Consider the following 72,089-nt stretch of genomic DNA (forward strand, 5'->3'; position numbering starts at 1 on the left):
GTCACACACATTGAGAGTATGCAAATTAGCAGTACAAGTTAAATAAAATATGCAAATAAGGGGAATATTTACAGTTGTCCTATATCTAAAAAACCACTAATGCTAGAGAGTTGATTTTTTTCACAGCCGTATTCAGAATGTACATATTTCTATTTGCTCCAATGAAACATTTTACAAAAAAATGACCGGAAGTACGACATTTGACCCTCAACCCCACTTCTCAATATTGCATATAATTATAATGAAACTAAAATGTCTGAGACTTTGTTCTGCCCTCAAATGACTCCGATACAGGTTTCTAATAGACAACATAGGACTGTAAATCTCAAAATCACACCTGTATCACTCACCTCAAAAGTATGCAAATTATTAGTACAAGTTACATGAAGTATGCAAATTAAGGGATGCAATTACAGGTTCATATATATCGAAAACACTAAGGTTAGAGAGGTGATTTTTTTAAAAAATGTGTTCAGAATGTACATATTAATATTTGCTCTAAATTGAAACATTTTACGACAAAATGACCGGAAATACAACAGTGGACTTTCGACCCCATTTATCAATGTTTGTATACATAATGCGACTTAAATGTCTTTAGAGACTTTATTTTGGACTCAAATTACTGGGATACAGGTTTCCTATAGTCGGCATAGGACCGCTTTGTAATTCCCAAAATCCTTTGTAACACCTCGAAAGTATGCAAATTAGTAATACAAATTACATGAAATATGCAATAATGGGGTGAAATTACTGTCTTCCCATATCACAAAAACCATTATTGATAGAGAATTTTTCAAAGCAAATAAGGCAAAAAGAAATTGCCATAGAAAAAAAAAGCGGTGTAAAGCAATAAAATATCAATAAATAGCTATACTGTAGCAACGTATTAAAGCAAATAACAATGTAAAGCAAAGAAATTGTCAAAAAAAGAATCAGTTCCAATGATTAAACAAAATAAAGAAATAGTCATAGCAAAGTATTAAAGCAAAATGACTTAAAGCAGTATAAGCAGATCATCACTAAATCGAAAAGAAATTGGCATTATAGCCAAAAAAGCAGTGTAAATTAGCATTAAAGTAAAGTATTAAAATAAACAGTATAATGCAAAACAAATTTCCATAGCAAGAAAAGAAGTTTAAAGCATTATCAAAATAAAGAATAGTCTTAAAGCAAATAAGGCTAAACAGTAAATACAGTATAATATGTTTTCCTCCATGGTCACACTTAGTTGCAATAGTGCAAAAAGCATAATTATGAAGCAGTGCGTCAGGCTACTGAATCAAATAAAGCAGTCTGTTAAGTCTTGTATAGATAGCAAAGAAATAGCCAAACATAATTATGTATGTCACAATACAGGGAAAACCAAAAGCAAATCATAAAAAACCATCCTGCGCCTCTCTCGTATTATCACGCTATGTACCACGCCCACAACAATAATATAAAGTCAATGAACAGCACTAAAGTTTGGTTCCCACTTGGAAGCAACGCAAGTGAGTCAAATCAAATGCGACAGTTCAGGATGTCTTCCTTCGCGTCGATAACCTGGGCTTACATTCTTTATTAGAACTAGACATTATTTACCTGTACGTTGATAGGCCTACACCTCCACCAATTAAATAATCCGCAACGTGTTGTACCCGAGGTCCGTCGAGAGATTGGGTACGAGACTCGACGTGTCATCCACACCGATACGTCTCTGCTGCAAACATGTGCACTAATAAAAGAGTATACATTTGCTAAGATATGGTAACCGCAAACACATGGAAATTAGTAGGCCAATTTACTCCATGATAGGTCGTCTGTAGGTTGCCTGACGCTTATGTGCAAGCTGGCAACCTAATAATTTTGTCAATTGATATAACAATAAATAAAACTATTGAACTTACATGATCATACAAAATATGTAGTAAACACATTTCAATGTTATTATTTACATTGCAATGAGTAGAACGATGTTTATGATGGAGCTTCTTCTGAATAAATGCTTCTTAAGTTTTGGCGCAACAATAACAGTTCACATTCATGAGGTCATATATCAACAGCTGCGGCATGTCTCCAGTATAAGTTACTGGAATTGTATTGTATATCACTTCCTCATTCTTTTTTCTTTGATAAGCCCAATATGTATAATATTTGTATCTCGAACCACCGAAAACACCTAAACGTCATGTTTAAATCATGGTATATTTTATATTGTTTTATGAACCTATACAGATGAAGAACTACGAATCTTAAAAAAGCAAACCAAACTTTTATGATGCTTTATTCGTTTGCAGAACACGTAGACTTAGGTTTCTGAACGTTCATAACGCAAGACGGCGGCTTTCGGTTTCCTTGCCTTGTACGTTTTTGTTTTCTAGTTTGAAATACGTTTCAAAATGTTGGAACGTATAGAATGGTCATAAAGCGTCTAATTAACGTTTGTAAAAGACATAGTCATTGACCTTTAAAAATAAAAAAAAAAACAAGGTTTTATGGAAACGTTTAGGAAACTTTGTTCCAAAAAAAACCTTTAAAGTTTTATAAACGTATGTAAACCGTTGTAAAAACAAGAAAAACATTAATTAAAAAAAAGGTTTTAAAACGTTTATTTAAAGATAAAGATTTAGACTTATTAAAAAACGTCAGTAAAAGCATTTTATACGTCTTAAAACATTGTCTTTTAAAAGGTTTTATCAACGTTTATAAACATTTATTATTAGACAAAATCACAGCCTTTAAAAATCAAATCAAAATGTTTTATGAAAACGTTTAGAAAACAGTATATAAGAACCATGGTCTTTAAAACGTGTTCTTGGATTTTTAAAAACAAAACCAAAACGCCATAGAAACGTTTTATAAAACTGGATCCAGGATGTCTTCTGTAGAATTATCGTGGTGGTAGATAGACCCATGCACAATTGAAATAGTAATTACACATATCAAATTATTGAACTTACCGTCCTGGTCTGGGGTCAGACACAATAACATTAATAAAACAAAGAAGAAATATGCCTAAGGCACCTTCATCATTGTGTGTTGTTACATTTGAAACACTTTAACAATTACAAAGTGTTTGGTTTCTGGTTTAGTTATGTTATTAGAAATGTTAGAAATTCCAATCATGTCAAAGGTGTTACCGAGTGTGGCCGTTGGGAAGTATATTTGTGCGATTTACGAGCCTCAGATTGACTCCGAATAACAATGACATTCGATTATGTGAATTTCGGATTTCTGTCCGAAAGAAAAAAGAATTTAAGCTAGCAAGGTAGCTTCATCAGGGGTGAACCTTATCCTTATTTTATGTTACATTATTTTTTCAATGTCTTGTATTCTACAATCGTTCGATTTAGATTGATGTGCACCTATTATTCAAGTCGGGCCAAATCATTACATAATACTTACCAACGCGATGATTTTATGTATTTTATACTCCATGGATTAATACAGTAGGCCCTATGTCCAATGATTTAACATTGACAGTCACTTAAATGCCACAGATGTTTATTGTAGATTTGATTTACCAAAACATATAAAAAAAAACACAAAAAATAGCTATTTTTAATTTCAAAAAGATACTAAATTTATAGATTGAAGAAGTTATTATTGTGAATGTATTGTGTGCACTTACAGAAATCAATCCATTCAACAATTTAGTATCGTGTGTTTGTTGGCCTTTCATATTTGATAGACCTCTATTAATGCGAAAATGAACTTGATACTGTGTGTAAGCCTACATAATTTATTCATAATACAGTTTGTACTAAAATTTAGCCTTAAATGAGGGTGTCTAGAAAACTCAGATCTTCAAAACGGTTTCTATATCTATAAAACTCAGATATCAACATCTAGGTTTTCTAGTTCCAGAATGGAACTAGAAAACTTCCATTATTAATCAGAGGGTAGGTTAAATACTCAATATTATACGTTTTTTTACTAATTGTAACTTGTAGTAGCCGCCTCTACGACTTAAATCATAAAGAAATACAGTACACATTTTCCTTAAGTAGCTTTAGCATTTAGCCTAGCCTAGCTGCACTAGATACAGTAGCAAATAGCATGTTAAATTAAAAGGCAGCCAGGCTCCCGTTAATACCTTCATAATTTGATCGAAAGAATAGTAAAAACTGTTTATGGACATTAACATTGTGTTGTTGCTGTTTGATTACGTTGAGCAGAAATATCGTTTATGAGGTCAACCAAGCACCATATGTGTACCGCCAAACCAAAACCAGGCGTTTGTCGGCAGCAAGGGATTTCTGTAAAATGCTTCTGAATGTGTAAAACCTATATCTTGACCATTTTTAGTTTTTTAAATAATCTTACAGAAAATTTACCGTAGATTCCAAAAATCTATGTATTTTAAAGAAATTATAAGTATAAATCAATGAAAATAACATTTTAATGAGACCCCCTTTTTCGTCTTTGGTGAAAAAATCAAGTTCTATTCTGTAATTTGTGTCTATTTCTAACCAACTTTTACCTCTTTGATTATGAGAAGACCCCTTAATGTGTGGTATTTTTAGAAAGCTCGTGAAAAAATCTTTCCAAAGATAAAGGTTGTAGGTCATGTAAAATAATAGTATAGCCAATCAAACACATTCTTTAATAACCTTTTGGTATAAGCAAACCAGTCTTGTTGCTACGGAATCCTGAAACAGGCAATTTGATTGGCTAACAGAGTGGCTCAAGTCATTGAAGCGTTAAATTTGCCTTTAACAGCTATTCAAAGTACACTGAGGAAGCGGTAAGGTTTTAACAAAACATTCTTACTGTAAAAAACATTCAATATTAATTTATACTTGCTATTTATGCATCCTAGATAATAATAAAACAACATAGAATAGTTTAATGATTTATATAATATGAAAAGTAGAAATATTGGCTTCGCTAGCGAATCATAAACAACAAGAGGTTAGAAAGTACGAAATGACTTTCTAGCGCGACACACTCAGTTTGGTGAACACAGAAACACTTTTGATCAAAATATTAGGCCTAGCCTAGGCATAAGATAAGAGATGAACTGTATGCCAGCTTAGTACTTCAAGTTAGCCTAGTAAAACCACCTAGCATACCTTGGTCAATGTGTTTAAAAAAGTTTAATTTAATTTTTCATTCTGTTTTCAGATCTTGATTGGTAATACTGTAATGTAATACCAATAATAGTTTTGACAGTGGTGGTGATGCTGTTGCTACTTTCTCTTCTCAAACAACTCCAATAATGGTGATACGGTGCTTAATATAACTTTACAAAAATGACTTTGATTCTGATGATACATGAAACATGTATTCTATTATGCAACGTAACCCTAAATAAAACCGTGAAATAACTGTATCGAAAAATATGTATGTATTTAAAAGACCCGGCACAAAAGATGAAAATACTGTTGTTGTAACACGCAGCCTGAAATGACCAAAATGTTATAATTTAAAGTGTACCAATTGTAAATAAATTTAAACACATCAAACACAATCAACTGTCTGTGTATCTTTAATTTTGGTTCGTTTCTATGTGTTGTATTTTTATTGTCACTTTATTAATAGTACTTATTATAGTTATTATTACAAGCCTCACACATAACATAAGTTTAGTAAAAAAAAGTTTACTAACGTATGTTGTTATTTGAAGTCTCATTTGACAATGTTAATGTTACTGGATTTCTTTGAAATTTTCAATAATTATAGAAAAATGTATTAGTTACATTTGTGCTAAATTTCAAAGTCATAGGTATACTAGAAGTTAGCGTTGTCAAGGTGAACATGAGTCGCTGTCTGCCAGCACATATAAACTTCCTGTTTGAACTATTGTTTATCTTTGAATGCATTTTTCACTGCTAAATAAAAATTAATTCTTACTTGTATTTCTTTACTTATTGTATCATAACTCTAAAAATACTTGACCAAATTGAATAATTTTTTCAGTATTTTAAAGCAAATTATGTGCTCTGTACAAATATCTTTAAAACTCAAAATGTCACATTTACGACAAATGCCTGGTTTTGATTTGGCTGTACACATATAGGCCGGTGTAAGATTGAATTGTGTCCAGCATTCAAAAGTGTCCGGGCGGACACTTTTCAGCATTGGATAGTGTCCAGTTGCATGTTTCAACGGGTTCGTGGGCGTTTTTCAACAATTTAATGCTGTCCGGCCCGTTTAATAATGTCTGACCCATGGATTGAAATGCGTCCACTATTAAATACTGTATCATACGTTTTATGATAGGTGGTTGTTTTTATCACGCCTGCACTTGTCTTGTCTTCTTTTAATAACCAATAATACTTAATGATGCCAAACTAATTTTTTTTTCTAATTAAAGATCGCTTTGCCTAAACACCTCCAATTAGGGACCATTATATTATTTGGTATGTGAAAAGACAAGAAGAATAAATAATTGTTAAGTATGTGACAAAAACAAGTAAATGAAGTGGTCCTCTAATTAAAAATCACTTTACCTAAAACACCTCCAATTAGCGACCATTATATTATTTAGTATTAATAAAGCAAGAAGAATATATATTTATTAATTATGTGACAAAAAACAAGTAATTGTACTGGTCCTCCTTCAATAAAGATCCACTTTACTTAAAACACCTCCAATTAGCGACCATTTTATTAATTGGTATGAGTAAAGACAATAATAATTAATAGTTTTAATTATGTGACAAAATTAAGTAACTGTACTGACTGGTCCGCTTCCAATTAAAGATCACTTTACTTTAAGACACCTCTAATTAGCGACCATTTTATTAATTGGTAGGAGTAAATACAAGAAGAATACATAGTTTTAATTATGATAGTGACAAAATTAAGTAACTGTACTAGTCCTCTTCCAGTTATAGATCACTTTACTTAAAGAAACCTCCAATTAGCGACCATTATATTATTTAGTATGAATAAAGACAAAAAGAATACATAGTTTTAATTTTGTGACAAAAACAAGTAATATTGTACTGGTCCTCTTCCATTAAAAACCACTTTACTTATAGACACCTCCAATTAGCGACCATTTTATTAATTGGTATGAGTAAAGACAATAATAATTAATAGTTTTAATTATGTGACAAAATTAAGTAACTGTACTGGTCCGCTTCCAATTAAAGATCACTTTACTTTAAGACACCTCTAATTAGTGACCATTTTTATTAATTGGTATGAGTAAAGGCAAGAATAATTAATAGTATAATTATGTGACAAAATTAAGTAAATGTACTGGTCCTCTTCCAATTAAAGATCACTTCAGTTTAAGAAACTTCCAATTAGCGACCGTTATATTATTTTGTATGAATAAAGACAAGAAGAAGAAATAGTTTATAATCATGTGATAAAAAACAAGTAATTGTACTGGTCCTCTTCCATTTAAAGATCACTTCAATTTAAACACTTCCATTTAGCGACCGTTTTATTATTTTGTATGAGTACAGACAAGAGGAATAAATAGTTTATAATCATGTGATAAAAAACAAGTAATTGTACTGGTCCTCTTCCAATTAAAGATCACTTTACTTTAAGACACTTCCAATTAGCGACCGTTTTATTATTTTGTATGAGCACAGCCCGGAGCACAGACAAGATAGTAGGCATGTTAAGGTGCATATTTTAGGCAAATCCTTCAAATTGTGATAATATTTTGAAACTTTGCACAGTTATTCATTAGGGTGTCAAAAACATGAAATGGAAGGGTTGCACAAAATTTGGTCAGGGGAAAGCCGCCATTTTGGATTTCAAAATGGCGGACCCCAAATTTTCACTTTTCAGGTATATCTCTGCTAAAAAGGCACCTAGAGTTCTGATTTTAGGTGCAAATTATATGGTAGTGGGGTCACCAAACATATTGGTATAACTAACATTTTGATTGCATGGCGGCCATGTTTGATTTCAAAATGGCGGACCCCAAATTTTCACTTTTCAGGTATATCTCTGCTAAAAAGGCACCTAGAGTTCTGATTTTAGGTGCAAATTATATGGTAGTGGGGTCACCAAACATATTGGTATAACTAACATTTTGATTGCATGGCGGCCATGTTTGATTTCAAAATGGCGAACCCCAAATTTTCACTTTTCAGGTATATCTCTGCTAAAAAGGCACCTAGAGTTCTGATTTTAGGTGCAAATTATAATGGTAGTGGGGTCACCAAACATATTGGTATAACTAACATTTTGATTGCATGGCGGCCATGTTGGATTTCAAAATGGCGGACTTCAAATTTTCACTTTTCAGGTATATCTCTGCTAAAGAGGCACCTAGAGTTCTGATTTTAGGTGCAAATGATATGGTAATGGGTAACTTCTTTGATTGCATTGCCGCCGGCGGCCATTTTGAACGTAGCTCAAACTGTACTGGCTTTACACTATTTGTTTATGTTTATAGTTACATGCATTTAACATGGACACTTATTGTAGGTCACATTTTCCCTGGCAACCACACAGCTCTGTATATCGTAAATCACTCTTTCTGCATTTACAGCGTCCAAGATCACAGTCGGTGTGTCCACAGCGAATTAAAACCTTTGTGACATCTGAGATGTGGAGCACTGTGGCGCAGTGGTTAGAGCATTGGACTTGCAATCAAGAGGTTGCTGGTTCAAGCCCGGTCGGTCACTGCAGTGTTGAGTCCTTAAGCAAGATTCTTTATCCACATTGTTCCTCCCCACCCGGATGATAGAAATGGGTACCGGTATGTAAAAAGTACTGGGAAGGTAAATCAGACTCGTTTGTGCAGGAGGAGTGGCATACCCCCACAAACATACACACTTAGTGGAGTCTGGCTCAAACGCTAAAGAAATGGAGATGGGCACCACGGCCATTATCATTAGCTTAGGTCTCGACACTTTACCTTACAGACAATGACATCCTATCGAAAACTGAAGTCATTCATGGCATCTTTTTCCAAGTCGGGTTAAATGTAGCTTTACCTTTTCCTTGAACAGATGAAGTTGTATCACAACCGCTAAAGGAATGAAAGAACAAGTAAGCGGCTGATGCTTGTGGTCCAAGAGAAGAAACAATCTCGTGTATTGGGATGTGCTTCCCCACTCCAAACTCGATCCAAAGCTCGTGGATCCTAGGTATTCTGTGGAAAGCTGACAATGCAATAACAATAACATCACTGTCTACAGTCTTGACAAGAATGCGCGGAAAAATTTCAGCGGCATGTTTAACATGAACAAACATACATTCATCTGCCTCTATGTTACATGGCATCAGCAGTTGTATATTTACAGACTGGTTTGTTGCAGCTCTGTCTCCTAGAGACCCTACAAACATTCCGTGATTTGTGTCAACTTCGATCAGTGACACGACTAGATTTGTTTTTCGATAGATAAATGACAGTTTAAAGTCTGGTACGCGTTCAAACCGCGTTTCTGGTGTAAGGAGGGTCGTTAAAGCCAGCGGGAGCATGCCCAACAATTGGACCACATTTTTTAGATTTGATGACAACAAATCAGAGTTGTTTTCATTTATTGTAACTGAAGTAGTAGAGAACATTGGCACAAATCACGGAATGTTTGTAGGGTCTTTGGGAGACAGAGCTGTAACAAACCAGTAAATATACAATCGCTGATGCCATGTAACATAGAAGAGGCAGATGAACGTATGTTTGTTCACGTTAAACTTGCCGCTGAAATTTTCCACGCATTGTCAAGACTGTACACAGTGATGTTGTTGTCAGCTTTCCACAGAATACCTGGCATCCACAAGCTTCTGATCGAGTTTGGAGTGGGGAAGCACTTGAAGTACATCCCAATACACGAGATTGCTTCTTCTCTTGGATCACAAGCATCAGCCGCTTACTTGTTCTTTCATACCATTAGCTGTTGTGATAGAACTTCATCTGTTTAAGGAAAAGGTAAAGCTACAGTACATTTAACGAGACTTTGAAAAAGATGCCATGTATTACTCCAGTTTTTGAGAGGATGTCATTGTCTGTAGGGCATGTTAGTGAAACAGACAGATTATCTAGAACAGTTTGTTGTAAGTATGTCTACTGCAGAACATTTAATGATGCAATACGATATCTTTTTACAACAAGAGAAAGACTATTGAAAATATCCCCCAACATCTGCGGCATTAAGAGAACATGTGAAACGGAAGCCAGGAAGTGGTACGACTGTCTAGATGCATTCAGGGTTGGACAGGACCCAGCGAACTGGGGATAGAGGAAGGGCGGCAACAAATTTAGTCCAGCTTGGAGTTCATTGCTTGGAGAACTTTCAGATGTCACAAAGGTTTTAATTCGCTTTGGACACACCGACTGTGATCTTGGATGCTGTAAATGCAGAAAGAGTGATTTACGATGTACAGAGCTGTGTGGTTGCCAGGGAAAATGTGACCTACAATAAGTGTCCGTGTTAAATGCATGTAATTACGAACATAAACAAATAGTGTAAAGCCAGTACGGGTTGAGCTACATTCAAAATGGCCGCCATGCAATCAATGACGTTATACTAATATGTTTGTTGACCTCAATATTATATTATACTTTGTAGGCCTACCTAAAATTATAACTGTAGGTACCGCACTGAAACATTTTGAGTTCGCCATTTTGAAATTCAAAATGACGACCGCCATGCAATAAAAATGTCAGTTAAAAACCAATATGTTTGGTTACCCATTACCATATAATTGGCACCTAAAATCAGAACTCTGTACCTGAAAAGTGAAAATTTGAAGTCCGCCATTTTGAAATCCAAAATGGTCGCCGTGCAATCAAAATGTTAGTTATACCAATATGTTTGGTGACCCCATTAACATATAATTTGCACCTAAAATCAGAACTCTATGTGCCTTTTTAGCAGAGATATACCTGAAAAAAGAAAATTTGAAATCCGCCATTTTGAAATCCAACATGGCCGCCATGGAATCAAAATGTTAGTTATACCAGTATGTTTGGTGACCCCCCACTACCATATAATTTGCACCTAAAATCAGAACTCTAGGTGCCTCTTTAGCAGAGAAATACTTAAAAAGTGAAAATTTGAAGTCCGCCATTTTGAAATCCAAAATGGCCGCCATGCAATTAAAATGTTAGTTATACCAATATGTTGGGTGACCCCATTACCATATAATTTGCACCTAAATTCAGAACTCTAGGTGCCTATTTAGCAGAGATATACCTGAAAAGTGAACAATTTGGGTCCGCCATTTTGAAATCCAGAATGGCGGCTTTCCCCTGACCAAATTTTGTGCAACCCTTCCATTTCATATTTTTGACACCCTAATGAATAACTGTGCAAAGTTTCAGAATGTTATCACAATTTGAAGGATTGGGTCACTTAACAGGCCTACTAAGAGGAATAAATAGTTTATAATCATGTGATAAAAAACAAGTAATTGTACTGGTCCTCTTCCAATTAAAGATCACTTTAAGACACTTCCAATTAGCGACGGTTTTATTATTTTGTATGAGTAAAGACAAGAAGTTTAAATAGTTTATAAACATGTGACAAAAAACAAGTAATTGTACTGGTCCTCTTCCAATTAAAGATCACTTTACTGTAAGACAGACAGATGACAGTTATCACGACTAAAAGGTGAAATATCTCCCGAGAGCCGCTGTTTTGAGGTTGACCTGACAATTGTGGCCATTACCAATTGGGACATTACCCTTGCTGGACATCTGGTAAAAATAAATACTGATTATGCTGCCACTCGCAAATCTGTTAAGGGACCGCTTCTCACAATGGACAACCTCCTGAAGTGGTAACCACCTCTCATAACGGACTGCTTTTCATAAACTACCACCGCTCGTAGACGACCACTTCTTTTACCGACTACACCTCCCGTACGTGACCACCTCAATAGAGGTGGTAATGTGCGAAAGGTGGTCGTTACGGAAGGTAGTCGATTAAGAGAAGTGGTCCCTTAGGAGAGGTGGACGTTTTTTTTTTAGAGATTATTCGAAAAAAACAAAAAAACGAATACCCTTGAGTGAACGTATAATTATGATGCGCAATTAAGGTGTTTATTTTGCCATATAAAATATAAAAAAATAAATATTTTTTGGTAATATGCATCAACAATATTTTTCAAATGTATTTTAGATAGATAAATAAATAATGTAAAATCTCTAGAAACAAAAAAAATATTGTTACTAACCAATTCAATGTTTTATTAAATAAAACCAAAAATCAGGCATCTGTGAAAAAAAATGTAATGAAAAAGAACTCACTTTAACAATGACGAACTTACTTGTTTAAAGCACTTTTGTTATCAGTTAATATTATTAAATTAGTAACAGCATTATGAATATTACAAAATAATATTTTGAGAACTGAAAAATATTTTGAGGGAACAAATATATTTAGGGAGAACAAAATAAGATTTCAAGAACTGAACAATATAAAAAACGAATTACTACTTCGAGACAAGGAATGATCGAGAGAACGAAATAATTTCGAGGGAAATTATTTCGTTCTCTCGCGAATTAGTAATTCGAATTCCAATGAAATAATATTTCGAGAGAACGAAAATAGGTAGGCCCTATGCCTATATGATTTAGTGATATTCATTCCCTAGAAATAATAATACAGTACCGGTAGGCTATATTTTTTCAAGTTGTCGATTTACTTCAAATTGACAACAGGTTGTATTTACTCAATCAAAAACAAACAATTTAATTTGATTAGACTATATGTCTCCAGATATAATAATAGTAATATTTATTTCAATCGACTTGATATTTTGCGATTCAAGTTGGTATTCTAAGGAATTATAATTACCCTAACGGGAGTTGGTGACCGTCCAGTGCCCTAGTTTTTACGGGGTTAATATGATGTCGATGGTCCTACTTTTTTATCGATGAAAGCTGCCCGGGTGGTTGCAGCCATTTTCAACAGCTGATATTACACTATTCAATGCTGAAAATTGTCCAGTGGACACTTTCAAACACCGGACACATTTAAATCTTACACCGGCTACACGAATCTGATGATGAACATGACCACACACTTTGTAGAAGGTGCTGTAGCAGAGCGTACGGTGTGCAATTTATTCTATAAATATATTATTTCTGAAAAGTAAACATTGTGTCTACACCATGGCTTTGTAACATTATACATATCATCCCTAACGGAGCCCCGTATATCAATAAAATTTAGGCCTGCTGGTAAGGTACGGTACTGCATAAGTTACAAATAGAGTTCTGAAAGTGACTTTATTGGTCGTTCATAATGTAATAATGAAAGTATACTGCTATCTTTATCGTTATTGGTAACCAACAATAATTCGATATGATTGTTACGTTTGTTTGGTCCGATAATTAATAAATAAAACCCAGAGCTTTATATTTAGGTTAGTATAAGGCCTATCCTACTATTACCGTGGACCGGGATTGTAATGTATAATTTCTTGAATTCAATTATGCAGAAATAATGACATTAAAAATGAGAAAAAGAACACAGATTATATTAATAACAATAACTTCATAATTTATTATATTCTTTCGATAATTTAAACTTGATAGTAGAAGGCCTTTGACAGTGTGGACCACACTATTGCTGTGAACAAGCTAGTTAAATTAGGATGTAGACCAGAAATAATACCTTGGATCATAAGTTTTGTTTCAGAACGTACACAAAAAGTGAAGTATAACTCCGTCTTGTTTAATAGTGTTCAAAGTGTTAAAAGTATGTAAATACGTTGATGATTTATGTATCGGTGAAGTGGTTAAAAGAAACAATTCTTCTAATATCCAACAAACAGTTAAGGATTTTTTTATATGGTCAAATGAAAATAAACTCAATCTTAATGTTGATAAATGTAAAATGATGTACTTTTCGTTTCAAAAAGCACTTCCAGTCATTGATCCCATTGTAATTGACGACCGACAACTGGAATGTGTCACAGAAGTGAATATCATAGGTGTTTGGGTCCAAAACAACCTTAAATGGGATACAAATGTTAGTGAAATCATCTTTAAAAGTAGTAGAAAACTTTATATGTTATGTCGTCTAAACAAATTCAGTGTCCCTGTAGAAGATCTAGTAGCGGTTTATACTGGCTACATTAGATCTACCCTTGAATATGCGGCTCAAGTGTGGCATTCAGGTATAACTATAAAAAAATACAGAAGAGAGCATTCCGAATCATTCTAGGTCATAAATATATAGATTATCCCCACGCATTACGTAACCTTAACCTCCTAATCGGAACGTAGAACAAAGCTGTGCCTTAAACTTGCCAAAACTTGCGCAAAAGACGATCGTTTTTCATGGCGGTTCAATAAAAATAACACAGCTCACAATATGGTTCTTCGAAACCCAAAAAATGTTGAGCCATTAGCCAAAGTCAACCGTTATCATAATAGTGCAATCCCGTATTTTACCAGAATTTTTAATAAAAATAATAATAATATATAAAGATTTTTAAAACAACTACAGCGTGCAACATCTGTTGGCTCCCTTGTGTTTTTTAGTGAATTTTTATACTTTTTTAATGTTTTTAATGAATTGTTAATCAGTTTAGTTTTTTTCATATATATATATATATATATATATATATATTTATAAGTGCATATCCGTACCGTAATTTTTATACTTAGTAATTTAAAGATAATTCTTCAACCATATATTTTTATATCTAATTGGTAAATTTGTTATTGTCTTTATATGTGTATATTGATCTGTGCAATTTTTATTGTTATGTAAATCCCAAGCAATTCAGTTTCTTTTCTGTGATTTGTGGATATATTAAAATAAATTAAATAAATAAAAATAAATTACAATTAACAAACAAAGGATCAGAGCTTTTACAGATTTCCCTTTTGGGCACAAAGTATGCTTCTTAGTGGGAACGTATTCGTCTCCTGACTTTTGCATCTTCTGATATTGGTAGTCATTTTGCTTCTTGTACACTGCGAAAAAAAAGCAATCATTTAAATTTCTCTCGCTCAATCCAAATTTCTTGGAGGCGCTAAACTATTCCAAAATATGCGAGTCTTTCCAAAATACGGAAATGGTGGAGGGCTTTTATTTATTTTTTTTTTAGATTTATCAAATACGGAAATATAGTAACTGCAATAACATAAACAACTAGAAAGCCACTCCGAGAGTGCATACCTCCACCTACTGTAAAATTCTCCTTCTTAAAGGTTATGTAACCAGCCTTTCAACTAACAATAGTTTCAGTTGTCAGGAACGCCAAAAACAAACGAGTGAATTTGAACAGAAATAGGTTTTTAAAAACTACTCGTTTAAAAAAAACCCTGTACATTAATTCAAATTATGTTTTAAAATTACAAATTACAAATTATAACTTTTGCTTCTTGCACAAAAGAAATTTTTTGGACAAGTAGTTCTCGAGAAAATGCAATTTCAGTTACTTGTTACTTTAAGACTGCTCGCTGGCTTTTGGAACTTCTGTCCTATCTTTTAACACTAGGTCTGAAAATAATACTAAAAAGTGTTCCGAATTGCCTCCAAAATTTAATGGAGTGGTCCTTGACCACATATCTATCTGTATTTTCTTATTGGTAAAGATATTGCAATACCTTTTTGAGTAATTCTGCTAAGAAACAGACACACGCGATCGATTACACAAACCTCATTGGCGGAGATAAATAATACATGAGCGTTTTTGTATTTCTGTGTTAACCTTATAGCATACTTTCTTGTTAATTGTTTCCAGAATTGATTCATTTAAATGGTGGTCTTTCCTTTAAAAGGGTAGTTATGGGTGACAGGAGGAAGGTGATGAGGTGGGGGAGGAGAAATTTGCGTTGTGGTATGAATTTAGCTACCATGCTGTTATTTACCACATCATAGTATCTTCATCTTCATCGGTATGAGTTCCCACAATCATCATGTTGATTATTACGGAACTAAGTTGGTGTGGTGGCAGTATTCACAGCTGATTTTGGCTTTAATTGTTTGGATTTATTTCTTATATTATTTTATTTATCTATTTTTGTAAGGCCGGCGGAAATGATCAGAATATTGAATCTAAAGTTGTTATTTTTATTTATTTATTCATTTCCCAACCAACAGTGAGCTCATGGTTCACCACTTACAGGAGGGAACAGTTGAAAATGTATTAGTGTAAAACAATGCTTATACTAATAATTCATTCTTTGGTAAGATATCAATGAGATGTGTTATTATACCTGGTTAGATTAACTATCTTTTAACACGCCACGTACCTTTACTCTTGATTACTCTTCCTATGCGTACAACAATCAAGATAACCATTACACCTACGGCGCTGTTGGTCCACTTACTGCCGTCCTTAAAACAGAAACAATTGAATTAAATTAAGCGTACGTAGAAAAGCATGTTTCATTGCCCAGAAAGGTTGGTGATTCTTACACCCGATGTTCTTACGAGTTAAAGAGGGTAGTACATATTTGTATGAAAGTGATACATAATGGAATCAATCATTCATTCGTAGTAAGCTGTCATTAGAAAGACTCCTATCATTGTACGATTTATCGGTAGCAAGAATGCTAGTTGATCTAAACCCAGTACCGTATGATTTTTACAATCATTCATGAAGTTTAATTTGTGTATAATGTGTATGTGCAGTTTTCGTCCAGCCATTTGTAGGTTTTGTAAATATTACTAAGTTGACTTTTTACTTTACCTAATTCAATGGTCAAACAACAATAAGCGTATAACTACTCCAAATATCCATATAATGTTACAGAAGAGTTTTCTAAACAGTGACTGATTTTATAGAATGGTTACCTTTTTGGCGACATGCTTCTCTTCAGATATCATCGTTCTAGACAGCATACTTGAAGAAGCAGCTAAAATAAAAACAAAATAAATAGCATGTTAACATAACTCAAAACAATAAACAAAGTGGATGTAGCCATGTTCTATAAAAACAGTAATCTACTTACTTAATTATTTTGAAGATACGAACATCAAAACATGCTTGGTGGAAAATTAAAAAGCGCAATGATTTTGTACAGTGTATTCTTATTTTTTTGTGAATGACTTTACTTTGACCAGCATGGTCACTAAGCAAGAATGCGGACGTGTACAACATATAAAAAAGAATCTTACAGAGGCAAACGCCGATATCAATTTTTTAAACAAAAATGTAAAAAATCGTATACATACGAGGAAGCTTATTGTGTTTGTGTGCTTCAAAATCAGCATCGCTACATCCATCACATCTCAGACATTTCGTCTGTCCTTCTTTAGGCTGGTGAAACCCTTGTGGGCATTTCTGACACACTGCAGGCAAGTTATCATTTCCACGGTATGACCCGGGAGGACAGTTCACTAAGAAATGAAAAGTAACATGTGATTGTTCTACCTTTTCAAAACTACATAAATAAAAACAGAACATACGAACATTTTAATTTAAACAAAATCAACAACAAAATCAACTCACCACATATATATCCATCAGTGTGTGCGTACTGAGTGTTCGGACATATAGGACCATTTAAAGCAGCATTAAACTCTACCATTTCAACAATTTCACCTCTATGTTTGAATGTTTCACCAGGAGTGAGCATATTTTTAAGCTGGACTACTTTTTCATGGATGCTTTCAATCTTGTCTTTAACCCGATATGCTGATTCTTCTCGGCTTACAGTTACCACATCAATAGATGTTGCATTTGTACTTTTTATTTCAAATGTTGTCTGCCTTAGAAATGATTTACCATTTTGCGTGAATTCCTGATAGTTGAGACGTTCTAATTCTGCATCAGTGTTACTCATGACATTTGCAATAGTATCTTCCAATGATGTCTTTTTTGACTTGAAAGAGCCTACACTGAAAAATGATATAGCGATTTTGCTCGAGAATTCTGGCATCGATATTCCTAGAACGTGAAGTTTTGCCGCACTTGATAGCTGTTGCCCGTGATTGTTTGAAGCTTTACATGTATACCATCCATCTTGGTTAAATGTTGGGCTTAATATCTCAATAATCGAGCCATTCTGACCTGGGATTAGTTCCATATCTGACGATAAAGACTGAAAGTACCATTGATAGTCTGCCAGTGGCCGAGCGGACGCCTGACAAGTGAAATATGCGCCTTCAATATTACCATGTTCGATTACAGTGTCTTGCGGATGCTCGGTGATCAGTGGTGCAAATTCAATTGTGACGTCACATTGTAATGATGAAACCTTTGTAACTTTATTGCAAGCCTGACAACTGTAAGTTCCAGAATTAGATGAATTTACTTGGTTTAAATGCAATGAGTTTGAATTCATTCCACTCAGTATTTGGCCATTAAACTTCCAACTAAATTTTGGTAATGGATTTCCAGTGGCTTGGCACGTCAGAGTAATGTCCTCTCCTTCAACAGTAGATATGTTTGGTTTTGGGTGCTCGGTAATGACGGGAGCTTCTAAACATATATCATTGTAATTTTTGAGAAAAATAACCCGAGTTAGTACAATCTTTCCACTTGTTTCTAGTTTATCGGAGCTTGACAAATTAGCATTCAGAAAAGTTGATACATATTCATCGAGGGCAGAAACATTCTGGTAAATCTCTTTACCTTCTGACAAATATTTTAAAGCAATCAATTCCGCTGTTAAGCAATCATAAAACCCTTCGCAGTCAGTGATACCACTTGCATTACGAGTATATTGATCCATAACAGTTTTCCAATTAGTCATCAAGTCAACCTCAAGTAATGATTTGGTGTTGTTTGTTTTCCTCTTTAAAGAATTAATAACTTTTGACAACGCTTTTTCCTCAACTCCATTACCTGTATTGGACTCTTCTAAATCACTCATAGTTAAGTTAAAATATAACAATGCACTTCTATTTACATCACTCGGTGATGTTACCACTGATAGATTGTACAAGTAGTCATGTTGAAACATTTCTTCTGTTTCCAGTGATTTTGCATTAGCAACTTTACTAATATTTACAGTCTCTAATAGTGTTTGGAAAGAATGTTTAACAAAATCCAGTATGTTGTTATAATCTGCACACCTCTCCTCATTTCGAATGACATTTTGATCTCGCGAAAGGCTGCTTGTAATATTGAGATCTTGAGAATCGTTCACCAGAATATAACCGATCTTTTGAATTGGTGGCTGTTGAATAAAGGTAGTGATGTCACGTCTTCTACGAAATCCATCACGGTTTTGGTTTACTCCTCTCCTTCTTCCAACTGATCTTGTTACGTCACCAAACAATTCTCCCGTAATGAAAAGTGCAGCATTTTCAATAGTGTAATTTAAATTGTTGGCATCAATAAATACTTGAATCTGTACAGGAGTAGATGACAACGTCATATAACATACAACTGGAATCATGGAAGTGTCTTCTTCAACTAGATCAATGTTAAAGTGAAGTTTCTTTAACTCTAAACTGTCTTCAAGTGATCCGTTTATTTGATGTTGTTTTATATTCAGACCTGCTTCAACTTCTCTTCGTATTTTGTCCAATGCATCTTGGGTATTGTTGAAATGTTTCTTCAGTATCATAACCCTATCTGATACTTCTTTTTGCTGGTTCAATGCATTGTCGAGATCGATTAGTGCTTCGTTCAATACTGCCTCTGCAACTGATGCACTTAAAACAGCATCATCACACTCTTTAATAGGCACAGCAAGGTCGGGTGTTTCTTTTTTTATTTGATCAAATGCTCGACTTCTTTGTTTTCGGCATTGTTCATTTGTTTGCACACAATTGGCGTCCGGTATATGAGTACTGCAAAAGACTTCTTCTGTTTTAGACCTCTTTATTTGACCTATGATTTCATAATTGACACATGTGCTACATGATTGCAACGTAGCTGTTACTAAAACTGGTTTTTGGCATTCTTCACAACATTCACCTTTTGAATAAGAATTTCGACTGCCTTTCTTTATGGACGTTATAACAGCTATTACACCACTAATATATTTTTTCATAATAAAATCATACGCAGCAGTAATAAGTTTTATAGGATCTAAACTCATGGTCTTAACCGGGGTTGCTAAATAACAAATATCGCAACAGGCGGTTGTCTCGTTAACAACTGTTGATTCTTCTTTGTTAATACAACATTCATATGGAACATATCCATACACATCTTCTACGTAGGGAACAAGTTTACTTCCGGGTAGACATACACCACTACATTCATGTATTTCGCAAACATTGTCCACGGCTTCTTCTAAATCCCTTGTATCATGGCGTAAATCTTCAAGCGTTTTGCGAGCTCTTTCAACTGCATTGTTTGCTTCAACAATATCTTTTAAAGCAGAATCATGTTTATCCCTAGCTTCAGCAACATTAGCTGTTTGAATGGCTTCTTCTTTCAATGTATTCTGCAATGTTGATATTGCTATGTCGAGGGACTTTGAAACTTGGCTAAGTCTTCGTTCGCTATCGTCAACTAATTTATGGGATAAAGAGATTATGTTGTTTTTCAATATTTTCCCTAATGACAATGGACCTTCAACTGCTACTTCTCCATTTGCAGATAACACCATCGACTCAAACGATCCCAATCTTGATGTAACGTTACCACTCACATCAAATAAACCCCAAAGCTTACCAGAAAAACTAAAATAAATATCATCCATTGTCAGGTGCATAGTGGTATCTTGTTCAATTCCAAGTAGTTTTATATACACTGGTATATTTCCTATCCAATGATTAACATTGCATGCAAATGCTAATCTTAATTTTGATCCAGCTGGAACACGGATGAATTGATTGAGGGTTTGAGTAATAAAGTACTCTCCTGTCATGCAGACATTAGGAACGGGTTGATTAATCTGGTGTTGGTCTTTTAGGTTTGGACAATTGTTAAATGAATTTAAGACGTTTACCTCCAAAGACGGAAAACAGAAATTATTTGATAAACATATTCTAGAGTTAATGCGGAAACCAGACCCTGACGTAGTTTCATAAACGAAAAGATTCTGTACTTCTACAAGAACTTTGTTACTGAGATGCTCTATTCTAGCTGTAACATTAAGAACATCATTTTGCAGATTATTCTTACTGGGATTGGTAGACAATTTATCATTAACATTCCAAAGAGAATTCAAAATACGTTTACACTGTACACGTAAATCTGCCAGAGAAATAGCAATCTGTTTCAAATCTTTTTGGGTTAACGCTTGAAAATACTGATTAATATTGTAAGTTAAATCATTGACTGTAGATAACAGAAAAGAATATAAGTCGTCATTTTCAACAGCCAATAGTTGTTTACTCAATTCTTTCACTTGAGGTGGCATGTTTTTAAGATCACTTATAATCTTTGTCATCATGTTTAGATCTGATGGAATATCAAGATTCGGTGACAAATCATAATTCACAAACACTTCTACAGTAGATTCCTCAGTATTGAGTAGCCAGGAAAAAGGCGTGTCATCAAAAGATGCAAATGACGTAGATGATTCCATTCTTATTCCTCGATCAGGAGAAAAGAATCCATCTACAACAAAACCTAAACAGACACAACATTATCATTAAATTGTATTGATTAACATTTTAAAAAAGATTGTAGAGATGTCACTGTACGCTACAATAGTGCAACCTAGCAAGTAATTTTTTGTCGTTCTTGTCTTTCTTGTTTACTTAATAATATCAGGGAAGAGTTAAAGAGTTAAATTACATGGAAAACTCACGGACCTTACATCAAACGTTACAACGCGCGGCACCACCGATTCGATTACATAATCAACGGATGTTCGCTCAAGACGAAGTAATTGCTTTGCGCATGCCCAGAAGCGATTGTTTTCCGGTCGGTGACCGCTAGACTTGCTCCAAGTCTGTATTTATTGTCTTTTTTTATTTCATTCAACACGTCGTCGTTTTGATTTTTGTCTGAAAATACAGACTTGTGAAACACGTATAGAAATCGATTTGCAGACCGCAAACCTCCGATAAGAATGACGTAGGTTATCATACCGTATTTAGCTATGTGGGGCGGGTTTATGTAAATATGTGGCTGTAGAATCAACCAATCAACGGACCTCATTTTGGGGCTCTAATTAATTGCATTGTGCAATACAGGATGAAAGTTATCGCGAGCGAGTTTCGTGGTGGTAACACTCGTTATTGAGCTAGTATTAAGTAGCCTAGGCTTACATCACCGATAGACCCATAGCCACAAAAACATGGATGAGTTCCAAAAGAAAACACCGAAAAAACAACATACGCGAGAAGTACTGTCTCCGCACAAACTTCAGTGCGTATGTATAGTTTGTGGGGAAGCAACTCTGAAATCAAGGAGGCTTTCATTATTCCATGGGGAGACAGCCTTGGACGTTTTCAAGCGATTAGACATCATCCTTAGCCCTCAACAATGTACGTCACTCACCCAAATCAAAGGTAGCGGAATATCGTGTTGTCGATTATGCGACATGAAAATAAAAACGATACATAGAAATATTGAGAAACTAAAAGGGCAAGTTAAAAACACATTTGCTCGCTTTGTAAAGCAGGTAACCGTTTTAAAAAGAGCTGCCCCAGCAGTGCCTTCTTCTAATACAAAAAGAAGCTTGGAAATGGAGCTGAGCTTAGGATGTCGCGGAGAAAGCCCCTCACCACTCGGTAGCATCCCTCTCAACGAGAACAGGGGATTAAGTTTAAATGCTGGAAGTACTAGTAATACTATCAAGGTGCGTTTAAATACTTAGACCTATTCTTTATTGTTCATAACTAATATATTTTTATTTAGGTATTACATATTTAGTAGTAGGCCTAGCTAGTTCGGCTAGCAATTATGCCTAGGCCTAGCCAATAATTAATAAATTCACAATCAAAATAAATATTAAATAAATGACAATAATATAATTTATATTATTATTTATAATACAAAAAAAATCGATTAAAAAATGATGCATTCCGATTGAATTTTGGGTCATAAAAACTTTTCTTTTTTAATATTAACAAATACAATAATAAAAATGAATTAACTCAAAGATTTATTACAGTATAAATCTAGAGGCCAACATTTAATCAATAATATAACTTAATAGAGTGTTACTGTGTGTGGTTTTTGTAGATTATTTTACCGTTTCCTGGTGGTACCCAGACAAGAACAGCAAAACACAAATTCAACACTGTCCTCAAGCAGATTGTTGTTGGTGATTCTTCCAGTATTGGTAGAGCTGTTTTAAGTTGTGATGATCATCTTAAGGAATGTGTTTTTACAGAATGTTGTAATATCATCAAACAGGAGGTAGGCATGTAGTATAATAATAACTTTATTTGGGATGATGTTTTGCAAAAACAGAACAAACTAACCAGTAGTGCATCAAAATAATTAAAAAAAATACAAATAACTAAAATACAATGTAAAACAATACAAATATTAATTTTTATATGATATGTTATTTACAAAGTAACCTTGTTTCTGGTACTGGTAATACTTAAAAACTGTCAGAAAATGCAAGTTTTTTTTTCATTCAATATTTTTTGAAGAGGGAACTATGTAAATGAATTATAAAATTTGTGTTGAATTATATAGATTAGCAAATTGCAATTGTTTGCAGGTATATACAATTTGCTCAAAAGTGGATGAGTCAGTGCTCAGAAAAACAACAAAGGAAGAGCTTGCCAAATTTAGTTGGGATGTCTTCCACGAAGAGCTGAAGGAAAAAGCACCTTATTTTCTACAGTTCATTATGACTGCTGTCAGCAACATCAAACAATTACAACGTAATGTTAAAAAAAACACCACAACCGTGATGCCAGCAATTTTAGATTGCATTTCCAAACTTCTAAACATCTACAATGAGCAAATGAATGCAATGAAAAAGCTTAAGGGAATAATTCTTAAGAAAGCTGGGCTCAAAAAGGTAATAAACCTCAATTTCAATAATATACTTTTATTTGACTTGTTACGTTGGATATTGCTGTTGGAAAAACATGTAAATGATAAGTATGAAAATTCTGTATTTTATTAGGTTGGATTTCAACGGCTTGCAGCACTGTATGACACCATGTCATACAGGTCTGCAAATGATACACTTGAAGCCTTTGGTGAATCATTTGCAGAACCACTTCTAGAATGGAAAGAGACAGAAGAGAAAGTACATCAAGAAGAGAAAGACTTAATAATAGACAGATTGCATGATGGTCACCACAACTCTAGGCTGAAAGATTTCAGACAAGGAATGCCACCTGGTTATTCATTTACAGGTAAATTCAGCATGCATTAGTTAAGTTTATGGTGACTAACCTAACCTTTTTTAATTAATAAAACTGAGATTTAATATTTCTCAATTTTAGTTATGTAATGATGACATAATTGAATATAGTGGAGCTGTAGCTTGTAAACATGTTTGTCTTCCAATCCCAGTGTCCAGGAATCAATTCTGGCCATAATTGATTATCATGTATCATGTACATGATATCATTGGGTTGTGGACAGACACACAGTGATATATTTTATTTTTTAACAAGGCGACAATGTTGATGTCAGATTCAAAGTGAGGCATATGACTTCAAAAAGACAGCATAAAGACCACCATCTCTACCAGTTGATTGCATATCAAAATCGCATAAGTGGAAAGCACCTTCCCGATGAAAATCCAATTTTAGATTCAAAATCTGTACCATGCACTTTATTCCTGCCATCGACTACAGACAATGAGATATTGACAAGTGAATTTGTGTGGCTCATTTGTCAAATCTGGACAAAGTACATTCCTTCACTTAGTTGGTTCAAAGAATTTATGCCTAATTGCATTTCTCATCCATTTATGAGAGACGTGAAATCAAAGACCAAAAAGGTAAATTTTAAATATGCATGAAAATGACAAAATATGACTGAGTGTCAGGCAAATTATAAGTTTTGTCCTGGCAGCCAATTAAAACATGCAGAACACAATATTGCAATGTCATAGCAAGGTGTTTTGCTCACTCCCATCAAAAAAAGTTAAATTGTTTACTTTTTGAGAAACAAATTCAAGAACCATTTACACATTTCATTTAAATCAACATATTCAAAATACTTATTTGTTTACATTCACAGGTACACCTTGGAGTCTTGGAAAAGAATGAATCTAAAGAGGAGGACATGCTTGATATTTGTAAGTACTTGCATCAATATGTACCAGGTCATTCTGATGATGCCACAAGTATGCAGAAACCAGTAAAGGTATTATTATTATATTTAATATTAGATTTTAAAAGGAGATGTTTGTTTTCTTCAATAGTAATTAATGTCGTTTAACAAATTCATTTATTATGTAAAATTAATGAATCAAATGGTTTTTAATAAGTGCAACTTGAATTACCAATATTTGGATGAATAAATCAAGTTTTCATAATTTATCAAACAGATTCTGAGTGGTGGTGACTATCTCACTTTTGAGAGACACAAAGGAGCACAGTCGACTATGCAAGATGCTCGAACACCATCAAAACGATTGGAAGGTTTGATTCCGAAAATGGAGGACTTTCATCAACAAGCAGAATGGTTAGAAGCTGTAAGTCTGTAGTTCAGTATTGTACTTAATATACAGTAATCAACCATACAGACCTAAATCAATAAGCAATAAAGTGGAACCTATTTCCTCACCTAGGATGTAGAGTTAGATGTGTGTAGGGCTGAAAAATGCATAAACACACCTTAAAATTACCTCGGTTTTATTACATATCCTAAAGGCCAAAGTCTGTGTAAATTGGCCTTACCAGTAATTGTGAAGACTTTCACATCAGACATATCATGATATTGATACAATTGTTCATGTATTCTTTCAGGTATGTTGGAAGCAGCTATATGACACCAGATCAGCACGTGACATTGGTACTCTTTATGCTGCAAGAAATGTATTAAATGCCAGAAATGTGACAAAACATCCTCATAACTGCTACTATGCTGCATCTGACTTGTTGGATAAGTACACTGATAGCTATCTTGTATCTGGTGCTCTATCCTTTTTTGGTATGGCTAATGTTAACTCTGCACCATCAGTAAATGCATTTATTGGATCCCCATTAGATGTTGTTGGTAAGGAAGAGTATGTCAAGTCGACTATCACTAACTTTATAGGGACTCACATTTTTTCAGAGACGCCTACTATTTGTGAAATCTCAACAGAAAAAACAGATTTTCAATGCAAGTTCTGTACAAAAGTGTACAAACGATCTACAGCACTAATCAAGCATGAAGAAAGAGTGCACAGGTTCCGACGAACAAAAGAATGCCCTCCAATACCTACACATGAGGAAGACCACATTTACAACTATACCAGAAAAGTACTGATACTCTCCATGCTTCGTTGCAACCACAACAATGCAATAAAGATGGGAGATGGTGGTAGAGTAGTCAGATTATATAAGTACTTCCTGTTATTTTACAAAGCAACCTCTCGCACACCAAAGTATGGTTATGGAACTTTTGAGACACTAGCCCAGATATTATGTTTGTTGACTCCAAGGCAAGCATTCAACCTTACATGGAACAGATTTGTAAATTACAGAGGTCAACGAGACACTAATTTTCCAATGGACTTAGACGTTGAACATGCAAACAAACAGTTTAAGGAAGAATTGCATTCTTATAGAGGTGAGGTCACTGAGAAAACTATCAACCGTATAAGCAGAAGTTTGTTTTTCACCGAGGAAATTGTTAACAATTTTGACAAACAATCAAATGTCAAAAAACCAAGTGGGAAACATAGTGATGTCGACTTCACTGAAGATGTACTTACTCTAGTAGCTCAGTTCAGCAACCTTGACTTATTTAAGTATATTCCGGGTAGGGCGTACACCACATACCCATACGTTGAAAGCAATATGCTGAATAAGCTGGACATGGAGAAAATGAAAACATGGATGGATAAATCACTAAAGACAATTTCCAGAAAACACTATTACCCTCAACGCAGCAATTGAATGAAGGTGGGAGTGAATGACTGTAGGCCTATGTAAATTCTGTTACACTTTATCTTTAGGATTGCAACAAAAGTAAAACTACAGTCATTACTGTATAAAACATCTTCACAACACATTTATTGTGCTATTAATTTGGAGTAAATATTATAATTAAATCATCTGGAGTGTTTGTTCAGCCAGATTAACTTGATAATTTATACAAAATGAGTGTTATAAATGAAAGTTATGAAGGGATGTGCAATTTCTTTTTCCTAAATTTATGTGAATATCGACATGCTTACTAATCATAATTTTAAAGTTTACCACAAAAGAGTTGATGTCTTGTCTTGTTTGCAAAATATGACCAATGGAAAAAAAAGGAATTTTACATTTAATACAACAGGCAGATTACTGTACTTTAAACAAAATAAAACTACTGTACTGTATAAAACGTTTCTTGACATATCTCATCATCTGTTAATTATCAGTACTCTATTGTTGAATTGTCCTAAGGTTGTCTGTATACCACTACAGTAGACTACCTGTTGAACTTGAATAATGTAGTATTTATTGATTAAAGTATAACAACATATATCAATGTATTGTATGCATTAAAAAATTAGCGTTATAAATAGAGTGGAGTCATACAGTATTGTATATTATTATATACAGTAGATAGTTATGAAGTATAATTTGTTGCTTAACATTGCTATACAGCCTCATTAGCAAAAAGAAAGGTTAACATTAAATCTATTATAAACCATTACCAATTACTTAATCATCATCACTGCTATTTAGTAAAGGATGTTTTGCATGATTGTCAGAATCACTTTCACTGGACTGAGTTGAAGACTCAGATGAAGAAATGTTGTCACTATGTAACTGGTCATTAACTAATATCTGTGAATCACTAATTACAGATTTTACAATATCCCAGGAACATTCTGCATGTTCAGATGAATAAAATAAGAAATGTTGCATAAACACTGAACGATTTGGTATGTAGGGCAAATCCTTTATGATATGTTCAATAAGTTGATTACTGTACTGTGTTGAAATATTTACATTTGTGAATAATTTGTCATCTGTTAGACCACCTGCCAGTTCATTTCTATATCTATATAAATCATTTCTAATCTGGGATGTCTTTTCGATAGATACACAATTCACTTTTTTATGAAAACAAGCAGAATGCCGTGCATCTAGTTGATGGATTATCTTTTTGATGGAAATTTCTAATTGGTTGTCGTTATATGTGCATTTTGTATCACAGTTACAAGCACCATTGCATGCACATTCACATGTGCACACGGCAGCACAGACATCGCAGCACAAATGTTTCACCACACTGCATGGTTCACACTCAAAAAAGCTCATTAGTGTTTTTCTTCTACATTTATTACCCGAAATATATTCTTTCATTGATTCAGAAGTTCTACTTGTACTGTGGCTGTATTTAAGTAGTATTGCAAAACTCTGTTTCAATGAATCACGCCCGGCACGGCCAGTTTCTTGTAAATAATCATCCAGGTCTGCTGGTGGGCCAAGATGAATTACTGTTTGCAGTCCCTTGACATCCATTCCCATACCAAATGCAATTGTTGAAAATAAGACACGGATTACTCCATTCGGATCGGCAAATGATGACATTACGCTCTCTTTAACATCAACATCTGTTCCCTGCTGGAACATTGCCACAAATCTTCCTCTGTCATCTACATGTTTACATGTGGCGTCATATGCTTCAACACCTAAAGCCGTCATGAACATTTCGTAGAGATCTCTACAGTGACTCCTCCTCCTACAAAACACTATTGTTCTGGATGCTTCTATTTTTTTAATTTTTAATTCTTCAATGATTGGCACAAATATGCTAAATAAAGCATCAACATCACGGAACCCTTGCTTCGTCTTAATTACTGTGTACCGAATGTTTGGTTTATTTACACCCAAATCCACTAACACTGGGACTTTCATGTGTAGATCATTAATAATAGTTGCTCTTGTTTTCTTGCTAGCAGTTGCTGTAAGAGCAATCATTGGTACAGACATTGGCAATATAGACCGTAATTCACCAATCCTGGCGTAGTGTTCACGAAATGGGACACTCTCTCCTCCAACGGTGTGACCCCTATAAAATATGGAATACACAATTATTACAATTTTCTTGTTGTGCAAAACATATTTTCACAACAATACAATAAACCCCAGACTTATTAATTAAAACATTGTTTGAAAGTTATTTATTTAACTACAGGTAGATCGATCACTCAAAAATGAACATTTTAATTTTCAACAGACTCAACCTCAGCTACTCTAGTTTAATTGTGCTTAAGTTACTGTCTGTATGTAATACTGTTTTTCGTTATCCCAGTCCCATCGATTGACTAAAATGTCTTAATGTTGAAATATCAATCTTACGAAAAAATCTTACCACTTTTCTATACAGTGGCTCTCATCAACAAACACAGCTTTAACAGATTTTTGGTATGGATTGGACAACAACATCTGCCTATGAGTTGTTAAAACAGTTTCAGGGCTTGAAAATACAATGTTGAACTTCCCACTTCTTAAATCATTGTCATCGCCAGTTTTACCAATATAAGTTGCATTCAGCTTCTTCTGATTCAGAGATTTGGTCTATAAAAAAGATACTACTAGGCTAGCACAGAATATAATCAACACATCATCATTCATAGGCCTAGGCCTAGGCCCTAATACTATTTGAAAAAAAAATATTATTATTAGTATAGGAGTAATAGTATGCCTAACCTGCCTAAATAGGCTACAGACATACATAGAGAGATAGATAATTAATAATAGAGGGGAATCATAATGCCTATACATACCTGTTCTTGCATGAGCGATAATAACGGTGTAATCACAAGTACAATGTTACAGGTTGGAGCAGCTATTCCGGTTGATAGATGTTCTAGGACAAACGGTAAAGCTGAGTAGCAAAAAGATTTACCACTTCCAGTAGGCGAACACAACAAAACATCATTCCCTCGAATTATTTCTTCTAAAACCTTACATTGGTGGGTTTTCGCGTTTTCATATCCAAATAACTGAGTCACAGAAGCGATGCTTATCTTCACGTCTTCCATAATACAGTACTTCTTCGGCAATTGTTAATTGTAATTGAGTTGTCAATTTGTATTGTATTAATATTAATAACAAAAGAAAAGACAAAAGCACACTACACACGTGAAAAATTTAACACCCTGGTGATCTTTTCAACGTAACAGAGCGCATGCGCAATCTAAGTTGTTAGATTTCTCAACATTCTGAAATATGAATATTAAAACAGTGTACGAGTGAGTAGCCAATCGCATGCAGCTGAAACTAGTCAACCGGATAATCGTATGCACCAAGAATTCTTGGTGTCAAACCACGTGACTTGTGCGTGTTTCCCCAGACGGAGTATCCAACTCAAGTAATACACGTATGAAACGCCATATGTGCAAAAATATTTATATTTTTACTAATATTAAGACAAAACTCCGTCTGGAGCCCAGACTAGGTGACCGCATGCAACAACACACTACTGATGACGTCTTCGTCGAACCGCCCCCCCCCCCTTGGTAACCTGACGCATTAAACTTTTTCGATATATATCGCGACGTAGTCGTCGTCGTATTTGTATTTTCCGTTTTTAGAAAATTTCCGTACGCACATTTCAAGTATATGTAATAGGCTAGGCCTACTTGCTACACCAGGTCCTACTTCAATCTAGGGCTAGTAGGCCTAGGCCTAGGCCTAGAATGTAATAGGCACTCCTTCCTAGCTAGGCCTAGGCTAGTTACTTTAGCCTAAAAAAAAATAGGCCCTACTCAACTACTATTAGGCTAGGCCTACAATCTTCTCTTCTGGCTAGCTACCTAGGCCTATTTAGAATTGATATGCTTACCAAACTAAGTTAGCCTGATCCTGTTTTAACAATAACAGTGTATTTGTAGGCTACTCGGCCATTAAAAGTATCTCCTGTGCGCGCCAGTTGCATGTACCGGTAGCCTACCTAGGTCTAGGGCCAGGCCCAGAGTTCTTCCCTGCCTGAAAATAATTCTGCATTGTATTATATGATTTTATGTGAACTTTATTGTGCTGGGAGGTCAAAAGTATAGAAGAAACTAATTCTTTCCTATAGACTACACCAATGACTGGTTGAAGTGACGTTCAAAGGGGGAGGGGGTGCTTTTCACATAAAAGATGATGTGTATTATTTGTTTTTTAGAAACTTAGATTTAGAAATGGAGAGGTTTTTGTCGCTAAAGGGAATGTGTAATTCCAATATCAAACAGAGTATTATCACACACTGGTGTAACTTAACAAATAATAAAATAAAAGCAAAAGACAAAAAAAGTTTAAGGTTGGAGTTGTAAATTTATTTTGTATAAAAATCAGTACTGTATAATCATGTCAATAAAGGTATATTTCAAAGTATGTATTCATCAAATTATGTGTTTTGTTTTTAGTCAAACCAACATACAATTTAGAATATACTTTATTTACAAAACAATTTTTTATTAAAATTGTTACATGATGTCATAATGTTTATCAATACCAGAGTAAAAAAAGAGATTCTTCGTAAGTACTGAAATATATTTTGTTCCGTGACATTCTTTATCTACTTCAAATGGCTGAATCAACAGATTACAAAACAAGTATCAATTTAAAATAACTAATAAGTTATGACTGTCAGATTTTCCCATCTCCCAAGGCAACTCCTTTCTATACTGGAATAGTTTTCTAGAGCATCCTGGTTGTTTTTCTCACGGAAAAAGTACACAATCCGTCTTGTACCATCAGGCTTCTTCTGTGAAAGGAATATCTTGGCCATGTCAACAAATGAAGAAACTGTGGATGAAAAAAGGGAAACATTATTATATACAGTATTCAAATAAAAAAATTCAGAAACCAATACCTTCTGTAGGCAGCATCTTGGGTACCATCATTGGGATGAATTGCACTTGGATGAAGAGAGGACGGCCTAGGCCCTAGCTTATTAGCTAGCCTAGCCCTAGGTAAACCTACTCTAATAGAAGTTTGTTTTAATTAGGGGCCTAGGTCTAGAACTTTCATTTTATGTTAGCCTGGTATTTTTGACTTATTTAACAATTGAAAAACTAAAACAGGTTGCTTGACAGAATAGCAATACAGTAGGTGGCCGATAGGCCTAGCAACAGCGTCTATCTGGAATAGCATGTGGGCGGAGCTTACCAGCATCTCGCCGCCGATCTTAGTCTCTAAAACTGAGTAAAGGTGGTTCAGAAATCTTTTATTTTTGGTATTTGGTCGGAATTGGTCGCAAATAAAAACTGGACCACAATATATATAGATGTTATTGGTTTCACATATCTGAGCTAGACATTAGGCAATTTTAGGCATATGTCTCTAAATGGCGAATGCTGATATAAAAGACGATACATTTCGTAAAAGGCCATTGCATACTTACCGAAAATCCACCTAAAAAGCGTGTTTCTTTGTGAAAATACACATTTTAAAAAATGGAAACGCTTGTGTAACGTGTGCAAAATAGTCTCAAATCAGTCGTTAAGTGTTAAAGCACTTATTTTATTTTAAAAAACCAAAAAGGATTTCTGAAAAAAAACGACTGGTAACAAGTCTAATGCCAATCTACACGTTGGTGGCAGCATATTCAGTAATTGGCGGTGCCGCGCGTATGGGACTAAAGGGGAAGTTAGTTTATTCACAAAACAATAGAGAACAATAGCGATTTAATTGCATTAACACGCCTCAACGGCTCGTGAGTTTTCCATGTAACTTAACTCTTCCCTGATAATATGGTCTCAAAACTATTTCTATTATTATATTATTTTTCATCTTCAGTTTCAAAGATATTGTTAGTTGTCTTTCTAACTAATTATTATGAAGTGATGGAGATAGATATGTCAAACATTGTTTTCCGGTAATTCTTTTAAGAACTAATAACCTGGTGTACCGCAAACTTATATCAACATTTGATTCCGCCATGCAAACCTTCAAACAATATAAAAATGGAACTCACCACCGATACCGGCGTGCAATGTTGATCTTTTCATTTTATTGGAGATGAAATTCAGTACAATGTCTTCACCAAGCATTTTCCAGAATAAGCTAAATTTTGAATCTCCAAATTGATGTAACACCCAACGTTGTATGAATAGATGACTAAATAACTGGAAAAATACACAACGAAATATATAATTAAACGATACATTGAAAAAGTTTGACTGCTTTTAATAAGAATAATACAGAATTGTGCAATAGAAGATTTTACAAAGACATATTAAGGGAAATACATACATGTGCTGCATTTTCGAGGGAAACTTGAACATCTCCACTACCTTCAACTTTAGCAGATACTGTGTTGTTGATGTAGTACAGATATTGCAAATTTATCAAGATGCTGACTGTACCCTTTTCATTGTTATAATTAACATTTGAATTTCGCATACCATGTTTTGAAAAAGTCAATACATTTACATTAACTTTAAAGGAATCATCATATTCTATATTCCTGATGTAACTCAAAATATCTCGTGAACCTTCTGGAAATACCATCATTACTTCTTCAGATGTCATTGTGCACATACCCACTATAAAACAGTACTTTCCTTTGAACGGTGGTTGTGGCAAAGATACATGTCTGCCTCCAATCATCAATTCTGCCTTCGAGAGTAATAAGACAGAGTACTGGCCATCACTCACGATGGGAGCAGCTTCACACCACTCAATCGATTTTATTTCAGCTCCAAGAATACTCAATGCTGAAAAAGATGCTGTAGCATCCATGGGATCTATGTCAACGGATAAAAACGTTATCCAATCTGGGAAGACATTTTCAAGTTGACGTGTGTAATTGCGATACAAAGAGTTATACCGAACAAAATATTGAATGCCATCTAATGTTATGACTTTATTTTTGCATTTATCACGTGACAATGTAGTTTTCATGCTACTTGTGACTACCTGTCCGTGAAGACTAAGTGGTAATTCCAACATTTCTGTAGCCAACGATGTAATTCCAGTAGTTTCTAAAGTATCGTTACCTTTCTTTGTCCATTCATTAGTTGAAACATAATATTTTCCTTTACACGTGGAATAATTCGAGAGTACAAAACAACCCGATGGTAGACGATTGCCGGGTGTAACTATTTTGTCAACATTGTTCTGCGAGTTCTTCTTTAGAACGAATATTTTGTCATCACTTGGGGCTAGAAAATCCGCTGCTTCCCTTCCTCTTAGGACATATGATATTTTCACAAACCCCTGATTCATACCATGAACCGAACACGTAAGCTTATTTATTGTTGAAGAAAACGATAACTTGTCTGGCTTAAAAACTACTTTATCACAATCTGTCTTAATAATTAAGTCAAGCGCTTGCTTTGGTTTAGCAATAAATTCCAAATCATACACATCTCCTACCCAAACATCAGGCCACTCTGGTGTTGTTACAAATCCTTCTGCGCATATCTTTCCCATATAACCAGTCCCAGAGCAATCACATGTATAACCACCTACCGCGTTTTGAGATGTCTGACAGAAACCGTTTACACATGGCGAGGGAGCACATACTTGGATTTCTAAAATAAAAAGTGTTTTTTTATGAATTATTATTTTTCTTTGAATAATTTGAGGCCATTATGACATATCGACACTTTCAAGTCTTTAATTAGTATAACATTTCTTTAAATAATTAAAATTAATTTATTACAAAGACGTTTTTAAAAATTAAATTAACATTATCTTACCAATACATTTTGGAAATGTGCTGTTCCAGTTTCCAGATAATAGACATTTCGCCACAATATTTTTTTTCAATGAATATCCTGAATCACAGCCAAAACTGCAGTAACTTCCGACATGATTTTCGCATGGCAATTGAATGTAACCATTTTGAGGCGACGGAACATCGGGACAAAGAATTTCTGCAAGATATATATATATGGAAGTGTCCTTGAATGCTATTTTACTACCCAGGAACAGTGAAATGTCCAAAAATAATGTAAACAGGGTTATCAAGGATGCAAGTATTATACAGGAACTTAATAAGATGAAATTGTTTGTGGCACACCATGTTTAGTTCTGAAAAGAATTGTTTGAGTTTTTCTCGAAATTGTTACAGGCCACATTTTCTTTCGTGCCATACGACAATGTATACATACTTTGAGATTTCTTTTGTAACTGAGAACCTGATCTTAAAATGTTTCAAGTTTAATGCAAATAATTTTATTTTCACGACAAACCTTCGCAACGTGTTGCATGACCACTCCACACACCGTTCGATAGGCATTTTCTCGTTGAAGACCCCAACATACGATAATTCCATTCACACTCAAAGGCACACGTTTCTCCGGTTGTAAGTCCAGTACATGTCCGGTTGCCACCAAACGGTACACCGATTTCAACACAAGGATTTGCTGTTAATAGCATGTTCATGATGATTATTACAGATACCAAAATACATAATATGTCAGTATAGAGACGGTTTTGTCGGTATTTTGTATATACCGTTTTACTAGTATTGTAAACCGTATATATAGTTTTCAAAAAATACAAAAAGGTACATAATCATTATAGACAGAAAATAATCAAATAATACTGTAATATTATAATCTTAAACTGTACCTGTGCATCCTTTCATATCCTGAGAAAGTGTACATCCTTCGTGGCATTCACAACTAAAGCTACCGATTGCGTTGGCGCATATTTGTGCACATTTGTCTATTCCAATAGAACATTCGTCAATATCTGATAAATAAAGCAATTAGATTAACGTACTTTTGTTGAATTTTTTTCTAATGACGAAAACATACTATTTGAAATTATAAAATAAATTATGTTTATGTAAAAAAGTCTCAGCCAAGTAAGTAAATACTTTAGAACTGTTTGAATGATTGAAATGCTTACCCAATAAAAGAAATATGGGTTTGCTGTAACTAATGTGCAATGTTGGTAGTGTGTCAGCAAGAATAGTGGTAATTTTAGCCGTATCCGAAATAAAATACTGTAATGTTAGAATTTCATACCTTCACAATTGTATGAATCGTATGCTTCATATCCCTCATTACAAATACACTCAAAACTACCAGGTGAGTTTGTACAGTTGTGACAATTAGCGTAGGAACATTCATCAATATCTGAACAAAAATAATTTACCAAATATATGAATGTTAGAATTTAACTTAACAGTGAAGCTCTCCCAAACGACATTAATCTACGGTCTCAAAAGTTAAATCTTGTCTCCCATGAACAATACATTAAAATAGAAAAGTATGCAATCATTTAAATAGCGTTGTGTTTATTATGGTAGAGAACCGTGATGCACTGTAGCTGCTGTGGGTCGGCAAAGTTGCACCTGTTCCATTGGTCGAATAATCGCAAATACTGGAAAATTACGTTGAGACCAAAAGTGGCCCATTTATGTGGTGGTCTATAATCAGGAAGAACATGGACATGTCGAAACTAACATTTTTCTCTTATTAATGCAATCAAGGAATTCCGCTGTATTTATACCACAAACTGTAAAGACATCGGAAAACAATGCATGCTGTGGTTTCTTAAAGTTGGGCTAGGTTAGCTAGTACTGTGGTCTGGGCAAACGTTTATCGTTGTGTAGCTCTGTTTGAATTGCTAGCCGATTGACCACAAAGCATTTCCATGGTGTCAGTGACTCAATTCGTTATTTCATATTATGGTGAGAACTGCGTAGTTATACTACATGGTATTTACGATTACATACCGGTGCAGTTATTTGTGCCAGAATATCCATCGTCACAAAAACATCTAAATGTTCCAGGAATGTTTTCACACCGTTGTTCACAGTTGCCATTGTTTATTTTGCACTCATCGATGTCTATTACCAAAACCAAGGAAATATACGAAAGTAATATCTCTTTTTAAATGTAGAAATAGTTATATTTCGATGTATAATAGTATCAGTCTATGGAAAAAAAGATTTAGTTCTAGTTACCATTTTCGCATCTGTCACCTTCATATGTATCGGGACAATCACAGTTGTTAGGTCCAACACAGTTACCATTATTTTCACACCGAGGCTCACAAATAGCTAAAACATTTCATTAAAAAAAGGCCTAAGTTATTGATTGATTTTTAAAACTTTCGTTAAAAGCTGACAACTGGCTCCTACTCTCTCAAATACTGTACATCGTCCATTCTGTTGACACAATTAATCATTTTATTGCGATATTTGGAACGTATCCGGACATCTACCTCCTGGACAATCACCACCCGGACAACTACCACCCGGACAGTGACCCCCATAGGACAACTATCACCCGGACAATTACCCCCTAGGACAATTACCCTCTAGGACAACTACCCCCTTAGGACAACTCCCACCCGGACAACTACCCCCTAGGACAACTACCTCTAGGACAACTACCCCTTAGGACAACTACCCTCTAGGACAACTACCCTCCTAGGACAACTTCTATGCCCCTAGGACAATAACACCTATATCATGACATCTACGCCTTAGGTTATAATTACAATCTTGTAAAACTTACTGAACTTCAAAACATAGGAAAAGATATTAATCTTGAATGAAAGCTTTTGAATGTTTTAATATGCGTATCGTTAGCATTTATCTTACATTAAACGAGAATCGATCAAATTATTAAAAAGTATTCCAATCTTGAAAAATAAAGGGGTGGGCTTATTTTATTTTTGTGTGACATGAAGATGTGTATATAAATCTAGGAACATACAGTTTACCTAGCTGCACCAGTCAATCAAATAGTCATTTAAGATCAATCTCTCTCCCTATGTTTTGAAATTCAGCAAGTTTTACAAGATCGTAATTATACCCTAAGGTGTAGGTGGTGTTGTTGTTCTAGAGGGGTAGTTGTCCTAGGTGCATATCAGTTGGACTAGAGGGTAGTTGTAAGATAGTGGGACTGGAGCAGCCCCTTAATATCGATAAAAATGGCTCAAATTTGTTCTCTCTTTTCTTTTTTAAAAATGTTTTACCGCAAGAGCTTATGTTATGCTGTTTAATGACATTATACGTTTACTACTACAAGTCCAGTAATAATGGAATATTGGTTTGGCTGTTACTACTTCATAGAAGGACTTTAATTGATTTGTTTTTTACATTTTTTCCCCACTCCTGAGAAAATAGGACAATAAACGTTTTTGTTTTGATGTGTTTATGACTTAAACATTTCTACTTATTTCATTGTATTCCAATTCGTATTCTACAGCAAAGAACCTCCTAATTTTACTTTAGATTAAAAAAAAAACCTACACTATTAATCAATTGATTACATTAGACGATTTGAAAATCAATCTCTCTTTCTCCCTCTCTCTCCCGTTTGACAGGTTCATACATTTCTTAGTCTACATATTATGAAAACATAGCTAACTGTGCCAATTGAAGAAATCCTTTTTCATAGTTTGTCCTAGAAGGTTTTAAAAAATAAATATCGGTACAGTTATTACAAAATAGACTACAAATCTTAGATACATACGTGGATATTTTAATAATTTCACTTCAAATATTGTTAAATGTGTAGTGTGGTACAACGCCCTCGTAGTCCCCTCTTCACACACAATTTGATTTTACAATACAATTGGCACCAAAAGAAGCAGCTTGTTAATTTGGTTATCAATCGTAGTTGTCCAAAGCTGTAGTGGTCTGTAGTGAATATATTTTAGTTGGTTCCGAGCTTTCTCAGGCGTATATATTTCCACGCGACGTACACAGCTGTCACTGAATGATAACTCATACAAAAAGTATATTTAACTCAACTAGAACTTTTATTCCTTGTAATTCGATTAATAAATCTTTCTACCACTACCAGTCAAGCCTTAATATTTTCTTTATCAACTTTCCGTTTATCTACTCTGATCTTATTCTCTCTTCTCCCCCTAATATCTATTACATTCCACTTTTATACTGGACATGCAAATTTTAGGCTTCAGAGGAGGATAACATTTTCCCTCCAAAAATTATACGATTTTGATTGGCTAATAATAAGGCGGACCTGGTCTAAAGCATCCTTCTCTAAACACAGAGAATCACAACATCAATAATATGACATTCCCCTTTTTGGGAAAAAGATTGTGTCAATCTTTCCAAAAATTTAACATTTAAAACCATTTTACTTTAAACTATCTACTAATAACACCTCTATAATATATTATGCACGGCTTAATCCATCTGCATTTCCATTTAATGATCCTTTCTTGTAAATAACTTTAAATTTATATCTTTGTAAAAACAGAGCCCATCTAATAAGTCTAACATTGGCACCCTTCATTGAGTCCATCCATCTCAATGCCTGGTGGTCAGTATGAACTTGAAATTCACAACCATACAGATAATACTTAAGTTTATTGATAGCCCAAACAATAGAGAGGCACTCTTTTTCTGGCACAGAATATCTCTGCTCATGTACAGATAACTTTCTACTTAAGTACACAATGGGATAATCATTACCCTCACCATCTATTTGGCTCAGCACTGCACCTATGCCATAATTTGAGGCATCGGTTTGCAATATAAACATCTTATCAAAATTTGGGGCTTTTAATACATTATCATCAGTAAGTCGTTTCTTTAAAGATACAAAGGCATTTTCACATTGTTCATTCCACTTAACGGTATTACTTTTACTCTTTAAAGTTAAATCAATCAATGGCTTAGCAATATCGGCATAGTTCTGTACAAATTTTCTGTAATAGCCAGTTAATCCGAGAAATGATCGGACTTGTTTCTTAGACAAAGGTCTGGGGAACTTTTCCACAGCCTCAACCTTATCAATCATGGGTCTAATTTCTCCATTACCAATCTTATGCCCCAGAAATTCTACCTGTGCACAGGCAATTTTACATTTCAAAGGCTTTGCTGTCAATCCAGCACTACTTAATCTTTCTAATACATCATTCAAATGAAAACTATGATCTTTCCAAGTTTGACTATAAATACATATGTCATCTATATATGCCTTAGCATATCCCTCAGTACCTTGTAATACCTTATCCATTAATCTTTGGAAAGTACTAGAGCTATTTTGCATACCAAATGGAAGTACATTGTAACAATACTGTCCAAATTGTGTAATAAATGCTGATTTGTCTTTGGTCTTAGGATCCAGAGGCACCTGGTAAAATCCTTTAGTTAGATCTAACGTAGTTATGTATATTGCGGATGATACCTCATCCAACATTTCGTCTATGCGAGGCATAACATAAGGGTCAAATTGTGTAGTCTTATTTAGTGATCTAAAATCTGTCACCATTCTAATTTGATTCTGGCCTGTCTTCAGGGCAATAATAGGTGCAGCATAGGCACTAACTTTAGGTTCTATTATACCCATAGCCAACATACTATCTAATTCCTCTTTCAATTTACCCTTTAATGCTTGGGGCGTTCTATATGCCCTATGCCTTATAGGCATTTCACCACTAGTCTTAATTTCATGTGTCACTAAGTGAGTTCTACCTGGTACATCCGAGAATACATTCTGTTGGTACTTTAACAATTCTGTTAATTGTTTAGTTTGTATATCATTTAAATTACTACTAACGTTAACATCTCTCCATGTTTGTGATTGATGATAAGACAATCCTATGTCTATTTCACTATCTAACTCATTGTCATGGACTGTTTCATTTAAGTCTACTTCTTCTATCGACTGAACATTAGTTACTACATAATAACCATCTTTACTTATTTCTACTTTATCATACCATCTCTTTAACATATTAACATGTAGAATTTGTTTTTCTTTTCTTCTACCTCCTATGTATATTTCATAATTTACATCATTGACCTTTTTTGTAACAGTGAAGGGGCCTTGCCATTTACTGTCTAACTTACTATTTCCTACTGGAAGGAATATCAACACTTTGTCCCCTTCTACAAATTCTCTATCAATAGCATTCTTGTTATAATTGTGGGACATAATTTCTTGTTGTTCAAGTTTGTTTACATTAGCATCTTTCATTAATTCCTCCATTTTTTCTCTTATGTCTAACATGTATTTGATAACATCAGTAGATGTTTCTTCATCTTCTACCCAATTACTTTTGAGTAAACTCAAGGGTCCCCTCACCTCTCTACCATAAAGCAATTTAAAAGGTGAATGGCCCGTCGCTTTACTAGGAACTTCTCTGTATGCAAACAGAAAGGGGGGTATGTAGTTGTCCCAATTTTTTCTTTGCTTAACTGTAAGTGTCCTTTTCATATTTTTCAATGTACCGTGAAATCTTTCAACAAGCCCATTGCTTTGGGGGTGGTACACTGTAGTCTTTAATTGATTAATCCCCAACATACTACATATAGATTGCATAATTGAAGACATGAAATTAGTTCCTTGATCATGTACAATCTCTTCGGGTAATCCTACTCTAGTAAAGACTTCTATTAGAGCCCTGGCTACTGTTTCAGCTCTAACATTGGGTAACGGGATAGCATCCGGATATCTCGTAGCATAGTCAATTATAGTAAGCATATATTTGTTATTACGGCTTGTTCTAGATAAGGGTCAAACAATGTCTATCGCTATACGTTTAAATGGTGTATTTATAATCGGTAATGGTATCAAAGTATGTTTCCTTTTACTTTTACCCTTATCTACCTTTTGGCATTCCTTACAGACTTTACAATAGACTACCACATCTTTAAATATACCTGGCCAATAGAATTGGTTCAGGACCCTACTTTTAGTTTTCTCAACACCCATGTGACCTGCAAATGGCACATTATGACCTAAGTGTAATACACCCTGTCGACACTGAGTGGGTAATACAATCTGTTCCACTTGGTTATTCTTATCTTTAATACTACTCCAATTTCTCATCAATATACCTTGTCTCATAAAGAAACACACCCTATGCTGACCTATTTCTTCTATAGGGACTACCCTGTCAAACACTCCTTTGAGTGTGTTATCCTTAGTTTGCAATTTGATCAGTTCTTGTTTAGTTAGGTTCAGCTTGTGCTGTTGTTCATAAGTTTTATGTTTGACTGTTTTATCTTTAGCTTTATCCTCATTTTCGTCAAACAAATTATTCATTTCTGTTCCATTCATATCATCTAAACACTTAATTTTATTTACTTTGTTGTCATTTACTACTGTTTTCAACAATTGTACATTAGTTTCTTTAGGCGGCTCTTCTATCGGCTTAAAGTTACTATCTTTCCCTAACAATATCATTTCGTCTTGTATTCTAACATCATTTTCTATTCTGGCTTGCTCCCTAGTTAGGACCAACATTTCTTTAGCCATTGTTTCCCCACAATTCTGGTCCAAATCATGACCCAATAACATGTCCCTCTGTAATCCTTCGATTACGGCTACAATCAATTTTCCTGTCACTATCTTACTTTCTATAGCTACCTCAGCTAAGGGGACGGTAATATCGCCTCCTATACCTCTTAACGTAACCCATTTTCCTGGCAAGTAACATTTGTTAGGCACTAGACTTTCCTTAACAGCTGACTGGGTACATCCCGAGTCTCTAAGCATAGTTATATCCTGTCCTTCTAATTTTCCTGGTATTGTACACTTCTCCATTTTATTTTCTACACTATCCATAACTACTTGGGGTCTATATGATTTTATTCCTTTACATCTTAAGCCATCTTTCACATTCGGGCCCTTCTTAGTGTCACTAGTCTTTCCTTTTGCTACCATCTTAGGACAATCCCCTATTCTATGTCCCTTCTCCTTACAATTAAAGCATAGGCCATTAATCCATTCATTTGAAGGTTCTCTCTGTTGGAAATTTCTACCATAGTTATGGAATTTGCCTCCCCTTCCGCGATACCTATTGTATCCTTGCTGCCTAGCTCCAGGGTTATTCTGAGTCGTACCATTCTTAGGTTTACTATTTTCTTGGCCCTTATAATACGTAGGCTTATTTTCAGAATTTACGGCATTCCAATAGCCACGGCCACCTCTATTAGCTATATAATCATCGGCTATCATAGCCATATCATAGCTCTTATTTACTTGTTTATCTCTAAGATAAAGCCTCAGATCTTCAGGCATTTTATCAAGTGCCTGTTCCATTATAATCATTTCAATAATGCCTGCAGCATCATCTTCTTTTACATTAGCACATTTCATCCAACATTTTAAATAATGGGAGAGCTCATTCAGCCATTCCCTGATGGACATATCTTTAACTCTGTTTGAATTTCTAAATTTAAATCTGTAGGTCTCTGCGGACACATCATACTTTGCTAAGATTGCCTTCTTTAAGGTATCATAATCTACACATTCTTTTACGGTTAAGGATGCATATGCTGTCCTAGCTTTACCAGACAGTTCAGGTGCTAACCTAGCGGACCACGTATTCTTATCCCAACCTGTGGCTTCTGCCAAGTGTTCAAATGTTCTAAAATATATATCAATATCATCTGATTCCTTCAAAGTAGGAACCTTTACCTTCATTTCATCTACTATATTCCTAGCATTACTGTAGCTAGACCTATTTTCTAATTCCATCATTTTCACTCTTTCTTGTGATTCAATTTTTCTTTGCTCTATATCTGCTTTTAATCTTAATTGGTCTTGTTGGTATTGTAATTCTAACTTTTTGTTTTCGGCCTCAAACTTCATTCGAAAATATTCATTCATATCTTTAGGCATACCGCCGGGTATTTAGGACAAATCAATATCCCTAGCCATTTTATCCTATATTTCATTGACTTGGTCAACCTCTTCTTGGTCAACCATATCTTCCCTAGTATCTTTTTCTGACATAGTCTTATCTATATTTTTACCCGATCTTAAAGTTGTCATGCTAATAACAATTTTACTAATGAAATATATAAACTTATGTATTACCTTGATTCCATTCAGATATGTAAAAATATGAAATCCACATAAATTTCTAAATGCAATACAATATAAGACATTAATTTACTTCAAAGTCACAAACAACGTTCCAAGTTCGCTCCGTACAAAAAATTTACTTTCGAAATAAAAAATAGTTTACAAAGTCAGCTTTGCAAATCTTCTCAAAATGTACTGGGCTTCCTTCTGTTACTTCAGTTTTCTTCGTTCAGATCTCGGTGAATATATATCTCCGGTGAATATCCAGCAGCCTTGAGCTCAACAGTACTTCTTCGTTGTAATATCCAAACAACGCACGGTATAAAAACTGTCAGGAATCCAGATCTTCGTAACCATTTAACTTTTTGGTTACTGATTTAACAGGCCCGTAGAGTAGGCACTGTCACTTCTTCTTCTTCTTCTTGATACTTAAATCATGTATCTTAAACAAAAATTTTCACCGCTGCCACCATGTAGTGAATTTATTTTAGTTGGTTCCGAGCTTTCTCAGGCGTATATATTTCCACGCGACGTACACAGCTGTCACTGAATGATAACTCATACAAAAAGTATATTTAACTCAACTAGAACTTTTATTCCTTGTAATTCGATTAATACATCTTTCTACCACTACCAGTCAAGCCTTGATATTTTCTTTATCAACTTTCCGTTTATCTACTCTGATCTTATTCTCTCTTCTCCCCCTAATATCTATTACATTCCACTCTTATACTGGACATGCAAATTTTAGGCTTCAGAGGAGGATAACATTTTCCCTCCAAAAATTATACGATTTTGATTGGCTAATAATAAGGCGGACCTGGTCTAAAGCATCCTTCTCTAAACACAGAGAATCACAACATCAATAATATGACATGGTCCTATGGGCCAATTGTAATTTTCTTCGTGGGTAGCTAGAGGGTAGTTTTCCTAGGGGTTAATTGTCCTAGGGGGTAATTGTCCTAGGGGGTAGTTGTCCTAGGGGGTAGTTGTCCTAGAGGGTAGTTGTCCTAGGGGGTAGTTGTCCTAGGGGGTAATTGTCCTAGGGGGTAGTTGTCCTAAGAGGGTAGTTGTCCGGGGGGTAGTTGTCCTAGGAGGGTGATATACTATTATCATTGCCTTTATTCATTAAACAATGTCAACCTTTCGGTCAAATTTTAAACATGGTAAATCCACACACCTGTCCGTACACCATTCTTAGAATTTAATAGATTTGTCATACATTTAAATAACTTAAATAAAAATACTAAAAAGCTACCTACTTACGTAAACAATCGGTAAGCCTTGATAGTTCATATCCAGCCCGACACCCGCACTGAAATCCTCCAAACGTGTTAGTACAAACTTGGGCACATCCACCATTGTCTATCCAACACTCATTTACTAGTGAAATATGAAATCATTGTTAATAATAATCAGTTCTCTTATATCCGTGAACAGTGGAAGAGATTATTCAGAGAATTATATTTAGCAGCAAAGTTTGGTTCATCACGTAGCACTTATTTTTTTGAAAATTTGTTGTCGGTCATTCATGGACACTCAATTCTGCAGGAGTGGGATGAGGAAAGGTTTGTTTAAAAAATACCGTAGCACATACGCCATACAAAAGAAACGGTGAAAACATGTTACGTAGGACTGTATCTTTACACAAAACGTAATAAGATGGAAAGCTCCATTAAATAAATATGAAAACATTATCACAAAGCCGCGCTCGGAGAGTATGAATTAAAGTTTTGTACATGCATATTTACTTCCAATTTTATTTATGTATTTATATTTTGTTGTTGATAAACTGTGGAACGAGTGAGATTATATATCGTGTAGTCTACTTACCATCATCGCATGCGTCTCCTACATAATTCTCTTCACATTCACAATAATCTAGAGCCTTGCACTTTCCGTAAACACACGCAGGATTACACACAGCTAGTAGAGAATTAAACGTTTATTACCACTATTACAAAACGTTTTTATTGACTTATTTATTACCTCCGCCAAGGAGGTTATATTTTCACCCATGTATGTTTGTGTGTTTTTGTGTTTGTGTGCGTGGGTGGGGGTGTGTGTGTGTGTGTGTCTGTGAACAGCCTGGAGGCCACAGTTTTTATCCGATTCTCACCAAATTTGGAAACAATGATCTATGCCTCAAAAGCTCAGACGAGTTCTAATTTGAGGGGAAAAGGTCATAGGTCAAGGTCACAACTAACAAAAAACTATATTACTACCTAGAGACCACAGTTTTTATCCAATTCTCACCAAACTTAGCCACAATGATCAATGACTCATCATATAATTGTGGTTAAATTTTGAAGGGTCAGGGTCAAAGATCAAGGTTCACAAAAAACAAAAACAAAAATAAATAAAGAAATAATAATAAAAAAAAAAAACCACAGTGGAACTTGAACCAGCGATCTCAACTGTGAGAGGCTGGATACATAACCATTACACCACACTCTCATCCAAAACTTTGTATGGTGTAGTTAGCCTATTTACACTTAGAACTCATAAAAAAAATTAAAAAAAATATATATATTTTCCGGGGTCATTTCGTGTAGAGGAATTTTACAGTAGGCGGAGGTTTGTACTCTTAGAGTACCCTCTAGTTCATTTATTTATTGCTTCAGAAATATGTTTTTTTGTTAATCTTAAAATAATAAAATAACACAACCTCGCTATGTGACGCGACGATAATGTTTTTGTACTACCTTCGCATTGTCCATCGCCATTCTCTAGATATCCAGTAAGACATTTTTGGCAATAATAACTTCCGTCGGTGTTAGTACATTCATAATCACAGTCTCCGTTGTTGTTGTCGCATTCATTGACATCTTCAAATGTAATAAAATAAAAATATATGTCAACGAAACATAATATATGTATATCCCATTCAAATATTGTACAAGAAATTGAAAGGAATTCTGTAAAATATCGTTACACTATAGGCCTATAATAACTTAACCCAGGTTCTGATACACTTTGCAGAAAAATGTAGGCCTATATTTACATAACTAGTCGCTGTGTATTATATTAGTAGAGTCAGCAACTTGTGTCCACAACGACAATGTTCAACAGGATATTAAAACAATAGTTAAATTCCTTCCTCAGTCAGTGGCCATGATCAATGTTATCGTACAAATATTATAATTAATTATTATCTTCCTGCCAAATCTTTCGTTCTCGAGGAGATATTCTGTATTTGGGAGGTATTTTAAAAACCATATTGTCATAGGCATATTATGTTTACAATGCGTGAAAAGACTCACCGTCACACAGTGGTCCATCGAATCCGGACGAGCAATGACAATTATTTGGAGACACACATTTTCCACCAACACCACAGCTTCTTGCACATATTGCTGTAGAAAAAGATTAGCATACAAATAATGAATGTGTATGAATTGAATGATGAGAATATTTATGCGTTGAAAGATTGATTGATCTATTTATCGAGGGGATTTTTATTCGAACGCGGATCATTCCTAACCTCGCTTTGCAAAAAGTTTACAAAAAGCTAAACGTTCAATAATAACGTTTATCATTAATTAGTGCAAAATAATGAATGACATGTGATGCCTAATTTTCCAATCTAAATTGCAAAACTACAATCAATTACAATAATAGTAGGCCTATTAATCAACCTACACAAACTTACGAATCGTGCATCCTCCTTGTCCGTCTTCACCCCATCCGTCACAGCAAAAGTAGTTTGTTGAAGTGACCTCAAAGTACTCGGTGCGATACGATGTACTGTACCATTGCCTTCAAAAAAAAAAAAAAATGGGTAAAAAAAGAATATATAGATGTATTATCTTTTCATTATTGATAACTTATGGGTATTAATGTTAGGTCAGCGAAGCCATTATAGTGGGGTAGCATATGTATTACCGTATCTTTTCTTTTTTATGTTAAATTACGGTAATCATTTATTACAGTTTATGTTCAAGGGTTCACGCATAACCCAGTCGTTTCGTGTCATTAGTATAGTATGTATTTTTTCGACACACATCCCCCACATTTGAATGCTATGCGATACAAAATGAACAAAACATAGATACTGTACTTGGATGTGGTGACATTGAATGCCATTAACAGTCTATAAACAAGACAAGAATGTACCTGTACTTTGTGCAACTCCACAAACCAAACAATCCACAATTTGTTTTACTCATAGTTTGTTGGGAGATTGGGTCATAGACTTGACGTGTCTGCAACACTTGTACATTTTTGCTGCAAACATTTTCCCTAATAAGAATAATTATACATTTTGAGATTAGAATCTGGTAACATGGGGCCTGTTCGTAGGGGTTGAAAATACCAGCTTATAGTTCGATTACTAAAAGTGCTTGTCTTTAAGGTAAAGTATACATCCTGCAATTAAACTTATGCATTATTACATATAAATCTAATGATAAAATCGCTTCCCATACGAATGACAACCATGGTTTTTAAAAGAGGAAGAGGAAAACGCATATAGTTTTTTAGAAACAAATTCTTCATTTTGCAAGAAGGTATACGCTACATAAGATCGTTTCACATACTCTCCCTCAATAAAAAAACGTTCTTTATCCACACAACACACAAATTGGTTGTAAACTACGGGGCGTCGTTTGGGACATAATGTTATAATACTACCAACTAAATGTATAATTTTTCAGCGGGTATGATTGATCCCTCAGAATATTTTAGTGGTACATTAATTAGATTGCAACTTCCGAGCAGGTATTGAAGTAAATATTTTACTTTATTAGTTGCTTAGTTATTAGTTAATTGTTATGTACATGTTGCGATTATATGTATAAACGGGTCGGTACTTTTCATTTAACAATACCAAATCATCGATCGTATAAGGAATGAAATTTGATTAATTCTATCTCTGTATCGATCAACGCACATCATGCAGTTGATGTGTAGTTTGTTGCCAGCACCTTTTGCATTGTCCTACTTTTCGATGTTGTGTGCCGCGCACCAAGCATGGATTGTCCCGCTTTTCTACATATTTAGACATAATCATAAAAAGTAACCGAACTAAACTCAGTTCATGTGTAATCCTTAGTACGTATTTTCAGCTTATGACATTTAATTTACTATTTTATTGTCGCAATATCTGTACGTATCATGCATATCATATCATGCGATGATGCGTATTTTAGCAAGGTAATTCTATTATATTTATTATTTATATATACACTGATACCATGTATACCATATACCATACTACAAGCAGCAAAGTGACTGTAATTGACAGTACAGTAGATAAATCAGACTATCTTTCCAGCTTACACAACTGGTAGGAATATCTGGGAAGCATTACTTTTTTTCTATGAGGTTAAGGCAGAAACTTAGGCCTAATTATTGTCTAGGTTGTGCCCACAGATGGTTCTCAAATACCCAGTAATTTCAGCGATTTCAAATATACGTACCACAGGCCTAATACATTGTCGTTTACAGAAACACGATGATTTATGTAGTCAACTAAAATTAGCACTCTATGAATTACTTCCGAAAAAAAATGTTTGATTTGAACTCATTTTGTGATTTGTAATATGTAACATTACGGATGAGAGATGAGGAAGAGGATGTGTATAAAGAGAAACACTTTTATATATATTCCACTCAGTAACGAAATATTTGTTTCATGTTTTATAGGCCTATAAATAATATACCACTAAATACAGTAAAACATTTGCGATTTAATACTTCGTTAAAACTCTCACTGTCATAGTAGATTGAAATAGTAAAGTACATGTAACGATACACCACTACGACGTTTATATTTGTTGTAATTATTGTTAAAAACATTGAAAAGCAACTGTCAGTAATAAAGTTTATTTGTATTATTATGTGTTTATATCTAACATTTGTACCCACACTCACAGTAATAAAGTTTATTTGTATATGTGTTTATAATTATACAGTATCTAACAGTACCCACACTCACAGTAAGAAATTTGCGGTTCAAGTGGCGACCAAAAATGGTTGATACGTACAGTATTGTCAAAGTATTGCAATACTATATCTAAAGGTTTTAAGTTTATCCCCCGGCCCCCAAGGGCCAATAAATTTACCTATTTGTGTTAAACCAAATAATTATACAGGGAGACTGCGAGATTGGAATGTTCCATTCATCGCAAGTCAATACATTTGTATAAACGTATATTACATCTATAAAAATAGTATTTTTTTAAAAAAAATCTGCCTGTCTTCAACATTATGACGCAGTACTCGAGCTGTTCAACTGGTTTTCAGCTATTAAAAACAATTATCGTAGAAGGTTAAGGAGATAGATAAATGCGAAGCGTCCACGTATTGTGTGCGGGTTTTGTTCAAGATGGACATCCATTAGACAGTACGGTATACCACGATCGGAAAACACCAAACACCCCTGTTTGGGGCAAATTTTTGTACCTAAATTCGTTTTAATCGTAAATAACGAATTATCTAACTCAACTTAATTAGTAAACAGGCTTACGTTAGTTGGTTAAAAACAGTACCGAATGTATGAACCAATTTTATTTAACATCGAGTAAAAATTCTAGAAGTAACGCGCGATATACCGAATTTTGTCCTTACGTAAATTAATATATTTTATAGATAATACACAGTAATTTAACTTTTTCGACGCCCCAGCTGAAGACCGCATCAGCCCTGATGGAACAGCTAAATGAACTCTTCTGTCTCTGTTAGAGAGTTTTTATCCATAAAAACCTTCCTTTTGATAAAATTGATTTTGTGTGTCTAGTCTAATTTAGTTTCACCAATTTTACCATTATAAACTAAACATTATATACAGTATATAAAAATAAGCTTTTATACAAAATATATACGGTCCATACTGTACGATACCCTTTAAAACATTTAACATGAACTGGGTGGTAAAACAGGCAACCCGGGTGCGATTTTTTTTTTCGTACATAAGTTGGGGACCCCCTCATGAAAACGTCACAAAAGAAACATGAATAATTCATCAGTTAAATTTTCTTGTTCCGTGTGCACCCAAGCGTATAGCAACAAGAAGTGATTACACAAGTGCGGTACGATTCTAGTATAGGTCTAATCTCCGCTGTGTGGTTGCCGCGTGGGATTTCATAAAAAAATAGCGGCGTTTTGTGTGGATTGTCGAAATAATCAGCCTTTAGTTTATGGTGTTTTTAATATAATTTATTACTAAACAATTACGTGTTAAAATTATAGTTTCTATTAATACTATTAGGCCTAATTATTAGTCTCTAAAACCATGTCTATTCTAGTAGCAGCTATGTGTGGGTGTGTGTATGTGTGTTAGGTATGACGACACAGTCAGAGTAATAAGTCAGTAAAATTAAACAATAAACATTACACAAAAATATATTTTTTATTCTCGTGGGTCTAATCTTCCCATCTCGTGTTCATATACGCGCATTTTTAAAGTTCCTTTGGGTACATGCATATTGTTTGATAATAAAATAGCAGAATTAAAAAATTACAGTACACAAATTATAGACATTTTTTATTCTTGTGGGTCTAAGCTTTCTTTGGGCTATGTCCAATTACTACTTAGTTTAATGTCTTGCCTAGCTGTCGATTAGCCTCGGACACATTTTGCATAGTGGCGTGTGTGTGTGAAGAAGAGTGCGCGAAGGCAATCACGTGAATTTACCTAGAATCCTAGGCCTACTGTAGAAAGAATCGTATCGCAGTTGTTCGTGTAATCACTTCTTGTTGCTATACGCTGCGCTTGGGTGCACGCGGAACAACAAATTTAACTGATGAATTATTCATGTTTATTTTGTGACGTTTCATGAGGGGTCCCCAACTTATGTACGAAAAAAAAAATTGCAACCCGGGTGGCAACATGGATAGCCGAATGGCAACAGACTGAGTGGTAAATTGTCGATGGTGGCAATTGACCTAGGTGGCAAAATGCCTAAGTTGACAAAATGTCGGGTTTAATTGAACGGTGCTGATGTTTGTTACCCCTTTGTTCACCTCGGTTCCTGTCGTAGATAGACGATACCGTTTAGTGGCAGCTCGTTAAGAAGTTGTGACATGCTGCATACAGATTGTGAAGCGCAGCGTCATGATAGACTTGGAAAACCCGCTATAGAGCAATTGTATAGGCCTACAATGCGACATCACCAACAGCTTCAACCTAAACTATGATGGAATGTTAACAACGCAACCAACACTTACCGTCCTGGTCTGGGGTCAGATTCAATTATAACAAATGAAAGAAATAACACGGGTAACAACTTCATCATCAAATTCTTCTTGAGTTGGTCCCTCGTAGGGAGCCAATTGTGGTGTCAAATTGTTCACAATATATATGTTTATACTTGCCATAATGCAACATTTTTTTCAAAAAGTGACTGAAACCCATTTTTTCTGTACTTTTAACCTCTGACCTGTTTTTCTCATCTAAATAATGACATGCCAAAGATATTTTTATTAAATCTAATGGATTATACTGTTTGAAATATACAACGTGTGATTATTGCTTTGAAATCCTGTACATAAAAGCCTATCGGGATGGATGGCAATAGTGAAGAAGAAGAATGGCCAGAAGTTATTGGACAACATAATACAGTGTTAATGTGTCACAAAAATTTGGTCTGCAGACGTGACCAACTTTAGATTTATTGAGTAATTTTCTCACATGGACCAATGCAAGGGACCCACAGTTCGATCGATATAATTCGATGACCAAGAGTACCCAAAAGGTTAATTTGGGCAAATCGATATGTGTTCCTTAAGCTTTTTGCCATATGGGTGAATCCAATATAAGACAAGCAGTTTCATCCATGTATCTCCAATAAACGGCATGTATAGCTCATAGAGAATCTAGAAGTTACCATTGGTTCATTTTGGCAAATCCATATGGGTTCCTTAAGGATCGAGGGTGCACAGACAGGATTTTCCCATGGCTTAATCTTGGAACCCCTATAGTTTTAGTTACGCGATATATTTCTAATACAGGGCCTTATGTAGCAAAATGCATTGATCCGATACAGGGGCCAAATGTAGAACTGAAAATACAGTAAATGACCTGCTGTGTTTTATTTTAGGCACTCCATATGGGTTCCTTAAGGATCGAGAGTGTACAGCCAGCTTTATTCCATGGGCCTGTCTATATGAACCCATATTGTCACCCCTTATATTTCCATTATGGGGCTTAATGTTCATCCATGGAGGACCGGCCCTTGTGTAATTTGGGCAAATCCATAAATGTTCCTCAAGGATCGAGGGTGCACATGGAGATTTATTCCATGAAAATATCTCTATGAACCCACATTTTCACCGCACATACAGTATTTCTAATATAGGGTCTCGTGTAGCCTCACATATAGAAGGATCCGGGTTCATTTGGGAAAATCCACAAATGTTCTTTAAAGATCAAGGGTGCACATTTAGTTTTATTCCATAGTTCATCTATGAACTATTTACCCCATATTAATTTCTAATACAGGGCCTTATGTAGCACAAAAGAGTCCTTAGAGGGTTCATTCGGGTAAATCCATATGGGTTATTTTAGAATCTTTTTCCTGTATGGGCCAGCCTATTTCCATTACAGAGCCAGTATGGCACATAGAGAACAGAAAAGATCCAATCCCATATGGCGTGAGATTATTCGGGAAAACTTTATAGGTTCCTTAATATGTAGAAGGCATCCTTTCCTGTACATAATTATTTTCGATGTGGGCTTTTCATACAGTACCAAAGTGTTACAATCAATACCCACCCAATACAACTCCCACCCCCTCCCACTTTGAATTAAAATCCATCAATGGGTTCTATGTATAGTATTTCAAAGTCACTAATCACACAAGTTCAAACATTATAATTCATTAGAGTGAATATAAGTACGGTATATAAGATCTATTATTATAAACAATGTGCGCCTTCCCAACTGGTCAAATGGTAATACACAAAAAATACATGTTCCGGTCACTTTTGGAAAAAATGTTGCACTATGACAAGTATACTTACTAACGTTACTCCTATGAAGGTTCTCCAGATGGTTCTATCTGTCATGGTTGTTGAAAGCTCTTCTGCTTTAAGTCCAGTGTCCTTAATTAGAGTGTCTAGGTAGGAGGTTGTAGGACGCCCTGGATTCCGATGTCCATGTTGTGGTCTCCGTAGAATGAGGTTTGAGATGATTTCCTCTCTGCTTCGGAAACAGTGCCCCGCAAATCTCAATCGTCTCTCTTTGATTTTCTCTGAGATAGGAGGGCGATCACCATATAGCTCTTTGTTGGTCAACCTTTCTTTCCAGCTGATATTGAAAGCAAATCTCAGCATCCTGGTGTAGCAACCATCAAGTGATTTCCAGATTTGTCTGGTAATTGTCCAGGTTTCTGATCCATAAAGGAGTACACTTTCAACTGTAGCTTGGAACAAGCGTTGTTTGATCTTCCTTGGTAGATTTGACTTCCATATTTTGGAAAGGACATTGGAGGATTTCCAGGCAAGTGCCTTGCGTACATTGATATCATGCTGGGTACTACCAATCCATGACCCGAGATTGGTCACAGATTCGTTGGTCACAGACTGTCGTCAATGATGAATAATTCAGCATTCTGGTCTTGGTTGAAGAGAATGCACTTTGTTTTGCTAGCATGAGTAAGTCCAATATCATCCGCAAAGTCAAGGTCTGTTACTAACTTTGGCCCAATTCTACGGGTTTGCCGAGGTTTGATAGTAAACCTCAGTTCTTCGTCCCTACCACAGGTGGCTGTCCTGAGGCAGTAGTCCAGGGTTATTATAAATAAATACGGGGCAAGAGTATCTTCCTGTAGTACACTAGCAAGGATTTGAAAAAGCTTGGTCTCGCCATCAGGGGTAATGAATTTGGCTTGTGTGTTGCAGTATGTGTCTTCAATGGCATCAATGATGATTTTTTGGGTGTATTTTCAGCATCTTTCCTCTGTGTATGGTATCGAATATCTTCTTGAAGTCTATGAAGGTAATAACAGCACTGAGATTATTGGAAGTAATTTCTTCAATGATCCGTCGAAGGGCTAGAATATGTGATACAGTTGATCTGCCCTTCCTGAATCAATTTTGATTTGTCCTCAGTAGATTATCAATGTGTTTTCTAAGCCTCTTTAAGATCATCCTGTTTAGACAGATGCCTCTATAGTTGCCAGCCTGACTTAGGTCTCCTGATTTTGGCACAGGGATTAGATTTAGTACAGACCACTGGTCAGGTTTCTGTCTCTCTATTAATGTCCTATTGCAAAACTCAAGGATGATGTCATCCATGTCACATTTGGCAAGAAGTTCTGGGGGGATGCAGTCATCTCCAACGCCTTTTCCATTCTTTATGGACTTTTTGGCTTTCTGGTAGGCCTACTCCTCATTATCAAACTCATCAAAGCTCTTCAAAGATTGGTGGTATTTCTTCATTTTCCTTTGTCACCATTGGTGGATTTCCTAACAGTTTCTTGATGTGAGTGTACCAATTCTCAATTCTTTCTCCCTTGGACTTTCCTTTCAGTTGTCCTCCTCTTGACCATTTTTTCCCACTGACTTCATTTATTAATTTTCACGTCATTTTTCTGTATTTTTGGGAGCAATTTTTCAGCAGTTGCTTTGTTAGCTATTATCAGGTTTCCATATTTGGCAGTGGAGCTATTGTCCTCACATATATCACTGTAAGCTCAGTCTAATTTTGGTGTTCACAATCCTGTGATTAGATCCAGTAGACGCAAACGAGTTATAAGCTTGTGAGTCCATCACGCTATTCAGCCACTTTCTCCTGGTCAAGATGTAGTCAAGTTGCACCTTATACCCACTCGGCAGTATGCAGGTCCAACGCTTAGATTCCTTCTTCTGAAATCTGATATTGGTTACAAAGAGTTTTCCACAGCAAAGTCATAAAGTAGTTTTCCCCGATCTCGCATTAAAGTCTCCTATTACTCCAAGGAAATTGTGAGGAGGGACATACTTTGTAGTAGTATTAAGTTCGCTGTAGAATTGTTCTACTTCTTCTTCGTCAGATGTAGTTGTAAGAGAGTATGCAGCGATGACAGTACTTTCTGGATTTCCACTAAATGTTGCTTTGATTATTCTTGTACTTTCACAGGTTATGGAGGTCAGTTCTTTGCAGATGGGCTCAACAGAATTCCTACTCCCCCAACTGCAGCTCCAGCTCATCTGTGATGTGTTGAAATCCTTCAATGAGATTGTCATACCTTAGCTGTTCATCTGTATACACTATCCTATGTTTCTGGATGCCAAGCACATCAATGTTATACTTCTGTGCAAGAATACACAGCTCTAGTTGCTTGTTCAGGCTTCTAATAGTTCTGGTGTTCAATGTTGCAATGTTCACAGTCTTCTTACATTTTAAAAGACTTGGTTTCCTGAAGCGTTTTCCTCTATCAGTTACTACCCGTCCATCTGGCTTTAAGGCACTAACGTCATAATTTTCACTATGTAGTGAGGGGGGTATCAGCACCAGCTAAATTGTCAGGGACTTTAACCCTGGTGTAATTAACCAACACTAACAATATTTTCCCCCAGAGCTCCGTCAGTTAATGCAGCTGCGAAGCCAGACTATCCAGGTGGCACGCGGCTGAGCTATACTACTACTGCACTACATCTCAACCTTCTAGGACGTGGGGTTGGGTACTGTACGATAGACGATTAGGGACAGATAGATTGATGGAGTTGCCAATGTACCTAACATACGTTGAAGTTTACCACCCAAACAACAAGTTTGGGTGGTAAAGTATAAACATATATATTGTGAACAATTTGACACCAGAATTAGCTCCCTATGACAAATATTTATTAATGTATGTTATTATAATATAGACTAAACTTATTAAATTATGTCAAAGGTCAATGACCACACTTTCGGTCATTTTCAAGCAATATCATCTGTTAAACAGTATATAAATGTATATCTTGGTAACAATTTGTTCCTAGTGTAAGAGCTAATATAAACATAAAACATTGTGAACAATTTGACACCAAAATTATCTCACTACCTCCAGTATTCCAGAGATATAGCATATCATGAAATAGCGGCAATTTTGTTTATGCTAATTATGCAAATTGCTCAATGCTGACAGCCGTCCAGTAAAAAAATTCTTCATATCGAGAATCAAAATACATAAAAAAAAACTATAGAAAACATTGCAAGGTTAAATCCCTGGCTGTATTTTCATAGATGTTGGAAATTCCACTCCACAAAGACCTAGGCTACGTCATTCTTTTTGACATTGGAATTTCACACTTTTTCCCATTACATTCAGATCACACACGAATATAGGACATTTACTGTAATCGGTAATTCACTCTTCCCTGCTGTAATTTAATTATAATTATACTGGTAATGTTTGGTGGATTTTTTATTTGCATATTTTATGTTTTTAATCGAGTCCACACCACGTAACCTAAAGTTACTAATTATTGAGACGCGGAGATAATCATTTATATTAATCTTCAAGTCTTGTATTAATCCTGTTTTCTTTTGTTGTTAAATTATTTATTTTAATAAAAAATTAATTAATCTTTAAATTGTAGGCCTACACTTTCAAAGGCATTTTCCTGCCGACAAGCGCCTTGAGGAGCATACAAAACACAATATTAATCACTTACCGTCCTTGTCTTGGGACAGACTCAGTAGAATCAGCAAATAAAAGAAATAATAGTACAGGAAACAATAACTTCGTCATTCTGTAGCTCTTTGTGATAATTCTAGTGACGTTTTAATACAAGAGACTAGAGGCTCACTTACTTGTATTAGATTGAAGCTAACAATAACATGACGACGCATATTATTATTGTATATTGGAAATTCCCCAAGTCTTCGCATATCTGGGGCGGATCCAGTGGCCGTATTCACCAATCTCACTTAGGCTAAGGGAAATACTTACCCTTAAAATTTAAGAATTCCCTTAACAAAGGGAAACACTTAAGGGGTATTCACAAATGAGTTAAGGGATTCACTTACCTAAGGAAAACACTTAATGTAAGGGTAAAACTTAAGGGTAAAAATAATCATAAATATTCATGAGTTATCCCATTGTCCAATCACAGAGGATTTAATTCCCCTATGGTCCAATCACTTTCCTCTCTAAAACTAATTTGCATATTTAAAAAATGAGTAAGGGGTTGGGGGGACGGGGAGGATGAAGAGAAAAGTGTATAGACGATGGCAGTCAAAACAAAAACAAGTAGGCCTAAATGAATATTAAACCTAGACTAATTTGTATGAGGATCAAGAAAAATAGGTCTAGCCTAGATGCTACTCTAACAAACCAACATTCTGTGTAGGCCTAAACCTGTCTGTATTGAGTCACATCCTAGGCTGGTTACTGGACAGACCAACAGGGGGCCTAGCTAGCGTCTCTACCTAGCCTACTAGAATGGGGCTAATTTCTATTACAACGAAATGGGAAGCCATCTTCCACAAAAATAATGGCAGTCAAAACAAAACAAATAAATCAATATATAGGCATAGACTAATTTGTATGGGTGGGGATCAGCAGAAAAAGGTCTAGATGCTACTCAAACCAAACATGAATCCTAGGCCGGTTAGTGGGCAGACCAACAGGGGGCCTAGCATCTCTACCTAGCCTAGACTGGGGCCATCTACAAGTAGGCATAGTACTCGCACATACAGAATCGTCAGCACAACCAAGGTACTGAATAGTTAAGGGAACTTTTAAGGGACCTCTGAGGTCCCTTAAAAGTTAAGGGGAAAATAGACCAAGTTAAGGGTTAAATAGACCAAGTTAAGGGTAATTCCCTTAACCTTAAACCCTTTGTGAATACCACTTAAGTGAAACCCTTAATATTTTCTTGATTTAAGGGAAATCCTTAGGATTTAAGGCAGGGGTGGCGCCAGGATCTTCCCGACGCGGGGGCTACATTCCCCGACGAGGGGGCTATGCGAGCGAAGCGAGCATCACTAGGCTGAGGACCAGGGGCCGCCAAGGGCCCCCGGTGGGGGTCCAGGGGGCGAAGCCCCCGGAAGCAACGCGTTCTAGCGTCATTTGAGGTCTTTTTAATCAGATTTAGGGTAGCCATTTTTTCCATTTTTTATAATGCATAAATAAAATACTGCGTGCAAAAAAACGATGCGCGATTACTGTTTCAATCCATATTTTTCAATTTAAAAAATAAAAGTTCAAAGAAAATTTAGAAAAATAGAGTTGGAGGTCCCGGAAATTGGACTTATTATACTTCAAAACATGAAACAAAATATATAAGTCCCTATCATGGTTGTGACTGAGCTAAGAAATGTTTGAAAAATAGAGATGTTAGGTCCCGGAAAATGCACTTCTTGTACTTCGAAATATGACCAGCTTTATTGTTGGGGCTGAGCTAAGAAAATGTTTAAAACTAGAGCTGCAGGTCTTCAAAAAATTGCATTTTATACTTTGGAAACATCAGGCCTAGAAGCTTAAAAAACGCAAGCGTAGACCTTTTTTAGTCGGGGAAATAAGTTTATTCCTCCCAAGTGTATGCGTGCGTACCATCTGGACTTCCGAGTGGTGAGAAATTCATGACATACAGGACATTGAAAATGTAATAACTTAGCTATAATAAGATGTTGGCTAAGCGAAAATGGCATGTTTTTTTATTTAGTAATGGATGAAAAATTTATTTTAGGTGCCCCACGGTACAGAAGGTTACTTGTAAATTAAAAAATTGGTGAACATACGAACAATTAACATAATTCGTTTTTGCTGTGTGTAGCGTACGTCGACGCAGTACACGACGTAACCGTCGGTAAACTTCGCCTGGAAAATAACTACAGTACACTTTTTGGTCCCTGAATGGAACATGATATCACGCGTCTCGACCCAACGTTGAACGATTCGTACAAAGGGATACCGCCAGAAAAGTGCGAACCTAGCTATTGTTTAGTAGTAAGTTAGATCGCTGGCAATAATGAATGCATATAAAGTGCATAATATCACTCTGACGTACTCTCACGGTCAATGAAACGTCGCGGTTTTCTTGGCGCTGAAGCTAGAGCTACGAAGTGAACGCGAACGCTTTTTACTGTAGATTATATTCCCCGACAAAAAGTACCCGTGTTCCCTTCGGTAACCATCGGTAAACTTCGCCTGGAAAATAACTACATTACACATTTTGGTCCCTGGATGGAACTTGATATCACGCGTCTCGACCCAACGTTGAACGATTCGTACAAAGGGATACCGCCAGACAAGTGCGTACCTAGCTAATGTTTAGTAGTAAGTTAGATCGCTGGCAATAATGAATGTCAATGGAACGTCGTGGTTTTCTAGGCGCTGAAGCTGTATGAAGTGAACGCGAACGTTTTTTTACTGTATATTATTATTCCCCGACAAAAAGTACCCGTGTTCCCCGACGAGGGGGGCTAGGCTCCCCGTAGCCCCCCCCCCCCCCCCCGCTGGCGCCACCACTGATTTAAGGGAAATATCTCACTTAAGTGTGATTGGTGAATACGGCCACAGACATTTTTGAGAAGGGGGGTCCGCCGATAAAAAGGGCACATCAGGTATTGAGTATTTGAGCCACAGCCCCCCCCCCCCCCCATGGTGGGGGTTGTGGCGAAGCGAATTTTGTCACAGGACACACTTAGATGGCCGGAAATGGCACTCTCGCACGCAAAATCCATGATAAATGGCACCTTTCTAGTTCGCCGGAAATGACACTTTATTAGCAGGGATAACGATGCATTAAAAGTTGTTATTTTTCAACCAATTTAAACATTATCTGTTTTGTTTCAATATTCCAATAAAGAAAGAATTACGAAAATCTGACTTGTAGTTTTCGAAATATAGGGTCTAAAAAATTGCCGAAAATGATCGTTTTTAGCCACGAACGTTAACAAATTGCGCCATTTTTCACTAAAATAATTACATATAATTACGTTTTATAGTAATTTCTTTTATATATCAACATTGGAAATATCAATAAAATATGTTATTAAATGTTTATAAAATATATAGAGTTGTTTATTTAACGGAATTCGTACAAATTCATTGCTCTAAATTTGTGTAGTACCGTTCAGTACAGAGAGATCACGTGACTTCTTGGAACACGCGAGAGAAAACATTCCGCTGTGGGTGATTCGCGTCCACCAATCAAATAGCCAGAATCCAAAATCATTCAACCGTGAGCTCTGCCGATCGCGGGAAAGCTCAGCTTTGATTGGCTTACGATGACATCATATCACAAAATGGTGGTTTTGTAGTTGAGCCTCACGTAATTTTCACAAATATTGTTTCAAAAATGAAATAAATGAACCTTCTTTATGGTATGTGTGATTTTTCTTTAAAAGATTTGAATAATAAAGGCTTCATATCGAGAAAAAAACATTTTGTTGGCACTTATAATAAATATTTCTCAGAGAAAAAGCACATGGCTTGTAGAACTATATTATCTTGGCGTAGGAAGACAAACAAATCCCAGGTCATGAGAGGTTGAATAGTGAAGGACCGTTCGATGATTTTTTAGTAAATAATCTACCGCGTATGGTCGTACGCGCTAGATAGTACGATATTTTAACTACATTTTTTACATGTTTGGTTGGATGTAATGGAAATAAAAAATAGTTGATCTGATGGAATGATATGTAAATAAACAAATACTCAAAAGAATTATGTTTACAGTTCAATTATTTTCAGAATAATAATACATAAAAATGTGTTTACCAATGGACAAATAATCGCGTCAATGACATATCGCGCATGGTAACGTACGCGGAGTTGAATCGTAAAAAGTTTACATGTACCCTCTGTAGTATGTGAAACGATCTATTTTTAGAAGTTTAAGTAGAGATCATCACGCGTCACCACCTCTCACGATGCTCTTTGATCGGCCGCCGTAACTTAACATCGCGCTCATTGTGATAAATTTCTGTTTTTATTTTTGGGGTTAGTGTAGCCTACTCTGTACACACAAATATGTCACACGAATAAAATATTGAACCTCTAAAAAAAGGGCACCCTTAAAATTTAGGGGGGGGGGGTCCGGACCCCGTGGACCCCCCCTCTGAATCCGCCCCAGCATATACAACCCGGAAATGTTTTATTCTATGACAACTGATAATGTCTTTACCCTACAGGCTCTTCACGTGACTCCTCAATGCATGCACACAATTGCTTGTGTGTTGCAGTATGTGTCTTCAATGGCATCAATGATGATTTTTTGGGTGTATTTTCAGCATCTTTCCTCTGTGTATGGTATCGAATATCTTCTTGAAGTCTATGAAGGTAATAACAGCACTGAGATTATTGGAAGTAATTTCTTCAATGATCCGTCGAAGGGCTAGAATATGTGATACAGTTGATCTGCCCTTCCTGAATCAATTTTGATTTGTCCTCAGTAGATTATCAATGTGTTTTCTAAGCCTCTTTAAGATCATCCTGTTTAGACAGATGCCTCTATAGTTGCCAGCCTGACTTAGGTCTCCTGATTTTGGCACAGGGATTAGATTTAGTACAGACCACTGGTCAGGTTTCTGTCTCTCTATTAATGTCCTATTGCAAAACTCAAGGATGATGTCATCCATGTCACATTTGGCAAGAAGTTCTGGGGGGATGCAGTCATCTCCAACGCCTTTTCCATTCTTTATGGACTTTTTGGCTTTCTGGTAGGCCTACTCCTCATTATCAAACTCATCAAAGCTCTTCAAAGATTGGTGGTATTTCTTCATTTTCCTTTGTCACCATTGGTGGATTTCCTAACAGTTTCTTGATGTGAGTGTACCAATTCTCAATTCTTTCTCCCTTGGACTTTCCTTTCAGTTGTCCTCCTCTTGACCATTTTTTCCCACTGACTTCATTTATTAATTTTCACGTCATTTTTCTGTATTTTTGGGAGCAATTTTTCAGCAGTTGCTTTGTTAGCTATTATCAGGTTTCCATATTTGGCAGTGGAGCTATTGTCCTCACATATATCACTGTAAGCTCAGTCTAATTTTGGTGTTCACAATCCTGTGATTAGATCCAGTAGACGCAAACGAGTTATAAGCTTGTGAGTCCATCACGCTATTCAGCCACTTTCTCCTGGTCAAGATGTAGTCAAGTTGCACCTTATACCCACTCGGCAGTATGCAGGTCCAACGCTTAGATTCCTTCTTCTGAAATCTGATATTGGTTACAAAGAGTTTTCCACAGCAAAGTCATAAAGTAGTTTTCCCCGATCTCGCATTAAAGTCTCCTATTACTCCAAGGAAATTGTGAGGAGGGACATACTTTGTAGTAGTATTAAGTTCGCTGTAGAATTGTTCTACTTCTTCTTCGTCAGATGTAGTTGTAAGAGAGTATGCAGCGATGACAGTACTTTCTGGATTTCCACTAAATGTTGCTTTGATTATTCTTGTACTTTCACAGGTTATGGAGGTCAGTTCTTTGCAGATGGGCTCAACAGAATTCCTACTCCCCCAACTGCAGCTCCAGCTCATCTGTGATGTGTTGAAATCCTTCAATGAGATTGTCATACCTTAGCTGTTCATCTGTATACACTATCCTATGTTTCTGGATGCCAAGCACATCAATGTTATACTTCTGTGCAAGAATACACAGCTCTAGTTGCTTGTTCAGGCTTCTAATAGTTCTGGTGTTCAATGTTGCAATGTTCACAGTCTTCTTACATTTTAAAAGACTTGGTTTCCTGAAGCGTTTTCCTCTATCAGTTACTACCCGTCCATCTGGCTTTAAGGCACTAACGTCATAATTTTCACTATGTAGTGAGGGGGGTATCAGCACCAGCTAAATTGTCAGGGACTTTAACCCTGGTGTAATTAACCAACACTAACAATATTTTCCCCCAGAGCTCCGTCAGTTAATGCAGCTGCGAAGCCAGACTATCCAGGTGGCACGCGGCTGAGCTATACTACTACTGCACTACATCTCAACCTTCTAGGACGTGGGGTTGGGTACTGTACGATAGACGATTAGGGACAGATAGATTGATGGAGTTGCCAATGTACCTAACATACGTTGAAGTTTACCACCCAAACAACAAGTTTGGGTGGTAAAGTATAAACATATATATTGTGAACAATTTGACACCAGAATTAGCTCCCTATGACAAATATTTATTAATGTATGTTATTATAATATAGACTAAACTTATTAAATTATGTCAAAGGTCAATGACCACACTTTCGGTCATTTTCAAGCAATATCATCTGTTAAACAGTATATAAATGTATATCTTGGTAACAATTTGTTCCTAGTGTAAGAGCTAATATAAACATAAAACATTGTGAACAATTTGACACCAAAATTATCTCACTACCTCCAGTATTCCAGAGATATAGCATATCATGAAATAGCGGCAATTTTGTTTATGCTAATTATGCAAATTGCTCAATGCTGACAGCCGTCCAGTAAAAAAATTCTTCATATCGAGAATCAAAATACATAAAAAAAAACTATAGAAAACATTGCAAGGTTAAATCCCTGGCTGTATTTTCATAGATGTTGGAAATTCCACTCCACAAAGACCTAGGCTACGTCATTCTTTTTGACATTGGAATTTCACACTTTTTCCCATTACATTCAGATCACACACGAATATAGGACATTTACTGTAATCGGTAATTCACTCTTCCCTGCTGTAATTTAATTGGTTATCCGCACTTGGCGGATAACCCCTTGTTATTGTCAGGATCTTTTTTATTTTTTTTATTTTTTTTCTCTTTTTTTTTCTATTTTCTTCTTTCTTTCCACGATTTTTGTTCGCAGCGTATCTCTAATTCTAGTCAACATAAGATTCTATAACTTTGTCATAAGATTGCCCTGTAGCTGTAGATGTGCAAGAAACTTTTTTTTATGAATTTGGAGTCGCGCAGCGTAAGTTACGCGCGATTTTATGAATTTCAATGATTGATCATAGATTGAAAACCAAAAGTCATTTTCTATTGAAACTTCGTGAAAATTTAAGTTATATCATGCGCAAACTTTCTATGGATTAAAAATGGCATGTTTGACATAAAGTTACGCGAGCACGCGCGTTTAAAATTTCAAATTGCGAAATATCCATTTCTAATCAACTTTCTACGCGTTTCAGGGCATTTTGAGCATTTCAAAAATTCCCAGGCGTGCGCATTTTTTTTACGCGCGCGTGCGCACGTAGCGCAAAAACATCTTTTTTTTGCTTGATTTTTGTTTTTTCAGCCTTTTCTAGTAAATTTACCAACTTTCAATCAATTTCGATTTAAAATCACGTCATACAAGCACGTAGAATTGAACAATTTGCGCGCGTTTTTGAAGAAAAAGTTCAAAAATTTGTCAAAATTATGCCTTTTTTAAAACAGTCATAGATTGTAAACTACGAGGTGAACTTTTTTTAAATTACACATTCTGGAAGTTGATGAGTTGTAGATATCGAATCATGCATCGATATGGCTAACAGGACATAGTGACGTCATCGTATGGCCACTCGAATATAAAATATAGGATTTTTGTCTCTTTCGTCATAGCTCATCACATTTAATAGAGCGCATCTCCACTTATCCGAATTCCATTTTCCCCCATTTTTTTATATTGTCTATGCCAATCAATTATCTTTTGCATGATATACCGTTTTTAAAATTGTGATGACGTCATCATGTCCAAAAGCGCCAATAACTTGGGCCACTTATTTTCACATATTCTTCACTGTATGTAGTACGTATACAATGTATAGTGTATACTGTGTATACTTAGGCGTGACGTAAAATAGAGAGCGCACTAACATTTTTTCAATGGCATAATGGTTTTCTCTGCACAATATTCTAACGTATGACGTGCACGTGGCGTTTGCTCTGCGGATAACCTAACTCGTCCGTAGTGACGAGTTCAAATCTAGTTATAATTATACTGGTAATGTTTGGTGGATTTTTTATTTGCATATTTTATGTTTTTAATCGAGTCCACACCACGTAACCTAAAGTTACTAATTATTGAGACGCGGAGATAATCATTTATATTAATCTTCAAGTCTTGTATTAATCCTGTTTTCTTTTGTTGTTAAATTATTTATTTTAATAAAAAATTAATTAATCTTTAAATTGTAGGCCTACACTTTCAAAGGCATTTTCCTGCCGACAAGCGCCTTGAGGAGCATACAAAACACAATATTAATCACTTACCGTCCTTGTCTTGGGACAGACTCAGTAGAATCAGCAAATAAAAGAAATAATAGTACAGGAAACAATAACTTCGTCATTCTGTAGCTCTTTGTGATAATTCTAGTGACGTTTTAATACAAGAGACTAGAGGCTCACTTACTTGTATTAGATTGAAGCTAACAATAACATGACGACGCATATTATTATTGTATATTGGAAATTCCCCAAGTCTTCGCATATCTGGGGCGGATCCAGTGGCCGTATTCACCAATCTCACTTAGGCTAAGGGAAATACTTACCCTTAAAATTTAAGAATTCCCTTAACAAAGGGAAACACTTAAGGGGTATTCACAAATGAGTTAAGGGATTCACTTACCTAAGGAAAACACTTAATGTAAGGGTAAAACTTAAGGGTAAAAATAATCATAAATATTCATGAGTTATCCCATTGTCCAATCACAGAGGATTTAATTCCCCTATGGTCCAATCACTTTCCTCTCTAAAACTAATTTGCATATTTAAAAAATGAGTAAGGGGTTGGGGGGACGGGGAGGATGAAGAGAAAAGTGTATAGACGATGGCAGTCAAAACAAAAACAAGTAGGCCTAAATGAATATTAAACCTAGACTAATTTGTATGAGGATCAAGAAAAATAGGTCTAGCCTAGATGCTACTCTAACAAACCAACATTCTGTGTAGGCCTAAACCTGTCTGTATTGAGTCACATCCTAGGCTGGTTACTGGACAGACCAACAGGGGGCCTAGCTAGCGTCTCTACCTAGCCTACTAGAATGGGGCTAATTTCTATTACAACGAAATGGGAAGCCATCTTCCACAAAAATAATGGCAGTCAAAACAAAACAAATAAATCAATATATAGGCATAGACTAATTTGTATGGGTGGGGATCAGCAGAAAAAGGTCTAGATGCTACTCAAACCAAACATGAATCCTAGGCCGGTTAGTGGGCAGACCAACAGGGGGCCTAGCATCTCTACCTAGCCTAGACTGGGGCCATCTACAAGTAGGCATAGTACTCGCACATACAGAATCGTCAGCACAACCAAGGTACTGAATAGTTAAGGGAACTTTTAAGGGACCTCTGAGGTCCCTTAAAAGTTAAGGGGAAAATAGACCAAGTTAAGGGTTAAATAGACCAAGTTAAGGGTAATTCCCTTAACCTTAAACCCTTTGTGAATACCACTTAAGTGAAACCCTTAATATTTTCTTGATTTAAGGGAAATCCTTAGGATTTAAGGCAGGGGTGGCGCCAGGATCTTCCCGACGCGGGGGCTACATTCCCCGACGAGGGGGCTATGCGAGCGAAGCGAGCATCACTAGGCTGAGGACCAGGGGCCGCCAAGGGCCCCCGGTGGGGGTCCAGGGGGCGAAGCCCCCGGAAGCAACGCGTTCTAGCGTCATTTGAGGTCTTTTTAATCAGATTTAGGGTAGCCATTTTTTCCATTTTTTATAATGCATAAATAAAATACTGCGTGCAAAAAAACGATGCGCGATTACTGTTTCAATCCATATTTTTCAATTTAAAAAATAAAAGTTCAAAGAAAATTTAGAAAAATAGAGTTGGAGGTCCCGGAAATTGGACTTATTATACTTCAAAACATGAAACAAAATATATAAGTCCCTATCATGGTTGTGACTGAGCTAAGAAATGTTTGAAAAATAGAGATGTTAGGTCCCGGAAAATGCACTTCTTGTACTTCGAAATATGACCAGCTTTATTGTTGGGGCTGAGCTAAGAAAATGTTTAAAACTAGAGCTGCAGGTCTTCAAAAAATTGCATTTTATACTTTGGAAACATCAGGCCTAGAGGCTTAAAAAACGCAAGCGTAGACCTTTTTTAGTCGGGGAAATAAGTTTATTCCTCCCAAGTGTATGCGTGCGTACCATCTGGACTTCCGAGTGGTGAGAAATTCATGACATACAGGACATTGAAAATGTAATAACTTAGCTATAATAAGATGTTGGCTAAGCGAAAATGGCATGTTTTTTTATTTAGTAATGGATGAAAAATTTATTTTAGGTGCCCCACGGTACAGAAGGTTACTTGTAAATTAAAAAATTGGTGAACATACGAACAATTAACATAATTCGTTTTTGCTGTGTGTAGCGTACGTCGACGCAGTACACGACGTAACCGTCGGTAAACTTCGCCTGGAAAATAACTACAGTACACTTTTTGGTCCCTGAATGGAACATGATATCACGCGTCTCGACCCAACGTTGAACGATTCGTACAAAGGGATACCGCCAGAAAAGTGCGAACCTAGCTATTGTTTAGTAGTAAGTTAGATCGCTGGCAATAATGAATGCATATAAAGTGCATAATATCACTCTGACGTACTCTCACGGTCAATGAAACGTCGCGGTTTTCTTGGCGCTGAAGCTAGAGCTACGAAGTGAACGCGAACGCTTTTTACTGTAGATTATATTCCCCGACAAAAAGTACCCGTGTTCCCTTCGGTAACCATCGGTAAACTTCGCCTGGAAAATAACTACATTACACATTTTGGTCCCTGGATGGAACTTGATATCACGCGTCTCGACCCAACGTTGAACGATTCGTACAAAGGGATACCGCCAGACAAGTGCGTACCTAGCTAATGTTTAGTAGTAAGTTAGATCGCTGGCAATAATGAATGTCAATGGAACGTCGTGGTTTTCTAGGCGCTGAAGCTGTATGAAGTGAACGCGAACGTTTTTTTACTGTATATTATTATTCCCCGACAAAAAGTACCCGTGTTCCCCGACGAGGGGGGCTAGGCTCCCCGACGAGGGGGCTAGAGCCCCCGTAGCCCCCCCCCCCCCCCCCCCCCGCTGGCGCCACCACTGATTTAAGGGAAATATCTCACTTAAGTGTGATTGGTGAATACGGCCACAGACATTTTTGAGAAGGGGGGTCCGCCGATAAAAAGGGCACATCAGGTATTGAGTATTTGAGCCACAGCCCCCCCCCCCCCCCATGGTGGGGGTTGTGGCGAAGCGAATTTTGTCACAGGACACACTTAGATGGCCGGAAATGGCACTCTCGCACGCAAAATCCATGATAAATGGCACCTTTCTAGTTCGCCGGAAATGACACTTTATTAGCAGGGATAACGATGCATTAAAAGTTGTTATTTTTCAACCAATTTAAACATTATCTGTTTTGTTTCAATATTCCAATAAAGAAAGAATTACGAAAATCTGACTTGTAGTTTTCGAAATATAGGGTCTAAAAAATTGCCGAAAATGATCGTTTTTAGCCACGAACGTTAACAAATTGCGCCATTTTTCACTAAAATAATTACATATAATTACGTTTTATAGTAATTTCTTTTATATATCAACATTGGAAATATCAATAAAATATGTTATTAAATGTTTATAAAATATATAGAGTTGTTTATTTAACGGAATTCGTACAAATTCATTGCTCTAAATTTGTGTAGTACCGTTCAGTACAGAGAGATCACGTGACTTCTTGGTACACGCGAGAGAAAACATTCCGCTGTGGGTGATTCGCGTCCACCAATCAAATAGCCAGAATCCAAAATCATTCAACCGTGAGCTCTGCCGATCGCGGGAAAGCTCAGCTTTGATTGGCTTACGATGACATCATATCACAAAATGGTGGTTTTGTAGTTGAGCCTCACGTAATTTTCACAAATATTGTTTCAAAAATGAAATAAATGAACCTTCTTTATGGTATGTGTGATTTTTCTTTAAAAGATTTGAATAATAAAGGCTTCATATCGAGAAAAAAACATTTTGTTGGCACTTATAATAAATATTTCTCAGAGAAAAAAGCACATGGCTTGTAGAACTATATTATCTTGGCGTAGGAAGACAAACAAATCCCAGGTCATGAGAGGTTGAATAGTGTAAGGACCGTTCGATGATTTTTTAGTAAATAATCTACCGCGTATGGTCGTACGCGCTAGATAGTACGATATTTTAACTACATTTTTTACATGTTTGGTTGGATGTAATGGAAATAAAAAATAGTTGATCTGATGGAATGATATGTAAATAAACAAATACTCAAAAGAATTATGTTTACAGTTCAATTATTTTCAGAATAATAATACATAAAAATGTGTTTACCAATGGACAAATAATCGCGTCAATGACATATCGCGCATGGTAACGTACGCGGAGTTGAATCGTAAAAAGTTTACATGTACCCTCTGTAGTATGTGAAACGATCTATTTTTAGAAGTTTAAGTAGAGATCATCACGCGTCACCACCTCTCACGATGCTCTTTGATCGGCCGCCGTAACTTAACATCGCGCTCATTGTGATAAATTTCTGTTTTTATTTTTGGGGTTAGTGTAGCCTACTCTGTACACACAAATATGTCACACGAATAAAATATTGAACCTCTAAAAAAAGGGCACCCTTAAAATTTAGGGGGGGGGGGGGTCCGGACCCCGTGGACCCCCCCTCTGAATCCGCCCCAGCATATACAACCCGGAAATGTTTTATTCTATGACAACTGATAATGTCTTTACCCTACAGGCTCTTCACGTGACTCCTCAATGCATTAAATTTCAGTTAGCGCACAGTTAAGTGAGTGTAATGCTGTTGATCAGAGTATTCATTAGTTGAAATCCCGTTGAAATCTTATCTATACAATTCATTGCCATTTTGGTTAGTGTTCGGATATTGACAGAAAAAACGAATTTTGTATAAAGATCTGGTAAATAGCAATTCGTATAGAGGAAAGTTTATTCTAATCATAAAAAATAACAAGGCCTCAAAATATGTATGTAGTTAATACCCGATAGGCCATATTTATAATTAAATAGAGCATTACGTTAAGTTACACAAAATATTTACTACTGATTGTTAAACTAAATAGAATACCAAAACAGTATAAAAAACATCGCTCTTAATGAAGAATTAAAAACAATAATTAAAACTGTTAAGTCAAAATATAATTGCTGAAAAACAGTACAAATGTTGAGTACATCTTAAACAAAAGTTACAAATATTACGATTCAAATCGGTAAAATATACGTTTATTTAAATGTAATTGGTTGATGATTCCACTTTCTCTTCATAGAGTTAATTCTCTCAACACAGCATTCCTTATATGTTTCATTCTGATAGTTAATGCAAAACCTTTGGGAAATATAATACCTTTTGAAACAAGAGCTTTTCGATCGCAATTTTTTAACTTTCGGATCGAGTTAGGCTTCCGGGTACGGGATGAGTTCTACTGGCAGTAATATTATAAACAAAAAAAGAAATCGCCAGCCAATGCCTAAATCAGGGAGTTGTTATTGTATATTATTGTAGAAACTTTAGTCGTGGATTGGAGAATATATTATTATTAGTAAAATGTGTAATATTTATCGTTGAATAATATTTCTACGGAAAATTTAAAATTAAACGTATTAAATTATTTTTTATTATGCCTGTTTTTTAAGTGTTCAATTCAATAGTTTTTTTTAATATGGCTAAGATGCGGTTTGTCATGCATCTAATTTTCCCTAACAGAAATGTGTAGTACTGTACCTGGTGATTGGCTACCAGTTATGTCATCTACATATTATAAGCTCATCACCTGTCCTAAGCTTAACAGCGCATGGGCGGCAAGTCCTTCTCTTTCATTTTTCCATTGTGTATGCTATCAATTAACATTATTTTTTTTGTCTGGGACTCCCCCGGAGTCAGCTTAACAGCGCATGGCCGGCAAGTCCATTATGTTGTTGTGTGGTACAATTTTATATGAGCCTCAAGTTTACTCATTATTACAGTTTCGAGAACTATGCGTGTACAAAAAGGAGTTTGTATTTAGGAGACGATTCCATACACCCAGCCTGGACGAACTTACTCCCCGAATCTTTACCAACTCTCAACATTCTGACAGCAGTGATCATTATTAAAAAGTATTTAATTTACATTACTGACTTCACTTTTCGCCTAATTAAATAAAAATACAGTATATATATTGAAAAAGAAACAACATAAGAAAAACTGTAAACTATTTATTGTATTTTATTATAGTTTTATTGTATGCTTTATAGAAATATACATACTGTATATTTTATTTAAACATAATTGAAAATATTGTCTACAATTAGCTAAATTTGATTGAATGGGGGTGAATATTATATTACATTACAGTAAGTAATGAAACGCTATTTTTTGGTTCAATCACTAATATTCATCCTTATACAGTTAGGTATAAAGGTTTCATCCCTAATATTCATCCCTATATGGTATATGGTTTCATCCCTTATTCATCCATATACGGTATATGGTTTCATCCCTTATTCATCCATATATGGTATGGTTTCATCCCTTATTCATCCATATACGGTATGGTTTCATCCCTTATTCATCCATATACGGTATATGGTTTCATCCCTTATTCATCCATATACGGTATGGTTTCATCCCTAATATTCATCCATATACGGTATGGTTTCATCCCTTATTCATCCATATACGGTATGGTTTCATCCCTTATTCATCCATATACGG

At 35.6% G+C, this 72,089-nt stretch overlaps 3 protein-coding genes across 3 annotated transcripts; all 3 read right to left on the reverse strand.

The window, feature by feature from the left end:
- Positions 1–14,672: 14,672 nt before the first annotated feature.
- Positions 14,673–21,882, reverse strand: LOC140048905 (uncharacterized). The gene is made up of 6 exons (XM_072093707.1): positions 21,813–21,882; positions 17,323–21,348; positions 17,046–17,210; positions 16,665–16,726; positions 16,121–16,205; positions 14,673–14,836 (listed from the first exon to the last, which is right to left on the reverse strand). Exons 1-6 carry the CDS (start codon positions 21,880–21,882, stop codon positions 14,673–14,675), a joined length of 4,572 nt encoding a protein of 1,523 aa, XP_071949808.1.
- Positions 21,883–22,709: 827 nt separating this feature from the next.
- Positions 22,710–29,839, reverse strand: LOC140048908 (ATP-dependent DNA helicase RecQ-like). Its single transcript, XM_072093710.1, has 4 exons — positions 29,582–29,839; positions 29,167–29,372; positions 28,106–28,863; positions 22,710–22,822 (listed from the first exon to the last, which is right to left on the reverse strand). Exons 1-4 carry the CDS (start codon positions 29,837–29,839, stop codon positions 22,710–22,712), a joined length of 1,335 nt encoding a protein of 444 aa, XP_071949811.1.
- A 3,169-nt stretch (positions 29,840–33,008) lies between these two features.
- On the reverse strand, positions 33,009–55,717 carry LOC140048910 (uncharacterized). Its single transcript, XM_072093712.1, has 17 exons — positions 55,473–55,717; positions 54,357–54,480; positions 53,513–54,073; positions 52,833–52,909; positions 47,666–47,791; positions 47,202–47,308; positions 46,813–46,905; positions 46,255–46,377; positions 45,383–45,475; positions 44,816–44,932; positions 36,712–36,807; positions 36,481–36,594; positions 35,768–35,878; positions 35,367–35,489; positions 34,985–35,158; positions 34,490–34,666; positions 33,009–34,321 (listed from the first exon to the last, which is right to left on the reverse strand). The coding sequence occupies exons 1-17, from the start codon at positions 55,715–55,717 to the stop codon at positions 33,009–33,011; spliced, it is 3,774 nt and encodes a 1,257-aa protein (XP_071949813.1).
- Between the last annotated feature and the right edge of the window lie 16,372 nt (positions 55,718–72,089).

Source organism: Antedon mediterranea, chromosome 5 (genome assembly GCF_964355755.1).
Source record: "Antedon mediterranea chromosome 5, ecAntMedi1.1, whole genome shotgun sequence".
Taxonomy (NCBI): domain Eukaryota; kingdom Metazoa; phylum Echinodermata; class Crinoidea; order Comatulida; family Antedonidae; genus Antedon; species Antedon mediterranea.

Bases quoted from the DNA above. Each gene is read 5' to 3' on its own strand.
- LOC140048905 (XM_072093707.1), bottom strand. From the start codon at position 21,882: ATGAGGTCCGTTGATTGGTTGATTCTACAGCCACATATTTACATAAAC. The intron at 17,211-17,322 runs GTGAGTTGATTT...TTCATTTCTTAG, and splicing joins CACTGATGGATATATATGTG to TGAACTGTCCTCCCGGGTCA. The intron at 16,727-17,045 runs GTATGTATACGA...TTTTTATTTTAG, and splicing joins CAAACACAATAAGCTTCCTC to CTGCTTCTTCAAGTATGCTG.
- LOC140048908 (XM_072093710.1), bottom strand. From the start codon at position 29,839: ATGGAAGACGTGAAGATAAGCATCGCTTCTGTGACTCAGTTATTTGGA. The intron at 28,864-29,166 runs GTAAGATTTTTT...CATATTTTATAG, and splicing joins AGCCACTGTATAGAAAAGTG to GGGTCACACCGTTGGAGGAG. The intron at 22,823-28,105 runs GCTTTTTTGAGT...TAAATCTTTGAG, and splicing joins TAGAAGAAAAACACTAATGA to TTAATTCATTTTTATTATTG.
- LOC140048910 (XM_072093712.1), bottom strand. From the start codon at position 55,717: ATGACAATCTCATTGAAGGATTTCAACACATCACAGATGAGCTGGAGC. The intron at 46,378-46,812 runs GTGAGTCTTTTC...TTACATTTGAAG, and splicing joins CGATGGACCACTGTGTGACG to ATGTCAATGAATGCGACAAC. The intron at 34,322-34,489 runs GTAAGATAATGT...TTTTTATTTTAG, and splicing joins CACATTTCCAAAATGTATTG to AAATCCAAGTATGTGCTCCC.